This window comes from Brassica napus, chromosome C2 (assembly GCF_020379485.1).
Source record: "Brassica napus cultivar Da-Ae chromosome C2, Da-Ae, whole genome shotgun sequence".
Lineage (NCBI taxonomy): Eukaryota > Viridiplantae > Streptophyta > Magnoliopsida > Brassicales > Brassicaceae > Brassica > Brassica napus.
Window position 1 is genome coordinate 55170295 of NC_063445.1, and position 60948 is coordinate 55231242.

Sequence of the window (60948 nt, forward strand, 5' to 3'; positions counted from 1 at the left end):
TAGAAAACAATCCTTTTGCATATTTTATATGGAACCAAGAGATATGTCCTTTGTTTGATGATTGTATTATGATAGCTACCAACATAGGAGATGACTAGAGAAAGAAAAATAAGTATGAAACTCTTATATATGTAGCTTTTGTAAACACATTTGGGTTTATTAACAGTTGTGACAAGCAATTATGTTTATAGTAAAGGAAACCCACCGCAGCGTCAATAACAAATGCGCCTGTTTTTTGGTTGTTTGGGATTGAAATAGCTTATGGGTTTTCTAAATCGATATAATTGATTTGACTAAAGCTATCTTGGATGACAAAAAGAAGGATTGCAAGTTTAATAACTTCTACTTTAGACTTTAATTTCAACTAAATTATAATCAATCTTTTATCCATATCATCTTAGTTATAATCGTAAGGATTTATTAGAATAAATAAACAGTTTCAACAATATTTAATATGTGATTTAATAAATAAAAGAACATGTAAGATTTTTAGGATTTAAAGAGATTGGAGACAATAGTTAATGAATATAAAAATAATACGAAGCAGATGATGAAAAATGATTCGAGTAAATTAGTGGCAACACAGAGTTAAGCGAGATAAAAATATCAATCAATAAAAAATGAAAGAAGAATGAGCAGGGTTAAGTTATTACACAAGCCAAAACTAAGACAAATCAAACGACAGAACGTGAAAACAAATGTAAACAAGACAAGAGGAGATGGTGAATATAAAATGCATTGAAACACTGAATGCTAGATTAGTAAGCAAGAGACAAAAATAGATTAAAATGCAAAAACTCCGCGCCTTGGCGCGGGTAACGATCCCTAGTCTTACTAATAATTTAGTTTGGTTAGTGATTAACTTTTTATATATAAGAAGAGTTTATTATCCCAATCTCGCTTATTTCTATATAGGAAAATAAAAAACATGATAAATCGTTTTGAACATATGGAACAAATATATCCGGACTAAATAGAACTCTATATATGCATCAACTTTGCTTGTTGTTTAAAGAAACTACAACGTTTCCCATTTCATTCTAATTCAAACTAATTCCACCCACTTTTTACTATGAATTAGCAACTTTGAATTATCCCCCTATTTTGGATTAATTCTCAAAAGAGAAAAATTAAATTAAAACTCATTCAAAATAAAAGCTATACACAAAATCCATAAATTAAACACTCCGCTAACAATGGAGACCGTATAGTGAGACGGTATGATGCACCTGACCACCGACGACCTCCTCAAAGTTCCCCTCTCCGAAGGACTGAAGTGCAAAGAAAGGAAGTTTGGGTCCCACGGAAAGAACCCTCTGGTTCGAAAGCTGCATCAGACCCTCGAGGCTCAGGGAGACTATCTGTGAGGACTTCCCGCCAAGACCAATCTTCTCAGGTCTCCCACACCCCATCTCCTCGCCCTCACAGGGAACCTATGCTCCCTTCCTCATGTGGACACTCTCCCCGCTCCATCGCATCTAGTAGGCGACCTGCCTTGGAAAGAATCTCACCAGCGACTAGCTTGAATGCCTCATCTGAGAGGCGTCCAGCTTTAGAACGTCTCTCTCTCTGCCCGCTAATAGGGACCCTCTACCTCACAATGAGGATGGTACTATCGATTCTGGGGCACTGCAGGATGTGGAGATTCAATGTTTTGAAAACACTATGGGTGATTTGCATTTTAGTGACAAGCGTGGAGCCTCAAGCTCTAAACCCCTACAAGCTGAATCTTCTCTAATCCGCACTCTAAGTGAAGATCGCCTCCATGTTTCTATGAGGCTCGGCCATCTACCCTCTGAACCTGATTCTGCTACCAATCTCCAGATTGGACCCCCACTCAAAAGGTCTGGGAGATTAGCTGCAAAAGTCCTGGGCAAACGCAAGCTCCCCTCTCAACCAGTAAAGAAGACAGTTGGGAGAAGCCCCACCCAAGGTGTCAGCGTTAAGAGAAGGAGGATCACGAAAGTTCAGGGCTCTCCTAAGAGGCGGCTAGTGATGTCTACGACTGGACCCAAGAAGGGACCAAAAGCAGGCACGTCAACGAACAGGACTGCACCTCCGACAAAGGCCTTCCCATCCAGCAAGACAAAGGTGGCGGATTTTCGGCCACCCCAAGAGTCGCTTCCTTAGCGTGTCTAAGCTGGAACTGTCAAGGGATTGGAAGCACCCTGACAGTCCAACGTCTTAAGGAGATACGCTCTCGGCTATCTCCAGATATCTTGTTTCTAATGGAGACTAAAAACATTGATGAAACTGTCCTTCGTCATTCCCAAAACTCCTTGTATAAGCATCATTTTTCAGTCCTTCCAACTGGTTTAAGTGGAGGACTCATGTTATCATGGAAGGATGATATAAAAGTGGATGTTTTGTATTCTTCTTGCAACATCATTGACACTCACATCCACTCAAAGAAGTCTTCCTTCTTTGCTTCCTTTATCTATGGCACGCCTAAGAAAGCAGATCGTCTGGCTTTTTGGAGTAAACTCGTTGACCTCGGTAAAACGAGAGAAGCGGTCTGGTTCTTAACGGGAGACTTCAACGACTTACTCGATAACTCGGAGAAAGTAGGAGGACCCCTTAGATGAGAGGGATCTTTCCTCGCATTCCGTAGTTTCGTCTCGCAATCTGGCCTTTGGGACTTGCCCCATGCGGGAAATCACTTATCTTGGCGGGGCATAAGACACGATCATTTTATACAGTCCTGCCTCGACCGAGCGATGGCGAACTGCTCCTGATCAGAACTCTTTCCCTACGGCCGCAGCATCTACCTCCGCTTCGAAGGGTCGGATCATCGCCCACTTCTTACTCTATTCGATCAAGCAAAAGCCCCAAAGAAAGGTTATTTCCGCTTTGATAGGAGAATTCGAAAGAACCCGGACATTCACAAGTTGGTGGAGGAACAATGGCCTCTCCTCGGACGGGAAGCTGTGATCTCAAAGATGGATAGAGTTTGGAGGAAGATCATAGAGTGGACTAAGGAGCAGAACATCAAGAGCTGTGAAGCTATAAAAGAGGCACAGCAGACCCTTGAAGCAGCTCTGTCTGCAGCTGTGCCGGATCAAGCTCTCATCGATGATGTCTCTCTTATGTTGGAAAAAGACTACCTAGATGAAGAGGAGTACTGGAAGCAAAGAAGTCGGATTCAATGACTCTAATGCGGAGACCGTAACTCGGGGTTCTTTCATGCTATCACTCGTGGTAGACGACAGATCAACAACTTTTCCATCCTTGAAGACGATGAGGGCAAGGTCTACGATACCGAGGAGGGGATCGTTGCAACCATCTCCTGATACTTCCAAGCCATCTTTGCGTCGTCTGGAACTGACTGCCTGGACACAGTTAATGAGGCGCTGACCCCCTGCATCTCCCAGGAAGAAAACTCTCTCCTGATCTCCATCCCGGACAAGCTAGAAGTTCAACGAGCAGTCTTTGCTATTCACGCTGATAAGGCGCCCGGACCAGACGGGTTTTTTACAGGATTCTACCATTCCTTTTGGACTACTGTCGGTGATGATGTATACCAGGATATCCGGGAATTCTTCGAAATAGGCTATCTTCATCCTCGCAAAAACGAAACCCATATACGCTTGGTTGCAAAAATTACAGCGCCAAGAAAAGTTGCTGACTTCCGGCCGATAGCTCTGTGCACTACACATTATAAAATCATTACGAAGATACTTAAGATGCGCCTACAGCCGCTCTTGCCGCGGATTATCTCTCCACACCAGTCGGTGTTTGTTCCCAAGAGGGCAATTGAACATTCTCATCACCCACGAGATTCTACACTACCTTCAGACTTCAAAAGCAAAAGTGAGGTGCTCCATGGCCGTCAAGACGGACATGAGTAAGGCATATGATAGGATCGAGTGGTCTTTTCTAGAAGCGGTTTTGCGAAGACTAGGATTCCATGAGAAGTGGATCTCCTGGATTATGGTTTGCGTGACATCGGTTTCTTACTCTTTCCTTGTTAACGGGGCTCCACAAGGCAAAGTAAACACGTCATGCGGTCTCCGCCAAGGCGATCCGATGTCTCCTTACCTCTTCATACTCTGCGCTGAAGTTCTATCGGGCCTATGTAGCAAGGCTCAAGAGGCAGGGGCCTTACCGGGAATTAAAGTTGCCCATAATTGCCCCCCAATCAACCATCTGTTATTCGCGGACGACACCATGTTCTTTACTCTATCAGATCAGTCAAGTTGCTCAAATCTTCTCGCCATCCTTGCTAGATATGAAAGAGCTTCCGGTCAGTGTATAAGTACCAGCAAGTTGGCGATTACTTTTTTGTCTAAGACCCCGCTGCCAGCAAAAAACAGAGTAAAGCTCACCCTATCTATTGATAAAGAGGGTGGCATAGGGAAATATTTGGGCCTTCCCGAGCACTTTGGCAGACGAAAGCGCAACATTTTCAACAGTATTATCGACCGGATCCGCCAAAAGGTCTTGAGTTGGTCGACACGGTTTCTTTCGGGGGCGGGGAAAGAGGTTCTACTCAAGTCAATCCTCACTGCTATCCCTGCCTACGCTATGTCATGTTTCAGACTGCCGGGTTCTCTCTGTAAACAAATCCAATCAATCCTCACGCGGTTCTGGTGGGACTCGAAACCCGATGTGAGGAAGATATGGTGGGTCGCATGGTCTAAGCTTACACTCCCGAAATCGTTAGGAGGGTTGGGCTTTAGAGATATTGAATGCTACAATCAGTTCCTCCTAGCAAAGATTGCTTGGAGACTCATCTGTGATCCCCGGTCCCTCCTGGTGCAAACATTACTAGGGAAGTATTGCCAAGACTCTTCCATCCGGGACGTTACTTGCCCATCATCTGCATCGCATGGATGGCGAGGAATCTTGTGGGGTCGTGACTTACTTGAGCTTGGTCTCGGCTGGAGCGTGGAAATGGAGAATCGATTAATATATGGTCTGAACCCTGGCTCTCTCCTTCCTCACCTCTAACGCCGATGGGACTGGCTCCCTCTAGGGAGAGTCAGGTAATGTGTGTCTCAGACCTTATCCTACCTACCTCCAATGATTGGAATATTGCTGCTATCAAACAGCATTTGCCTCAATATGAGGACTGTATTCTGCAAATGGTTCCTAGTTCCTTCAATAGAAAAGACAAGTTGTGCTGGCTCCCTAATGCTTCCGGATTGTATACGTCCAAGTATGGTTATGCAATTGCTAGGAAGTCAACACTGAACCACGCTGCAGTAGACTACCCCTGGAAAAGATGTGTATGGAACGTAAACACGCCACCTAAGATTCAAACTTTTCTATGGCGGGCAATGAATGGAGCACTTCCAGTCGGCTCTGTTTTACTCACCAGAGGGCTCCTTGCTGAGGCAAAATGTAAGAGATGTGGCGACCTTGAAACCCCTCTTCATCTCTTCCTCACCTGCCCTTTCGCTACCCGTGTATAGGATCGTATTCCTGCCTTGGGCAAACCCGAAGTACTCGTTGTGTCTTCTATAAGAGAGCTCCTTATTAGCAATTCCCGGATGGTAAATCTCCCTCCTACCGGGATTGGTATCTCCCCAATTTATCCCTGGCTATACTGGCACCTTTGGAAAGCCAGAAACATGCTGATCTTCGAAGACAAGTCATGGACAGAAGCGGAGCTGGTCTTAAAAGTTTTAAAGGATGCTCGGAACTGGGAGGAGGCCTATTGGGGTATCAAATGCCCCCACACACACACACCCCCCCCCCCTCGCTCGGCTGCTGTTCCACAATCAGCACGGGGCCTGAGTTGCTTCACTGATGGAGCTTGGGACCCTATCTCCGGACATAGTGGACACTGCTGGGTCTTCTCTACCCCCTCGGGTGTGGAGCTGAAACACCACTCTTCTAACCGTCGTCATGTAGCTGCGCCCATAGTGGCAGAAGCTCTTGCGGTAAAGGCTGCCCTCTCGGATGCAGTCGCTAATGATTTCTCTCAGTTGAATGTTTTCTCTGATTCGAAGTCTCTCATCCACCTCCTCAACTCCTCCTCTTCAACGGTGCTCCTGCAAAGTATCATGTTTGATATTAGAGTTTTGTGTTGTCGGTTTGAATCTATCTCGTTTTCTTTTGTTCCCCGTTTGGGTAATGTTGTAGCAAACTCCCTAGCTAAGGCTGCCTTAAGCCTCTTTGTAATCCCTCCTGTTGGACTGTAACCCTTTTCGTTTTAATCAAGTAGTTCGCTCAAAAAAAAAGTCCATTTTTTTTGAGAAAAGGTTAATTAAAGTCCATAGTTATCAATTACTTCCAATTAGTGAGTAGACACCTTTTGAGACAGTGGATCATAGAAAATATGCACCCACCGCTTTATCCTCTCTTTTTTTCTGAACGGCCAATGCATTAATAAGAAAAGGTCAAAGATAGTTACACGTTGAAATCGCAGCTACGCAGGGCACACTTTGCCAATGCATCAGCTGCTCTGTTCTCATATGTACCCACCTAACCCACCGCTTTATCCTAGATTTCATATTATCATATGAAAATTTAAATATTTCTCTACATTATCATTTGCATTTATACCTCTCGTTTCTGGACTAAAGCCCATAAGGCAAAACCCCTAATTAATCTGAACCCATGCTAAAGTATATGGTAAAAGCTATGATGTTCTCATGCTAAAGTATATGGTAAAAGCTATGATGTTCTATGTACGCATTTGGCTGAAAAATCTGAATTGTCTAATATTTCGTAGCTCTTGGCACGTAGCTATTAGACACCAGACCTACTAAAGTTTAAAATCTTATCATGAAATATATCCAGTAGCGGTCCTGATAGGAAGCACTTGAAGCTGGGGCTTCCGGCCCTAAATAATATATAGATTAAACCGGCCTTTTATTTTTAAAGGTTCTCTATAGCGTAATGGCTGATATGTAGAAATATTGTCTTAATGTAAGGAGTTCGAAGCCCCTTCCCTTCACAATTCTTTATATTTTTTAAATGTTCTTATTGTCCGGTCCAAAATTTTCTTTGAGCTTATAGCCCACAGATTAAATGGTCCGGCATATATCTGAGAAGATGATCTGTGTGTACACACATTTCAATAGTCATTTGGCTTCTTTACAAAACAAACATACGTATCTTACTACGTTACAAAAAAAAATACGCATCTCAGTGTACATTCATTTGGAAGCGCACATTTAGCCAGACCGTGCTCTAAGTGTACCTCCACCATGTGCATGCTCAATTTCTACCAACTACAGAGTCTATATTTATGAATTTTATAAACTAGATCCTTTTTACAAATAAATTCAAAACTAAGGCCCATAAAAAACCAAAAAGAACTAACATAAAAAGGATAGGACATATGCAAATGCACAGTTCACACATGTCTAAAGCCGAATCTGCATCTAAATATCTTCTCTTTTTTTGGGTCAAGGCATCCAACATCTTCTTCTCTCTCATAATCTCAACCCAAGCACAGTAATTCACTACTCCCTCTCTCTAAGAAGCTCTTCCACCACAAAGTTTTAAGATTTTATGGATCTCTTGCTCTAGATATACATATTTTCTCATAAATATATCTTTAGTTATTACCATATACTTATTGTGTTATCTAATTTAGGTAAGTATTCTTGTCTTCAGACTATGATTCTTTGATTTAAATTTTTCTACTTAAACATCTTCTTTTTTTTTTGGGTCAACTCATCTAACATCTTCTTTATCTATCAGAATCTAAAAAAAACACCGTAATTCACTACTCCTCTCTCTGGATCCCTCTCTCTAAAAAAACACCATAATTCACATCTAAATAAACACCGTAATCGACTTTATTGAATTACTATTGATTTTTTTTCGTCGAATCACTATTGATCAAAAGTTATTGAAAATTAAAAATTACAAAAAACAATACATTTATTATGGTAATTTAATGTATTTTTTTAATACGTGTGAAAACACCATAAAATCTATTTTTATGGAACGGATGAAGTATTATTTAACTTGTTGTCTCTGATTAGATTTAAAGTCCCTGTCTTAAATAAGGCAACTATAAATTAGTTAACTCTTTCTCTCAAATTCATTCATACAAATTCTTTTTTTTTTTTTTTTTTTTTTTGATGCTGAACAAACTCTTTTTTTTTTAACTTACAAACTCTCTTCTTCAACTTATTTTGGTAGGTTGTAAAAATGAGTTTGTGGTATATCGTTGTTGCCCTCGTTTTCTTTGCATTCATACTCATTGCAAAGAACACGAGGAAGACAAAGAAGAATCTACCTCCTGGACCACCAGGAGTTCCCATAATTGGCAACTTGCACCAATTGGGATCGCATCCTCATCGTTCCTTGCTCAAACTATCCCAAAAGTACGGCCCTCTAATGTCCCTGAAGTTTGGAAGTGTGTATACTGTTGTGGCATCATCACCAGAGACTGTTAAGGACGTCTTGAAAACATTCGATGTAGATTGTTGCTCACGACCTTATTTGACGTATCCTGCAAGAATCACATACAACCTAAAGGATCTCAGCTTTTCTCCTTACGATAAATACTGGAGGGAAGTACGAAAGATGACAGTTATTGAACTATACACAGCAAAAAGGGTGCAAGCTTTTCGACACGTAAGGGAAGAAGAAGTGTCATCCTTTGTGGATTTCATCAAGCAGTCTGCTTCACTAGTGAATCCAGTTAACTTCAACAAGAAGTTACTGGAACTGTCTGGAAGTGTGATATGCAAAGTTGGTTTTGGGATCAAGCTTAAAGGGAGTAAACTTGAGAAAACCTATGACCAAGTCATTGTACAAGCATTTCAGGTGTTGGGGAGTTTTGCAGCAGCAGATTACTTCCCCTTTTTTGGTAGAATCATCGATAGGATCACCGGGTTACATGGCAAATGCGAGAGAGTTTTCAAGACATTAGATTCATTTTTTGATCAAGCTATAAAGCATCACCTTGATGATGAGAGCATTAAGGATGATATCGTTGAATTGCTCCTCAAGATGGAAAGAGGAGAGGTTGGACTTGGAGAGTATCAACTTACTCGAAACCACACCAAAGGAATTCTTCTAGTGAGTAACAAATTTTTTTTTTTAATTCAAACTCCAAACTCTAATTTTTTTGTTATTACAGAATATACTTATTGCTGGAATAGACACTTCTGCCCAAACTGTTACATGGGTGATGACACATTTGATTACAAACCCGAGAGTTATGAAGAAAGTGCAAGCAGAAGTGAGAGAAGTGATCCAAAGCAAAGACAACATCTCAGAAGATGATATAAAACAACTCGAATATCTCAAACTGGTGATCAAAGAAACATTTAGGATAACACCCCTAGTGCCAATTCTAATTCCAAGAGAGGCTTCAAAAGATTTAAAAATCGGAGGTTATGACATTCCAAAGAAAACATGGATCCGTGCCAACATATGGGCCGTTCACATGAATCCGAGCGTATGGAAAGATCCAGAAGCATTCATCCCCGAGAGGTTCATGGATAATGAGATTGACTATAGAGGTCTAAACTTTGAGTTGTTGCCGTTTAGTAGCGGAAGGAGAATGTGCCCTGGTATGGATATGGGTTTGGCTTTGGTGCACTTGACCCTGATCAATCTTCTTTACCGTTTCGATTGGAAGCTTCCAGATGGAATGAAAGCTGAAGATGTTGACCTTGGAGAATCATATGGACTTGTCTGTCCTAAGAAAACTCCACTTGAGCTTATCCCGGTCCTTACCCAGTGGACTTGATCACTTCACTTTGCTTTATAAACAAGGTAACATTCCGCGCTGCGTTGTTACTTGTGAGCCAAGATAATAAATCCTTAAATAAATGTATTTATATGGGGGGAAGTTTAATTTTATAATTTTGTATGAGTTTTTTCTGTTTAAACGCTTTCTTGAAGATGTGTAAGCTTTCTGAAGTAATGTGAAGATCGTATACCATTATCATCAAGAAAATGATTGTTTCACATAAAACATAACTTCTTGGGATCATTATAAGGACTAGAGCTAAGCACTCACAGGTGGTGTTGGAGGAAGACGTTGTCTTCTCCTTTCACCTCTTCGGTTTCGGTTTAAAGAACCTGATGAAGAAAGTGAAGAGCTAGGTGGAAACCTACTTGACCTGCTCCTAAGTTTCTTCACTTCCGGGATCTTCTCCTCTTTTGATCTCACCTGCCTCACCTTTGCCTCGTTCAGCTCTGCAGGAAGAACACAGTTGCAGAACAAACCTAAAAAACCAAACACAAACATAAAAGTCACTACCTTTTACTAAAACAGAGTAAAAAACTCTGTTTTTGGTAGTTTCTTACCGAAGCGAGCAAGACGGTTAACCCAACTAGGGATAGATCTTCTTGTCAGCCGAACACAAACATCGTTGCAGAAGTGATTACAGTTCTTGGTAATGAGATGGTACGTGTTTCCGCAGTACCCTTCGGCAAGCTTCTCCATAAAGGCACAGACTTGTTGAGGATCCAACTCTGTTCTTCCAATCAAAATAGACTTCCTGAAAGTGAAGCCTGGACACTGCTTCGGTTCCACCTCGAAGATCCCCGTTGTTGAATGCTCGTGAGCTCCGAAACCGTATTCAACCCCATGAACTAACCAAAACAATTGAGATCCAAGTTAGGTCAAAAAGTTTCCATATTTGGAAACTACTGAAAAAGGAAACAAACAAACAAGCCGACAAAGGGAGAGTAGAAAGGCTATAGACCTTCAACACCAGAGTGGTAGACTCCAAGTCCTAGCCAGTAAGCGTAGCCATTGATGGGAGTGAGATCGTATACATTCAGGTAAACCGGAACCAAACCGGGTTTCTTCTTCCGGCCATTCACCACCACCATTCTACACAACATTTCTCTTTAACCGACCAAGGAAGGACCCTTAGGTCTTAAAAAATTTTATTCTTTCGTGGCCTTCTTCTGTCTATCTGAGAGAGAAGCTTCTTTCTTAAATAAGATCTTGTTTCTTAAAAGCTACATTCTTTTTTTGCTTTCTGTCGTCTTTTTGTTTAGAGCACAGGTTTTAGTCCCTATAATTTTACATCATTTACGTTTTGCCTCAATATTATCAAAATGGTGTTTCAGGCCATCGACGCCAACGAGGACTTGCTTGCGATTGAGAGCTAGAAGAGTACCTACACCAAGCTTTAATAAGTCGTACATATAGTAAAAATCGACTGCTACACGTTTAGATTGCTGTTTGGCGGCCAAACTTACATCTCCAACATTTACCAATTACCATATTGATCACAATATTAGTCAGCCAAAAAATCAACTTTCTTTTGCTAAAACGGTCTAGAAAGATACTTATATATAATATTGTGTATTTACAGATAAATGACTAACAATATAAAAAAATATTATACAGCACCACTATATATAATAAGTTTTATAGTAAATTTAATAAAAGTATGTAGAAAAAATCCAACTAATTGATTAGGCATTATATAAGTTTTAGATTAAATATTTAAAAAGTATTTGTGAAAATGGCACCACAAATTTCATAAGATTACTTTCCAAAAATATAACTAATAGTAATTGTAATCTATATTATAATAGATGAGTTTTTGTTCACTCCTCAGCGCGTCACGTCAGCGTTTTGTGGACCCCACTTTTAAAAAGTGTAAAAAAATATCAAATCTATGGCTCGAACCCGGGTTATTGAGATATAACCACCAACATTTATACCACTAAGCTAAATGATACTTTGTACATTGATGGTCGAACCTAATATATATTTATGAAGGTCGGAAGCTCTTGCTTCTTCGGCTTCCTCTGAGGGTCGGGCCTACAAATGCGTTATGGGTTTCATTTTTAAATGAGATTCATCACGTTATATGAAAAAAAACTCAAGTTTGCAACAATTATAGTTTTCTCATATTGTAAAATTTTTGTCGTTTAACATGAGTTTGGGTTCTTTTCATCAATATCTCAAACAAGTCTGAGTTACAGAGTTGCGTCATGTGTCTGTTCGTAATCTATTTTTCACCAGTGAACTCTTCATGTCCACATCTTAAATCACTTGATCATAAATGTTCCTGATTTGTAGCCCCTATATAAACCCTATATATATGATTCTCATCTTTGATGAACCCAATCTGCATCTCCAACAAACTCATTGATTCCTTTTAGATTTAACCAACTTCTAGAAAATGTTTCTCTCTGCCTCTCCAATTCGTCAAACCGGCGTCTCGGCGTCCGTCACTCAACCTTCGAATCTCTCCGTCTTGGTCGTAGTAGTCAGAGCATAGCCTCTGGCTTCCTCGCTTCTGGGATTTTCTGAACTTCAAGAAAGACAGGGAGTTTGTGGGAATCACGGTTCTTTTCCTTGACGAAAAGGTAAGTTAATCTTCGATCTATAACACTTATTTAACATAATTGTTTTAATTCATTTCCTGATTCTTTGTTGAATAATATTATTTACAGATTCCGTGATTCATGGGTTTACTCCCGTCGGACGTGCTAATCATTACTTGTCATCTTTGAAAGCTGGTTCCATTGTGAAAGTTGATCGTTTTGAGGTTTCTAAGTGCTCAAGCATGTACAAGATAACTGATCATCCATTTCTCATTCGTTTCATCTCACTAACCATTATTGATGAAGTCATCACGGGTGCTCCTGAGATCAATCTTCAGTCAAGATTAGACTGTTCGACAATTTCCAAGTGATTGCGAACACAAACCTAGAACTCCCAGGTATATTATCATATTGCATCTGAGTTTATATTATCTTTTGATATCATAACTGATATTTAAACTCACAGATGCGGTTGGGCAAATACGTTTTGTCCAGGGCTCTGGCCTCACCAAAGAAACAACTCGAGTCGTTATCCGTCTCCTCATTGATCCGTAAGAAACAATTAACACATAATTCTCTTTATATTACTGTCTATATTGTGCTAACATCAATAATCAAAAATATTTCATACCCAAGATTTGTGGTCGTCGATTTATCTCCATTACTTATCAATCTAATTTTACACAAATCTTTATTTTACTGTTTAAAAGAAACCACAATAACCCAAACAATCAAAACACCAAAAACTAGAATCCCAAAAAAGATAATTCATTAATGATCACCTCTCTTTTTGTCTACTCTTAGAAATAAACTTCAAAACAAATATATCAAACCAATCAACTCAACTAAAACTCAACGACACATAAATTGAGCCAGCTAAACAAATAGAAACTACACGGCCAAATATTTAACAATTTACAAACTTAATTTCACAGATGCTTACGAAGAAGACGAAGACGACAACCAAAATTAGTGAAATTACCTAAACAAAAAAGCAGAGTAAGTTACAAACTCTGATAAATACAATTAATAATGATTTTTGTTTACATATTACCCATCAAATAAAAGAGAAACAAACACAGCCACACCAGGAGATACAAGAGACAATCCCAACAGACACAAAGGTGGCAACAACATCTCCACCTGCTCACTCTTCTTGTCTTATAAAAATAGCTTATATGTTCAATGTCAACATGCCAACGCTATTGTCTTCTTATGAGAAATACATATATTCGTTTAAAACCCATTAAGACCAAAATACTAATTGTAACTCATTTTATAGTTATTTCTACAAGTCTTCATATATTTGTTTTAAAGGTCCGGTAAAAACAACAAGTTTAAAAGTAAAAAAACATATAACCAACATAATAAGAATAAAAAAAATTATTACTTAATACACACAACTTACACAACTAAACTGGAGAAAAAATATTCAGAAACAAAAGGTACTCTCAACAACCTTAATATAATTTATGTAATCTCATCAGTACAAGTAACAAATTAAAAAGATAAACAAACAATAAGTCTCAGTGACACAGCAAACAACAACACGAACTATATCAATCACATTACTAACACAGTTTAGTCCTTCATGAGTGGAGAACAGTACATACACAGTACATCATCACAACTCTAACCCTATAACAATAAAAAAAAAACTTAAAAAACAATGATCAACCCAAAACGCAAAATTCACAGCTACAATAACCCTAACAAATATTGAGATGAAACAAGAAATATGTCTACAACTCCGCGCTTGCGCGGGGGCAATGTGAAAGGACCCGACCCATTTTTTCGTAATATCAGTACGAGTCTGGCTCGACTTCCTCGATCAGACTTGGGCCGTTTTCATATTTTTCTTTACTTAGAATTATTTCAGAGTGTTAGTTCTTTTTCAGACAGTCAAGTAAAGCATAATACGATTTGAATAGATAATCTGAGGTTCGAGTTAACAAGTCAGTTTGCTATAGGCTATTACATGTTAATCTCGTCCTATATCTACCCAAACCCAACATCCTTCCTTCCTGCCCTTATCTCGCGTTCAAGCTATGTTTTTACCCTTTCGGGTCTGGTCCTGATCTGCATCCAAACAAGGAGGCATAAGCAAACAGTATGTTTAGTGAGAGCGGTCATTCCGTCCCACTCAGCCAAGTAAAGCAATCGAGTCAATCAGTCAATAAACGGACATGCTTATCATCAGTCAGTTACTTAGCCGACCCAATCGTTCCAAGCCAGCGCACCATCAGATTCAGTCAAGCCCTAGCAGGCCAATACGGCTCTAGGCGCATGATCAGATCCAGATGCATCGATGGAAGGAACCGATTGTTCGGACCAAGCCAGAACTTAGCAGATAATTCAAATTAGACAAGCAATCAATACATAGAACATTCCTATCAATCAAACTACGATTCAGTACGATAGGCCACGGTCACGCACTCACCTTTGTCTTAGAGTTGGTTTGTTCTGTTTGATTCGGTCTCTTCTGACACCTCTTGAGCGGTTTCTATCGGATCTTCGAACGTTCAAACAGTCGGATTCACCTCACAGACGATCGTTCTTGACTCGGACTTGATCAATCCAGCCAAATATCAAAAACTCTCTCTTAATCGGACTTTTCTCTCTCTGAGTTTCTCTCTGGTTTTTTCTTCCCGTTTCCATACAGAGATGGCGAAATAAGACAAAGGAGACGATTAAAATGGGCAGTTGGGTGGTTTAGGCCCGAGAAACTGCAAAGTTAACTGTTTCCGCTTATTTTACACGCGGCTCTTAATCCGTAACCGCCACCCCGCGCTCCAAAGCGTTCCAGCGCTAGTTTTTCCCTTTTTCGGACTTTAACTGTTCCCGCCAGTTTTACTTAGACGAAACTCGAGCTAGAGCTGACTGATCCAGTCGACAACTCTAACCACCTTGTCTGAATCAGACTGATACTACTAAATCAGCTCATCTCAGCTTAGCTGACAGTCTTAACCGCCTTTTCTTATTTCCGACAATCGATGTCTAGCCGACCAGTTCAACCGGCTTGTCCGAATCCAACAACACTTGTCCGGATCCGACCATCGTTGTCCGAAAATTCCGCTTTGCCTGGATTTTCATCGAGTTGTCCGAACATCCTAAGTTTCACAAATCGAACGGCCTGTCCAATAACCCGAGCGTAAGACCGACTGATGGAGCTTTGTTTGGCTCAAAAACAGATTTGTTCCTAGCTTTAATCGGGTACATGGTTCCGCTCTAGTCGCTACTAATCAGGCGCCGATCCAAGTTCTCCCATCCACCCACGGAAAGTCCTTCGAACTCTGATCAGCTCTTTCTAGCATCATCCAATCCATTCAGTACGTTCTCACAGTCCGGTCAGTCAGTCCTCAGATCATCCTAACATCGATCTTCGGAACACGGTCGCTACACAATGCCCCTAGTAGTAATAGTAATAGTAATAGTAAGGAGAAACGGTTTAGTCTCGTAACAATTTTGTTGTTGTGGTGATGGAATAACCCAGTCTTATGTTAGTTAAACCGGTTTAACGGACGCAATGAATCAGCGATGGATGATTGTGTGAAAAATGTGAGGAGGAGGGTAAACTAGATATATTAGAATAGAAATCGACAAAGCCACGAGCCATGTCTTTAGGAGTTTTGTCTTTGTGTACGTTTTAAGCAACCGATGACTAGCTGTTAGGGCGTGAAGTTGACAACATAATTACGCTGACCACCTGAAAAATAGACTGATTAAACTACACAAACTGATTTGTATTAGTTTGCATAAAACATATTCTTCCTATCCAATTATTATAAACTATAATTGTATAAAAGCAGTATCAAAAGGATTAACCCAATTGTTAGATATCATATTTTAATTGTATTGGACCATATGTTAGATATCATATCATATGTCTAATCTTGTTTCGAGGCCTTTATAGCAAAGAGTGATTCACGGATCCGCAATGATATACTGCAACCTGTGTACGAATTTATGTTGAATTTAAGCTAAGAGTTTTTTGTTCAATACTTTCACAAAAATATGAAATTATAAGAAAATCTTTAATATCGTCTAAAACACTCATCCAAAACCTTTTTCTACAATAGACTTGCTATTGGGGAACTTAACACAATATATATTAATGGACTGCTCACAAGCGAATTAGCTGTTTTCTGTTAATTGATTAGTGTATATACTAGAATATTCCTTTAAAAAGTCTTAGATACTAAACAAAGAATTATTTTTATATCCAAAAACACAAAAGAATTAGGATAAAGAAAGCTAGTGGAATAAACATTAGACTCGTAATTTCTAATAATTTGGTACTTCATCATTCTTCTAATGATAATTTTTTTCCCACTGAATTCTAAAGATAAGTTATATGTCCACTACAAGAAAACAGCGGTATTTTGACGGACATTCCGACGGAAAATGAAATCCTCGGAATATCCCGAGGAATTTCCGAGGAAACACAAAATTTGGTTTCCTCGGAATTTCCTCGGAATATACCGACGGAATTCCAAGGAAATATCAATCCGTCGGAATATTTCGAGGAAATTCCGAGGAAAAATGTGTTTCTCGGAAAAAACCGATGAATTCCGAGGAAATATTATAGCCGTTGGAGAGCCGTTGGGGGATTTTACAAAATTCCGAGGAAATTCCGACGAACTAGCTGTTGGCGTCGGAATTCCGTCGGAATTTCTTCGGTCTGTCGGCAGGATTTATACTATAAATACAAGCAGTCCTCTTCCTCTTCAGTCACTCCATATCTTCATCCTCCCTCTTACTCTATTTACACACGAATTTGATTCATAAAAAAATATGTCTTCTTCAAATTATTTTCGTTCTTGGATCGATCGACCTCATTTGGATCCGAACACGAGATTGCTTACGGAAGAATACCAACGAGGTATAACCGAATTCATGGGGTTAGTTCACCGACAACCGGAAGCAAAAACAGGTATGTTATGATGTCCTTGCTCTAATTGTAAAAATAGAAAGGTTATTAAAGAGTGGGATGTTTGGACTCATCTATATTTGAGTGGGTTTACACGAAGTTACAAAATTTGGTATCATCATGGGCAAACTGATTATGAACATGGTAGTACTAGCGAACCTAGTGTATACCAAGCCCCAAGATGATCGATCGATGCGTTTTCTGACATATATCCATCGATCGATCCGTTTATACAAAAACTTACAAGATTTTCCGAGGACATTTCGAGGAACGCTTGAGATCGATCGATGGGATAATCTAATCGATCGATCACATTGTTACGCTTTGGTCCATCTTAGTGATCGATCGATGCGTTTTCTGACATATATCCATCGATCGATCCGTTTATAGAAAAACTTACAAGATTTTCCGAGGACATTCCGAGGAACGCTTGAGATTCTCGATCGATCGATGGGATAATCTAATCGATCGATCACATTGTTACGCTTTGGTCCATCTTAGTGATCGATCGATGCGTTTTCTGACATATATCCATCGATCGATCCGCTTATACAAAACTTACAAGATTTTCCGAGGACATTCCGAGGAACGCTTGAGATTCTCGATCGATCGATGGGATAACCTAATCGATCGATCACATTGTTACGCTTTGGTCCATCTTAGTGATCGATCGATGCGTTTTTGGATATATATACATCTATCGATCCGTTTATAAAAAAACGTACGAGATTTTGTTCTCGATCGATCACATTGTTACCCCAAACCATGTTTCCTCGGAAAAGCCTCGGAATATTCCGAGGAACACCTGATATACTCTATCGATCGATGCGTTTTGGTACATATATCCATCGATCGATCCGTTTAAAAAAAATTGACGTATTGAAACCCCAAACACTAGTTCCTCGGAATTTCCTCGGAATATTCCGACGGAATTCCGAGGAAGAAAAGGGTTTCCTCGGAATTCCCTCGGAATAATCCGAGGAAATAGGGTTTTTAAACCGAAAACAACGTTTTTCGGTTTGAATAACACCTATATAACCCTTATTAAGTGTCTTACGTTCATTATGAAGTCAAAAATTTGTTCCTTACCGTATAATTAACACTTTTCCGATTGTATGAACGAAATCCCACAACATAAGAGAAACACTTATACCTTTTAATGAACGGTAAAGGGAATACTTTCAATTAGTTTTGAAATTTGTTATTTCATGGTTTATGCTCATCTATACAAAGAATCCTCAATGGTATGCATTACAATTGTATACGAAATGAAATACGGCAAAAAAAATTGATGTTTTGAAATCCCAAACACTAGTTCCTCGGTATTTCCTCGGAATATTTTCATTTTACCGGGCAAATATTTCGCGAAAATTAAAATTAGAATTCCAATGGAATTCCGACGGATAATATCCGTCGGACCCTAGGTTTTATAACCACGAGCCCCTTCTTCTTCCCCATTTCTCTCTTCTTCCTCTGCGCGACTCCTCTCTTAGGTTCTATTTGTTAGGTTTTTGTGTAGTTTTGATAGATTTTTGTTAGGGTGATTGGTTAGGATTGTGATTTGGTTGTATAATAGGTTCAGAATTGTGATTTGGTTGAATAATTTGTTTTGTTGAATTGATTTAGAATTTTTTTATGATTTTTTTATTTTTTTGTATTTATAAAATCGATTTTTGTATATAAAATCGATTTTTGTATTTTACAAAACGATTTTTCTATATAAATTCGATTTTTTGGATTTTACAAAATATTTTTTGTATATAAATTCGATTTTTTGGATTTTACAAAACATTTTTAATATCTATAAAACTTTTTTTGTGATTAAAAACTATTATTTGGGATTTAAAAATATTTTTAATATATGTATATATTATTAAAACTATTTTTTGTAATTATTAAACTATTTTTTATTTATTAAAACTATTGTTTGTTTATTAGAACTATTTTTATATATTTATTAAATATTTTTAATATCTATAAATCTTTTTTTGTGATTAAAAACTATTATTTGGGATTTTTTAAAAAAAATTAATTTATATATTTCTGTATTTATTAAATATATTTTTTTAATTTACAGGTCTCATGATGATCAGACCCGGTCTCGACAGCGTCGTGGTCGTGGTGGTACGGGTAGCCAGTCTCGGGATTCCAGCCATTTTCAAGATTCTCCTTCGCCAGCAAATGATGGAGATGATGCAGAGGATGTACCCGGACGAGGTGTTCCCGGACGTGTCAGACCCATAGTTTTTTTTTTTTCCAAAAACTCGCAATGTTTTATTTTTATTTGTGAAACTTTGAATATTAATTAATATGATTTCAATTTTAATTTTAATTTTATATTTTCGAATTTCAATTTCAAAAATTTTATTTTTTAAAAAAAATTAATATTTTTTACATTCAGAGGAAATTAATTATATTTTTTACTCGATCGATCGATGCGTTTTTGGACATATATCCATCGATCGATCTGTTTATAAAAAAACGTTCGGAATATACCGAGGGACATCTTCCTCGGAATATACCGAGAGACACCTTTCCACCAATTGATTTATACGTTCGCACCAATTTAATTATATATGTAATAGTTACTGACTTTTAATTATTCAATATATATTTATTATTTCATAATATGTAAGAACATATAATACATAAAATAATTTATATATATAATGTTTATCTCGCGCAAGACGCGGGTCTTTTCTAGTATCTTAATAAAATAGAGAGTTTGAATTAATTGGTAGACAGAATAGGCTAGATTCTCGGTTGCAATCTTGAAATATATTATTACCTTAATTTTCAAAACTAAACTTTCATCCCAAGTCTTTTTTTTCTCCGAGCTATATATGTTTCCACACCTCTTATATTGCTTCCTAATCTCCTTAAAAGCCATCGAATGCCTCCATAATTAGTTATCTAAATCATCGTAAACAAATATAACAATATTTATACCACGATCCAAAATATTTTGAGGTATACAAATTATAATTTCACGAAAATAATTATATGTCAATAACTAATCTACCATGATTCTGTATGAATCTAACATTCCAATTTAGATTTTTATTAGTTAATATATTGATATATTTCGGAAGAGAAAAGGGAATATACCCAAATATCTATACCATACAATCAATAAATATCTTAATGGTTAGATTTCCCTTGTGATATTTAACGTGCCCAACAATTTTCGTAACCATATATATTGAGATCCTTCTGCGACTCAATTTCTTCATTCTCATCCCATCACCAAAAAAAAAAATCACAAACAAGAAATGTCGTAACGCGAGTTGTAACCTGCTTAAGGATGTCAAACTTTACAAAACCGGGTGGAAAGTACGTGTGAAGATGTGTTAGAATAATTTATAAGACCTGACTTAGAAATTTTGTTGTTATTGCAAATTTCAGTTCCTTAAGAAAGTGGAGTTTATTTTAAGAATTCTTGAACACTGTTGTTATTAATAAGATGGATGTTCTTTTATTGTTATTGATTTATTAATCAACAATCAAAATTATGCATTTCTTTATGTTTTCTTTACTACATCAAACACAATCATTCAAGTCAATCAAGAAATAGAACAATCAAGCGTAAGGCAAATAAAAAGTACAGGCCATCAGCAATCACGCGTACATCTACCACAATCCTAAATGACAAGGTTTTTCTTTTATTGTATGAACTAATCATTTTTCAATTATACTAACCTTGGTTTTGTCCGCAAGGTTCGCAATTATATTTGGTATTTGAGCTTCTCCCTTAAATGATCTTTCTTCTCCAACATCTAGAATTCTTATCAATAACACCTACATAACCTGAAAGCATACTAAAACAAAGAATAAAAAAGATTGATTGTTGAACATGTAGTAGTCAAACATGACAGTTATTTTTCACAAATAATTACTAAACGAAAGTGAAGATACACTACCTGATATGCAAGACAAGTTTTTTACTCTTTTCTTTCGTCTGTTTCAGTCTCTTTTTTTCTTCACTATGTATCTCATATGCAACCGTGTAATCAGTCAATAAATAAAAGTTAGTACATGCCCGAAAGACACATAACAAGCCAAGTCAAAATCTAAACAAGCAAAATTAATGGAATAGATACAATATATTAATTTGGTTTGTAAATTATAGGTTTATCTAGTGTAGCTTTAAATCAAAAACATAACTTATTGCAAATGAATGCAAACTCATTAACCAATAAATCCTATCTCGACCATATTCTAAATAAGTTATACAACCAATGAATATTCAAAAAAAGAACGTAGAAAATAACAAGCAGAAAGTGTTTAAGAAAAACAGAAACCTAACTTTGCTTCTTCCATGTCGACCATATTCATCGCTGGTAACATAACAGGAATCAAGAGCACATCAATTTGATCAAATCATCTCCTTTTTCTTCTTTTCGGTACCTTGCAATGATTCCAATTTCTGGTCATCATATAATTGAATTTCGATGTATACAAAGACTGTAAATTAACAATGAATTTACCTATTACATGCGTTGAGAGATTGAAGATTCGTTTACAAATTTTGAAACACTTGGGTGATGGCCAATCTTCTATTAGAGGTGACAGATCTAAGAAAAATTGGAACAATGTTTAGGATTAAAAAAACCTAATCATTTACAATCAAAATTGAATAAACAGAATATAAACATTTATACAATAAATCGATGAACAAACTGCTGAACATGAATTCGTCTTTAGGATTAAAAAAACCTAATAGTTTACAATGAAAATTGAATAAACAGAATATAAACAGTCTAGCCTTTTATACAATAAATCGATGAACAAACTGGTGAACATGAATTCGTCTTCCTCATATTTGGTATTTGATTTTTTTTTTTTTTAAGTTATCATTATGAAGATCAGATAAAAGAGAGAGACACCGAAGGGCCAACAGAGAAGTTTAGGAGAAAGCAAAAAGTAGTTGATTTTTCTAAGTAAAGTAACACATTATTTTCCCTGAGTAATTAGTTGGACAAATCGACAAAAGGAAAAATATTAATATGGGCAAACTTTTATGTATAATTTGGATACATGATTACTAGCCCAATTCTGTAAATAATTGACATATTAATTCTTTTATTATATAGTCTAGCCCAATTTTTTAAATAATTGATATTTTAATTTTTTTTATAAAATAAAGTGAACTACAGTAAATTTTATCTAGCAATTTATGGTTGTTGTTTCTTTGCGGTGAAAATAAAAACAGAAACTGTAATATATAATATATATATTATATAAAACAATATAATTTTCAAAAATAAAATATCACAAAATTAATAATAATTCATAGAAAACTACTGCAAAAAATAAAATCATTTTTAAATAAATAAACAGAAAGCAAGAAGTTAATATATGAATATTACAATTACGTCAATTTGCATCAAGTTATAAAATTATAAATATACTATTATGTATATATAAAAAAAATATTATCAAACATCTATATTATAAAATAATATATTCTACTCTAAAATGTAGTTTACAAAACATAAAAATATACATGGACATTTTGTAAATCCAATGATTTATGAGTTTACGTTTAACACAAATTAAATCTAACATCCGCGCGGAGGCACTGATCAAAATCTAGTAATTATTATAGTCAAACAGCTCATCACGATTATAGTACTAAGTAGTACTATATTCTTGTGATTATTTTGCCAACTACCATGCTTATCATAATTTAAAAGTATGGCTGTTGTTGGTTATGAATGATTGACACAAATGGTCAGACCTTTAATTGACAGCTTGCTTGGTAATAAGCCAAAAGGAAATACTATAGACTAATCTTTAAAAACCATAATCATATGAAAGGAAAATAAAATCAAACACGTTACGGGCCGGCCGATCACTTCTAGTATTGCATCTTCCTTGGCTTTTTCGATCAAGTCTTGTGATTTTCGGTGGACCAACCTGATGACATGATACTCATTTCTGCATTTCCAGTTTACCTGACAAATCCATATATTCATCGCCAAGTAAATTCATCATTGAGCCAAATATATAGCATCATAGCGAGGTTTATCTTGGACACTAGTATAAAATGGTGTTCCTCTAAAGCCATGCAGAACAACTTCTTTCCAAGTAGCATAGGGACAAGTAAATAACATGTGACTAATTGTCAAAAAAGCATTTTTACAGCTCTTGTGTGTTTGAATACTTTTGTTTTGGTTTCACTAGTGGCATCTTAATTATCATTTCCACATGTTTTGCGTCATTGCGTCTTCCGAACTCATTATGTTCTTAATTTCTGTTTATGTAATTATTGCTTAGGGTCTTTCAGGTTGGAGTCTAGTAACTTGAATACATAGGCCATGTCCTCCTGACTAGGAAGGCATTCAAGACGACATTGTTTTCCGGTTACCCATCTACACTTGTGGGCCGTGTTGTGTGGGCCGTGTGGCTCAACCCGTGGAGATTCATTCCACTTTTTTTTGGGTAAAAGCTGAGCTCGAGTATTGTTATCCTCGACCTCGAGGGCCGAAAAGATCATTCGTTGTCTTAGTATACACCAATTTCGGGTCTAAGAAAGAGAAGCATTGGATGCTTTATTGTTTATACTTAGAACCTAGCTAGTAATATTATTTTTCAATTTTCTTGTGCAGTACTCTTTGCTTTTAGTGTCACAATCATCCTACTCAGCAACTGTCTTCTTTTTATTATATATGTTTTGTTCTGTATGAGTGTCATGTTAGCAGCTTTTAAATAAATAGAATGATTGTTCTAACGTTTGGGTAAACCAACTTTGACATTATAATACTATTTCCTTTTTCTTGTGACTATGAAACCAAATCTTCCTACAGATTTGAGTATCTTCTATCTTCTTTTTACTTTACTCTATCCATTCACATTTCTAGGAATTATAAATGGTTTATACGGTTGTTGGGTGTCTACCTGAAATCCATTTATGTATGTATAATTGACAAATCTCAAACTAAGTAGATATGTGAAAATATACATTAGGCATTTTTACTAAACAGAAGTATACATATAAGAGTACAAATTGGTAACGATCACATGAAAACATTATAAAAGATACTAAATGCAAGAATCAAGAAAAGGTAATCTTAGAGCTTGAGGGACAAGTCTAGCTTCTGTTGCTCATCCTGATTAGTGCTTAACAATACTCCTTCTCCTCTCCATTGTTCAAGAGGCTGCGACCCTACTAGAATTCTTCCTATGTTGCTTGATGATCTAGCCATGTTATTTTTAGACCGTGAAATTACTGAGGGATCCATCATCATCATGTGATGCTGATGATGATGATGAAAATGATCCATTGAAGAAAGTTTACCTATTGCTGGTTGTTGATCAAGAGATTGTCTTGACCAGTTGACATGACCATAGTGATCACCAAACCCGTTATATGAACTTAGCTTGTGGCTCATCGAATGCGCTTGAATCCCCAAAGACCTGTTGTTGTACTGTCCATGGAAAGGAACTGGAGAGAAACCGTAAGGATGTCCAAAAGCTGAAGCTGATGCTGCCATTCGTTGCCCTCTCTTTGCCAACGTCCTCTCTCTCTTGTGTGCGTTTTGGTGACCACCAAGTGCTTGTGAGCTATAGAAAGTTCTTTGACAGTAGTTGCATGAGAAAATCTTTTGTTCCGTGGATGTATCCGATCCGTTACAACTCTGGCTATCTATGCAGTCGATGAGATTGAGTTCTTGACTAGAATCGTTAGCGTCTGCTTCTTCATCTTTGAAACCTTGTTCTTGGCTCTTGTTTAGAGAATCTTGACATGGAAAAGCTGTAGATGAGGAAGCTATGCAAGAGGTATCTGAAGGAAGTTGTTTGTCCCTCGAAGTGTCCATGAGAGATGAAGAGGGAACAATAATTTTTTGCAAGTGATGATTTCTTCTATCTCTATCTCTCTCTCTCTTTCTATTATTAATAGCTATGAAAGAAGCTTTTATCTGTAAATGAGAGCAGGAGTAGGTGGTACTAGAAAGGAATAGACAAAGAAAACAGTACTCTACAGTATAACATTTTAAGGAGTTTATTGTAATAATATGAAGTGGACCAAAGTAGTGGACCAAAGTACTATGAAGATGAGAGCGAGAGGTAGGTTTGGTTTGCTGTCACACCCTTCTCACAAAACACTTAGAACATCTTTGTCTAAGGATACTAGAGGGATTCTTAGCGGGTGGATCCTGCGTAGAATCCATTTTTTAAAAAAAAACTGGTTACCAAAACTATCAAATAGTAGTCGGTCTTTAAGGGTTTTTTACACTGTTCGCGGACTCCACTGACACGTGACGGCCCGCGATTGGTTCGTTTTTAATTTTTTTTTTCTAAATTCGAAAAAAAAAAAAAAAAAATTAAGAAACCCCAAATTGGGTTCGTAGGATAATGATGCTCTTAAAAGCTAGCTTATTGGGACTGCACCATCTTACTTACCTCTCTCTCTATATATATATATATATACGTTATTAATAGGACTCTTCCATTTTTGGCTGCTTCCTCCAATAACCTAATCCATACATTCATGATTCATGACATATTGACATGTCATCAGGTTAGAACAACCCCTTTAGCCCTTGGCCATGATGATCAATAAGTTGAAAATGATAAATAGGTAAACCCTTAATCCATAATAATTGAGTATGTGGAGAATTTGCTATATGTGAATATAATTGAGTATGTGGAGAATTTGCTATATGTGAATATATAACAGACGACAAATGAAAACGAAGCAGTTCTCAAAACAGTTACGAAACTAGTACATCTGATGAAAAGACAGGAGAGGAAAATGACAATATAAATTGAAAAGAATATGTTAAAAGAGAAGAAGAAATGGACCATCTAAATTATTTCAGGTCTGTTTATGTCTACTTTATGTAAACTCCACGAGGTAAGTGGTCACTTCTGTTTCCTCTAGCTTCTCTTGTGGGCCTTTCCTTCATCTTTCTTTGTACTCTATTAAGACCAGACCGTCGAATCACACTAATTACAGATTACTTAGCTTTTACTCGGTTTAGTCATGCAAGTGTATGCCATGAATAGTTTCTTTTTAATGCCATAGATACTTTGTTCTTATTCCCTTGTTTTTCACATTTTAAATATATACTGGGTGTAGCAATAAATTCATCTAGAGAAATCTACACTCGTAGAACAACTTGTAAACCATTCAAATTAATTATATTAGTAGCACACTTACATATGCAATGACAACATGACCTAAAGAATAGTCTGTCTTTATGAGAGGGATCAACCTTTTCTTTTTGTATGTAATGTTAAAGTAAAAGAGACTTTGAAACTTCCACGTTCTTCTTCTTCTTTATCATCCAAAGAGTTTAGTAGATTAGTCAATATAAATGTTGGTTTCCCACTTAATTTCATCATGAAATACAACTAGGGTTGCATATAAAAAAGTAGCTTTGTTCCACCAATAGGGAAACTTTTCTTTTGGAAGGCACGTCAGCAAGATCAAACCCACTTGAGCACCGAGTAAATTTTTTTTTCTTTCTTTATTAACATCTTTGGTTGGATGTATGATATGGTTTCTAACTTTCTAATCTTAAGATGCTACTTACAATTTCCAAAGCTTAGCTTAAAACTCATTCAGCGAAGGAGAGTTTAAGATCATCTATTGAGCTTGTAGTGAATCGAAAGATCTAATGGTTAGATTGTGTATTTGTCGTACGCGAACTGCGACCTAGTTGGTAGGTCCAACGCTACAAATGGCCGACACATAAATGAGAAAAACTGCTTCAGAGTTTTTAATCGCTACTAGCTAATTTGTTTTCATATTCATTAAATAGTTTTGCCTATAGTTATATTGTATGCTTTTTATAAAAGTATAATCTCGGCTGTCCGGTTAGTTCCGATAGTAACACATTTAGTATTACACTAGGATAAAGATCTGCGCCTTATGCAGGGTAAGTTTATTTGTATATATTATCGATAGTTTTTTTATATAATTGATCATTTTATTTATATATATAAAATATTTTTTGTTGTTATTATATAATTTATTTTCGATGGATCGGATCAATTTTTATTAAAAATAATGGAACAAAACTATAATTAATACATCATGGGTTGATCGGATTAGCACTACAAGAAAACAGCGATATTCTGACGGACATTCCGACGGAAAATGAAATCCTCGGAATATATCGAGGAATTTCCTCGGAATATACCGACGGGATTCCGAGGAAACTACAGTCCGTCGGAATATTCCGAGGAAATTCCGAGGAAAACTCTGTTCCTCGGAAAAAACCGATGAATTCCGAGGAAATATTATAGCCGTTGGAGAGCCGTTGGGGGATTTTACAAAATTCCGAGGAAATTCCGACGAACTAGTTTTGTCCGTCGGAATTCCGTCGGAATTTCGTCGGTATGTCGGCAGGATTTAAACTATAAATACAAGCACTCCTCTTCCTCTTCATTCACTTCATATCTTCATCCTCCCTCTTACTCTATTTACACACGAATTTGATTCATAAAAAATATGTCTTCTTCAAATTATTTTCGTTCTTGGATCGATCGACCTCATTTGGATCCGAACACGAGATTGCTTACGGAAGAATACCAACGAGGTATAACTGAATTCATGGGGTTAGTTCACCGAAAACCGGAAGCAAAAACAGGTATGTTAAGATGTCCTTGCTCTAATTGTAAAAATAGAAAGGTTATTAAAGAGTGGGATGTTTGGACTCATCTATATTTGAGTGGGTTTACACGAAGTTACAAAATTTGGTATCATCATGGGGAAACTGATTATGAACATGGTAGTACTAGTGAACCTCAGCCAGCGGTTAGATTAGAAGAACCAATTAGAACGGATGTAGATTATGGTTTAGGTACTGAGCAGATGGTAAATGATCATTTTAGAGGGGAAGATTTACCCAATGCAGAAGCTAGGAGATTTTATGATATGTTGGATGCTGGAAAGCAACCATTGTACGAAGGTTGCAGAGATGGTCATTCAGCTTTATCATCTGCTACAAGATTGATGGGCATTAAAACAGATTATAATTTGGCTGAAGACTGTGTGGATGCGATTGCTGATTTTGTAAAAGGTATTCTACCCGAGGATAATGTAGCTCCTGGTTCATACTACGAGGTTCGGAAACTCGTAGCTGGTCTTGGTTTATCGTATCAGGTAATAGATGTATGCAGCGACAACTGCATGATTTATTGGAGGGTGGATGAACAGCGGGTTACATGCAAATTTTGTGGAAAGCCTCGTTATAAAGATACAATTGGAAGAGTTCCAGTGCCATATAAAAGGATGTGGTATTTACCTTTGACGGAAAGGTTGCAGAGGTTGTATCTGTCTGAACGCACAGCGCAACCAATGAGATGGCATGCGGAGCACTCAACAGATGGTGAGATCAGACATCCTTCAGATGCAAAAGCGTGGAAGCATTTCCAATCAAAGTATCCCGACTTTGCGTATGAGAGAAGAAATGTCTACCTTGGATTATGTACTGATGGTTTCAGTCCGTTTGGCAAGAGTGGAAGACAGTATTCTCTATGGCCCGTCATTCTTACACCATACAACCTCCCCCCAAACTTGTGCTTGCGACGAGAGTTTTTGTTTCTCTCGATTCTCGTTCCCGGACCAGAGCATCCTAAGAGATCACTTGATGTGTTTCTTCAGCCACTAATATATGAGTTGCAACAACTATGGGCTCAAGGTGCTGAAACATACGATGTTTCGTGTAAAGAAAACTTTCAAATGCGGGCAGTACTAATGTGGACAATAAGTGATTTTCCAGCATATGGTATGTTGTCTGGATGGACAACGCATGGAAGGCTATCATGTCCATATTGTCAAGATAACACTGATGCTTTCCAACTAAAGCACGGAAGGAAAACGTGTTGGTTTGACTGTCACAGGAGATTCCTACCACCTGATCATCCATATCGTAGGAGTAGGAATTTGTTTACGAAGAACAAGAGGGTGTTTGACAGTCCACCTCCGGAAATTTGTGGGAAAGATTTGAAGATACAACTAAGAGATTTTGGTGCAGAAAGGACGCCAGAAGTCGGTGGACATGAGCGTTTTCCGGTAGATGCTGTTGGAGAACTACATAACTGGCACAAAAAAAGTATTTTCTGGGATCTGCCATACTGGGAGGATCATCTGCTAAGGCATAATTTAGATGTCATGCATATTGAGAAGAACTTTTTTGACAATCTCATGAACATGATCCTTAATGTTCAAGGTAAAACAAAGGATAATTTGAAGTCAAGACTGGATTTAGTCGATATATGTGCTCGTTCAGAACTTCATGTTGATGAGAATGGTTGTCCCGTATAGCAATGAGCCAATGAGGCGTGTCGCATATCTCAGTACTGGGCTCCGGATAAGTGACTCCTTTGCCTGAGAAGATCTATAAACCCCTGTGCCAATCGTTTCCCAGAAGTTCAACAGCTCTGAAGTCCAATAAAGACCATATGTCCTCTCCCCCGCACTCAATCCAAATAGTCCGCAGAGGTCTGTGAAAGATACCTCATAGTATACTTTCTGCACTACGAATGCCAGAAAACCTTCCTGATGGCTATCATCGGGACGGGTGACGTATGCGGATGCTATGAACTGGCGTACCAACTCCGGATAAGTGGGTTCCTTGAGGTTGCATAGTTGGCCTAGACCCATGTTCTGGAACAGTCCTTCAATGTCTGCTTTGATTCCCAATATTGTCATCGTCTCAGGACATGCTAGTTGTGTAGCCGGAACGGCTACCTTCTTCATGTTGTTGTAGTGGGTGGTATCAGACTTATCCCACTTCTTTGGCCTTTGCTTCTCCAGCTGTGACGAACCCGCTTCTTGTGTGTTTTTCTTTGCTGATGTTTTCGTGCGCTTCATTCTCTACAAAATAGAATCATTGCTCTCAACATGGTTATAATCAATTAAGAAGGCAAAGCTGAACATGAAAATGAAAAGCAAAATCGAGTTGTGATAAAAAAAAACGAAATTGAAAAAAATTCTCTATCCCTAAATCATCTCAAATCATGTTCCAAACTCGTTGATCACAGACAATTGTGTTCTATTCCATGTTTAAACATTTGTTTCATGCATATTTGATCAAGGAATCAACACGGAAATAAGAAATTCACAAAACCCAAAAAATTGCTCAAGAACACGATTTCAGAATGTGGAGATTCGCGGAGTATACCTGTCTTAGGGTGAAGACGAGTGTAGGAATCAGGTAGAACTCGAAAAATCAAGTGGAATAGAGCCCAAAATTGTTCAAATCGGATGATTATAGAGAGAGAAAGGGGGGGGGGCGAATTATAGGGGAAATCGGAGGGGATGAGAGTTCTAAGGTTTAGATCAAAAAAAGGTCGGGTTTTGCCTTATAATTCTGTTTTCCGAACACGCATCGATCGATGCGTTTTGTTTCTATAACGCATCGATCGATCACATTCTTACGGCCCGGGCCATCTTGGTAATCGATCGATGCGTTTTTGTTCTATAACGCATCGATCGATGCGTTTTTAAAAAAACATACAAGATTTTCCGAGGAAATTCCGAGGAACAATTCAGATTGTCGATCGATCGATGGGATACTCTCATCGATCGATCACAATCTTACGGCCCGGTCCATCCTAGTAATCGATCGATGCGTTTGTGTTCTATAACGCATCGATCGATGCATTTTTAAAAAAACATACAAGATTTTCCGACGAAATTCCGAGGAACAATTCAGATTGTCGATAGATCGATGGGTTACTCTCATCGATCGATCACAATCTTACGGCCCCGTAAATCCTAGTAATCGATCGATGCGTTTTTGTTCTATAACGCATCAATCGATTCATTTTTAAAAAAACATACAAGATTTTCCGATGAAATTCCGAGGAACAATTCAGATTGTCGATAGATCGATGGGTTAATCTCATCGATCGATCACAATCTTACGGCCCGGTCCATCCTAGTAATCGATCGATGCGTTTTTGTTCTATAACGCATCGATCGATGCATTTTTAAAAAAACATACAAGATTTTCCGAGGAAATTCCGAGGAACAATTCAGATTGTCGATAGATCGATGGGATACTCTCATCGATCGATCACAATCTTACGGCCCGAGCCATCTTAGTAATCGATCGATTTGTTTTTGTTCAAAAACGCATCGATCGATGCGTTTTTTTAAAAAAAATTACGTTTTGAAACCCCAAACACTAGTTCGTCGGAATTTCCTCGGAATATTCCGAGGAAATTTCGAGGAAGAAGAGGGTTTCCTCGGAGTTCCCTCGGAATAATCCGAGGAAATTCCGAGGAAATATGGTTTTTAAACCGAAAACAACGTTTTGCCGTTTGAATAACACCTATATAACCCTTATTAAGTGTCTTACGTTCATTATGAAGTCAAAAATTTGTTCCTTACCGTATAATTAACACTTTTCCGATTGTATGAACGAAATCTCGCAACATAAGAGAAACACTTATACCTTTTAACGAACGGTAAAGGGAATACTTTCAATTAGTTTTGAAATTTGTTATTTCATGGTTTATGCTCATGTATACAAAGAATCCTCAATGGTATGCATTACAATTGTATAAGAAATGAAATACGGCAAAAAAAATTGATGTTTTGAAATCCCAAACACTAGTTCCTCGGTATTTCCTCGGAATATTCCGAGGAAATTCCGACGGATATTTTACTATCTGTCGGAATTTCCTCGGAATATTTTCATTTTACCGGGCAAATATTTCGCGAAAATTGAAATTAGAATTCCGACGGAATTCCGACGGATAATGTCCGTCGGACCCTAGGTTTTATAACCACGAGCCCCTTCTTCTTCCCCATTTCTCTCTTCTTCCTCTGCGCGACTCCTCTCTTTCTCTCCGGCGATTTCCCCCTGAAATCCGACGATATCTCCGGCGATCTCCCTCTTCTCTTACACAAATCATGTAAGGACCCTATCCCACTCTCTTAGGTTCTATTTGTTAGGTTTTTGTGTAGTTTTGATAGATTTTTGTTAGGGTGATTGGTTAGGATTGTGATTTGGTTGTATAATAGGTTTAGAATTGTGATTTGGTTGAATAATTTGTTTTGTTGAATTGATTTAGAATTTTTTTATAATTTTTTTATTTTTTGTATTTATAAAATCAATTTTTGTATATAAAATCGATTTTTGTATTTTACAAAACGATTTTTCTATATAAATTCGATTTTTTTGGATTTTACAAAAAAAAATTTCTATATAAATTCAATTTTTTGGATTTTACAAAACATTTTAATTATTAAACAATTTTTATTTATTAAAACTATTTTTGTTTATTAGAACTATTTTTATATATTTATTAAAAAAAATTAATATATATAAATCTTTTTCTGTGATTAAATTATTTGGGATTTTTTTTTAATAAAAAAATTAATTTATATATTTCTGTATTTATTAAATATATTTTTTTTAATTTACAGGTCTCATGATGATCAGACCCGGCCTCGACAGCGTCGTGGTCGTGGTGGTACGGGGAGCCAGTCTCGGGATTCCAGCCATTTTCAGGATTCCCCTTCGCCCCACAGCTCCAACAATACATCTCCCTCTGCTGCACCCGCCCATTCTCCTCTCGCTCCCGCTGCTGCATCCGCTCCTGTTCCTCCGGGTCCTCCGGGAGAGATGAGGGTTGCGGAGTAGGTTCAACAGCCCGGTCGTGACCATCTTCCGTATCTCACTCCGTATCCACATGGACGGGGTCAAACATGGTAATTAAACATTTTTTTTTCTTTAAATTTGGATTCATTATTAACCGTTTGTTCTTTTAATAAGGTTCAACCGATCCGGGAACGGGATCAGCGCATGGATCAACCGTATGATGTACTCGGCCCTCGACAGTGGACATCCGACTTTCACTCACTTCCCAACCGACAAGCAGGTTCTGTGGTTTCGTCAGTTTGCGGTAAGTATTCTAATTTTTTACTTATATTTTTAATCTTTAATATAAATTTTCTACTAATTGTGTTTTTTTTTCAGCGAGAGTTCAACTGGAATTCCGATGAGACGCTCTTTATCTATCACCACTTCGTCCATAAAGTAATGGACAACTATGGGAAGCAGATCCACGAGTGGAAGAAGAAGTGGGAAATCAATAAGGTTCGATTTAATTTATTAAACAATTTTTTAATTTATTAAACTATTTTTTAATTTATTAAACTTTTTCTTTTTTTTTTAATTAAAAGGTCCCAAAGTCGATGAACGATACGGTCTGGAAGGAGTTGTGTGCGCATTGGGATAAGGAGGAGACGAAAGAAACTTCTTCCACCAACTCCACCAACCGCAGGAGCGACCGTAAAGGGAAGGGCATCTACAAGCATAACTTGGGTGCTCAATCTATTGTCACTCTCGGAGATCGCATGGTAAGTTCAACCGCTTTTTCTTCAATTATTTGAGTTTCAGAATTTAAATTTATTGTGCATTTCTTCTAATTTCTAATGTTTCTTTAATTTTATGTTTTTTTTCAAGGCGGAAGAAAATGATGGCGAGCCGGTCGATGATCTCGCCCTAATGAGGAGGGCGTATACCAACAAGAAGACCGGCCAGATTGATGACGGTCTTGTGAGGGACGTGGTCGACCTGGTCCAAACTCAGGTGGTAGACGAAGTGTCTCAGCTTCAAACCGAGGATGACGCTTCGACGGCTTCGACCAACTTGTCCCGGTTTCGAATCAACGAAATCGTTGAATCCGTAAGTTCTTTTTTTTTTAAGTTCAATTCATTTATTTCTTGGTTTAAACTTCTAAATTTGGCTTTTTTCTATTCAGTCGGTTCCAAAGAAGAAGGGACGTTTGTTCGGTTTGGGTCGTCGCACCCGGTCGGTTCCTCCTTCTTCTGCACCACCGCCCTTTGTTGATCCAGAAGTACTTACGGCTCAGTTGAAGGACAAAGATGATCGAATATCTTTGTTGGAGACCCAGATGGCGGCTCAACAGGCGGGCTATGAGGCACAGAGGAGGCTGAACCAGCAAATGATGGAGATGATGCAGAGGATGTACCCGAACGAGGTGTTCCCGGACGTGCCAGACCCGTAGTTTTTTTTTCCCCAATCTCGGAATGTTTTATTTTTATTTGTGAAACTTTGAATATTAATTAGTATGATTTCAATTTTACTTTTAATTTCATATTTTCGAATTTAAATTTCAGAAATTTTATTTTTTCAAAAAAATTAATATTTTTTACATTTCGAGGAAATTAATTATATTTTTCACTACATCGATCGATGCGTTTTTGAACAAAAACGCATCGATCGATCCGTTTTTTTTTTAAAATATAGCGAGGGACATTTCCCTCGGAATTTTCCGAGGGACAACTCCCTCGGAAAATTCCGAGGAACGGATCTCTCGGAATATACCGAGGGAACAGTTCCTCGGAATAAACCGAGGAAAAAGTCCGTCGGTATACTCCTATCGATCGATGTATATATGTCCAAACACGCATCGATCGATGAACTTCCGAGGAATTATCCCGACGAAGTTCTACCTCGGTATATTCCGAGGACTTTTCCGACAAACAAGGGATCCTCGGAATTTCCTCGGAAATTTATTTCCTCGGAATTCCGTCGGAAAATTCCGAGGGATTTCAGAGGAAAAAAGAAATTCCGAGGAATTATTTCCGACGACGTATTTCGTCGGAATTGCGTCGGAATAACGATATTCCGACGAAATTCCGACGATTTTTTCCCTCAGAATCCTTGATGTTTTCTTGTAGTGTAGACATTAAACAAATTATGACATAAAAACCTTATTTTTTTCCATCGAACACATTCTTGAAAAAAATAAACAGTATTGTTTTCACAGTTGATATATTTTGACTTTTATCTTCCATATGGTTTTGAAAGCTTTCAAATTAACCATCAAATTGATACATGTTATTTTAATATTTTTAGTCATATAGTTAAGGAAAACTTACATTTTTGTAATTTAAAGTCGTTTTAAAAAATTCAAAATATAACATATAAGAAAAAATCTAACATATAAAAGAAATATAACATATAAGGTGTACTCATTTTTGTATTTTAAAGTCGTTTAAAAAAATATATAACATATAAGGTTTCCTCATTTTTTTAATTTAAAGTCATTTTAAAAAATTCAAAATATAACATATTAGAAAAAATCTAATTTTTTTATTATATGGTTAATGTGATTGTTTATTTTTTAATAATATAAAATTAAACAAAATGAAGAAAGATGCAAAAATTGTTATCAAATTTTTATTATTCATAATCATTAATTGCCATATATATGTAAATCATATTAGGTAATTTCGTAGCTTTTATTTAGAGAAAAAATACACACTTCTTATATTTTAGGTTAATATAATGTTCTCTAGTGGACATTAAACAAATTATGACATAAAAACCTTATTTTTTTCCCTCGAACACATTTTTGAAAAAGTGAACAGTATTGTTTTCACAGTTGAATTATTTTGACTTTTATCTTACATATGGTTTTGAAAGCTTTCAAATCAACCATCGAACTGATACATGTCATTTTAATGTTTTTAGTCGTATACTTAAGGAAAACTTACATTTTTATAATTTAAAGTCGTTTTAAAAAATTCAAAATATATAAGAAAAAATCTAACATATAAGAAAAATATAACATATAAGGTGTTCTCATTTTTGTATTTTAAAGTCGTTTTAAAAAAAAATAACATATAAGGTTTCCTCATTTTTGTAATTTAAAGTCATTTTAAAAAATTCAAAATATAAAATATAAGAAAAATCTATTTTTTTTATTATATGGTTGATGTGATTGTTTATTTTTTTAATAATATAAAATTAAACAAAAATGAAGAAGGATGCAAAAATTGTTATCAAATCTTTATTATTCATAGTCATTAATTGTCATATATATGTAAATCATATTAGGTAATTCTGTAGCTTTTATTTAAGGAAAGAATACACACTTCTTATATTTTAGGTTAATATAATGTTCTCTAATGGACATTAAACAAATTATGACATAAAAACCTTATTTTTTCCATCGAACACATTCTTGAAAAAAAAGTGAACAGTATTGTTTACACAGTTAAATTATTTTGACTTTTATCTTTCATATGGTTTTGAAAGTTTTCAAATCAACCATCGAATTGATACATGTCATTTTAATGTTTTTAGTCGTATACTTAAGGAAAACTTACATTTTTGTAATTTAAAGTCATTTTAAAAAAATTCAAACTATAACATATAAGGAAATTCTAACATATAAGAAAAATATAACATATAAGGTGTCCTCATTTTTGTATTTTAAAGTCGTTTTAAAAAAAATATATAACATATAGGTTTCCTCATTTTTGTAATTTAAAGTCATTTTAAAAAATTCAAAATATAACATATAAGAAAAAAATCTAATTTTTTATTATATGGTTAATGTAATTGTTTAATTTTTTTAATAATATAAATTTAAACAAAAATGAAGAAGGATGCAAAAATTGTTATCAAATTTTTATTATTCATAATCATTAATTGTCATATATATATGTAAATCATATTAGGTAATTCCGTAGTTTTTATTTAAGGAAAGAATACACACTTTCTATATTTTATGTTAATATAATGTTCTCTAGTGTTATATAATTATGGAATAATGTGACATCATTAGATTAAATTATACTTTATATTAGATGCTCTAGAATTCTTTGAAATGGAATTTAGAAGGCATTTAGAGTGCCACCTAGGATTTGAAGTTTTTTTTAATTAATACAAAATTAAGGTTCTAATTTTTCAAATGCTTCTCGATTGATATATAGGGGATAATGAATTTTTTTCAAAGAACCAAACTTTTTGATTCGAGTTTAAAATATTTTTTAAACTAGTACCAAAAATAACTGGTTGTTTTTTTTGTAACTAACACATAGAATTTAAATAACTGGATTGTTTATTACCAATTACACGTAAACTGCATTAGGTGAAGCCTAACCCCAGAGTCCCAGACTTTCCGCATAGTTATATTGTATGCTTGGTGGGGTTATTTCTTAGTTGTAGTTTGCTTTGAATGATCAATAAAATGAATATCAATTTCGGATTGGCAAGTAACGTGTGTTGGCGAAGTTTATTATTGTTGCCCAATTAGTATACTAACATTCCACGTAATATCATATGATATAGTCTACATCAATCATGATCAGAAGAAACAGAACAATTGATCTCACTTTAAACAGATGTTGACACGTAACTTTCATAACTTTCCTGAATGTATAGTTCATAAAGAATAACTTTCCACGTAATACTTTATGCACACTACTATTAAGAATATGGCAAAGAAAAGGATTAGATATGCATCACGTCAGTTTCATAAGTTTCTGAACAAAAAAGTTTTAAAAAAAGAAACACATATAATTCCAAAAAGTATACAATTGTCTAATCACATATCAATCAAATCTACCTTAGGTAGATTTTCTGTCTTCGTCCAAAATTGTCGTGGTAAAATGTCTTTCAAACATGTATATATTCGCCATGTTTGTTTACGTGTCGCGCGACCTACGACTAATATTACGTTCGTTTACGTATCGCGCGACTTGCGACTAAACCTGCGACCTGCGACTAAACTATGTTCGTTTACGTGTCGCACGACCTGCGATCTACGACCTGCGACCAGTCGCGCGATCAAAATTTTTTTAATTTTTAGTCGCTATTTTTTCGGACGACTTAAATGGGAACCCGCGACTGGTCACGCGACATCAAAACGAATAACAACTTGCGACTTGCGACCAATCGCAGGTCACATGTTACGCGACAGCAAAACGAACAACAATCTGCGACCTACGATCAATCGCATCGCAGGTCGCACGTCGCAGGTCGCGCGACATGTTAACGAACACTGCCATTATACCAAACCGATCAAAGTTCTACTGTAACATTATAAACCAAGAAAATAGAGCCAACGGTGTCTGACATGTAGTACTGAGTTGAATTACAACAAAAATTATAATCCGATTTAATTTGCAGTAAAAATTATACTGTAGAAACTAGAGCACAGAAACCAATCATTCAACTGGACTACATTACAACTGATTTCTTCTGATCTATAAACAGCTTGTAAGAATGTAAAAGCAGATACCAATTTTCATTTCAATCAGCTCGAGTGTTTAGAGACCGCTCCTGCAGCAAACAGCAGATTTCTCCGAGAAAACTGCACCACCAATGTAAACACATACAAGAAGGGTAAAAGAGTTTTCAGCAATTGTTTGATCATCAAGCTTTGTAATGTTAAGAACGAAAGTCATATTCTGATGGACCAATCCTCAAACTTTGGTTCTAATCAAGTTTTAGTAAAATTTATTCACAAGCACAAGATGACAGATTTAGCAGAGAATCCAGAGATGAAAAAGAGATCATAGGGTTTTGGAAAATGAGTAGATTAGTTCACAAGCTGAAGAAAAGACTATTAACTTACTCGGAGAGCGTGAACTGGTGTGGACTTGGTGGGGAAAGTTCTGATTGATCGCAGTCTGTTTGAGTTCCCATTTCTGATCAAACAACAAATGATCAAATCATTTTTAACAAAACATATTAATACTAATCAGAGAACAATAATACCGATTTAGAAGGAGTAAACTCACTTTTCCTCAGCCTTTGTCAATTTGGTACTTGAGGAGACGTCCCACAGCTTCACTGTGCAGTCTGCAGATCCAGAAGCCAGAAGAGAGCCCTCGCCGCTGTAACAGTAAAAAAAAAACAGGTTAGTAGTAACAAGAACTCTCTGTAATCGAGTGATAAAAAAGAAAGTTATTTTCTTCTTATCTTCCTGGCTCACCTGTAAGAGAGAGTCCAGACACATGAGTTATGGCCCATGAGAGGTGTGATGCAGCGAGCTGTTGAGAGGTCCCACATCATTATGGTTCCATCTTCATCACCGGAGGCCATATATCTCCCATCTGGTGACATCGCCAATGACAAAACCATGCTCCTGTGCCCAATGAATATCCTGACACATTCCCCTGTTTGTACATCCCAGAGTCTAACCGTCTTATCACTAGAACCGGTTGCAATGTAGTTACAATTAGGATGCCACTGTACACACTGAAATCAAAATGCAAATGATACATTGAAAGGCCCATATTAACAGTTATTCAAATGACAACTAAAGTCACTGTATCAAGTTATTAAAGTCACTCCAAATAGTCAAATAATCCAATATAGCTTGCTTATGACTTCAACTCGATTAGATAACAATCTCTAGATCAACTATAAACTGGACTAGTGTTCTCAAAATCGGCGTAGACGGCAAATCAGACCTAAACGAAACAAATTCTTTTAGAAAAAATGGGTCTAGCCACTCAAAAATTCCATATAAACGACTAACTAGCGCCTAGCGGTTTCTTGATCATTGAACTGGACCATTTATAAAGTATGATCGCCAGGGTCAAATTAACACAAAAGGTGGTTAGTAATGTGAGTCAATAAACAATTTAAGTGTTAGCTAAGCCTTTGTAAACTGTGACTCGGTAAACTAATACCTTCAACTGCATACCAAAACAATCAAGAAAACTATGCATGCATGAATTAGCTACTCAAACGGTCCCTAAATTTAGCCTCTGGAAATTAAAAAGAAGGAGAGCGACGCTCACATCAACATCAGAGAGATGCCCTGCCATCATACGCAGAGGTTGCATTCTATCCATTGACCAAATCCGTGCAGTACGATCATGAGAACAGCTTGCAAAGTAATGCCCAAAAGGGCTAAACTGCACCATGAAACGAATATATATAAATGTCATTCTGTTCATCATAAACTCCAATTTATGTAAGACAGAGGTATGAGGATTAAACAGTTCTTACCTGGGCGTCCCATACAGTGTGATTATGTCCCTTGTAGCACACGAGATTGGCGTTTAATTTTGTGCTCCACAGCCTTACTGCACTTAAGAATACATGGTTGGTAACTAAGAACAATTTGGACATGGAGAGTGATAGACAGATGCATACTTGTTGTATCTGCTGAAGACGATAAAACATAATCTCCGGGAGGACTGAAAGTGGCCGAGTAAACTGGCCCTGAGTGTCCCACTAGTAATGTATAATTTCTTCTCCCATTTTTTCCAACGATTTGATTATTGTCATCCTGCAAAGCACCTGGAACCAGACAGCTTAGAGTCTATCTCATGGAAACATAAATGTTTTTATAAATTTGTTTCATGAGAAAACATACAACTGCCAGCTTGTCCTATCTTCGCCATGTCCCAGACCTGAAGCACCATAACTGTCCCTTAGACGTTTTGGAGAGTAAGATAAGAAGAAAAGGAAAAAATATACCTTTATTGATGAATCTGAGAACCCACCAGCAACCAGAGATCCATCATGAGATATAGATGAACTGTTTAACCTGAGAGGGACGATAGATGAGTGAACAACAAGTTGCAAATACGTAATAAATCATTATGAGGAGATAAGGACATTACCCGTTATGAGTATTAACAAATGTATAAAAGCTGACAGAGGGCATTGCGACGCTACTCAACTGCACACGGTTTCTCAGGTCTTCAAGGATCGATTCCTCTACATCTGTAGACCTGACACAGAAAAAACTTAATCTAAGTTAGAGGAGGTTAAGTCTTTGACAGATACTTTATGTATACTCCTTTAATCAATCATACATCATCCATAGCATAGATACTGTCTGTACATTACTCTTTAATGAAATCATCCTAAGTCTAACACAAAAAATGAGTAAGGGATTCGAAAGTACATTACTGGCATGGCAAGTTCCGGTTTCACACGTGGCATCGACGACAACACCGTGCTGGTCTCCTGACGTGCAACTTTTGTTGTTGCAGTTCCTGCTTTGTCCTTCTTTAACTTCTTTGTGGAAGAGCCTTGCTTTCCAATTTCGGCGGATCTTTTCTGAACACAAAATCAATCGACGAGTGAATTCTCGGTTCTTAATTTTACAACTCACTGATCTAACTTGAAGCCACTTATCACCTTACTATCATCCCCAGCTTTACTTTCTCCTTGTCCCTTCTCGGAATCAGACAGTAGACCTCCCGTCTTCTCCAGGCGATCTTCCAGCGAGTCCTCAAGCAACTATGAAAGAAGTATGTAGCTAATGTCAAAAGGTAACCTTCCAGAAAAAGAGTGAAAGAAGCTAAAGGAAAAAAACGTACTCCCCAGTGTATTTCTTTTTGATTGACGTGATCAGCTGTCTCATGAAAACTCCCAACAATGGTGACAGCCTCTATGTCATCAGATGCGGAGTTAGGCTGTCCCGAGTACACTGCAACAAATGAACCAGGATTAACAACAGTGGATCCAGTCTTACACTAAAAATCTGTAACATGCTATTGCTTATATATATGGGAATTGGGAAAGCAACACACCTTGGAAATTGATGTGCTCGTTGATAATACCAAGCATCAGAGTAGACTCTGTTCTATGTAGATACTGAATCAACAGATCATACGAATACTGCAACATTCAGCAAACGTATTAGAAGTCTGCAGACCAGAAACCTTGAAGCATTTGCCTGTAACAGCTAGTAGTCATTTTTCACTCAAGTTTACCTGACAAATTTTGATGTTGATCTTGCTTTGTCTAAGGGAACGAGCAAACTCCATCTCCTGATAGAAACCAAGGTCATAAGACAGTTGATAAAAAAAAAAAATCCATTATCAACATTATACCACCATATAATACAGCTTAAAACCTGCAGATGAGATGGAGCAAGAACGCCTCCCAGCTTCTGAAGATCCCGTAAATGTACCATTTCATGATCCTTGCGGAAGCTGTTAAAGAAGGATCTCGCTGGAATACAAGTAAACTATTCCTAAGCTTAGGAAATATACTCAGAATGTCAAATTGCAAATATAAGAAGTACCTTCTTGAGTGTGCCCTTTCCCCACTAGATCCATATAACAATGAATAAACACAGGATACATCACTCGAAGCAATTCATGCTACAAATCCAAAAGCAGCTTATCAATTCTACTAAGCTTCATACAAAAAAAAAAAAGACAAAGCAAAAAAACGCCAATGCTGACCTTATAAAGATCAAGTGAGTTATAACCCCATGACCTTAGCTTGCTGTAACCTTCACGGTACCGACTTGGATCATTCTCTGATCTGTAAAAACAAAATTGGCTCTATATGAACAATTCTCCAAACCCTTTAGACGAAAATGCATAGAAACAAACCCTAATTTCTTCCCCCAATAAGAAGTAGTCAGAAAACAAAAAAAAAAGAAGCAAACTTTAATAAACCAATTGGCTTTACATAAACAATTCTCGAAACCCTTGAGACGAAAACGCAAACAAATGAGCACTAAAACAAAACCCTAATTTCTTCCCCCAATCAGAGAGATCACTCAGTGGAATATTCTCTATAGCTACAATTGACATAGGATTTGATAGGAATAGATGATTACTGGGAGAAGGAGCGGATGAGCTTGGTGAGCTCAGGATCGTTGGGATAATCGATAGAGCTGAAGCTGCTGCCATTGTTATTGTGAAGAGATTCTTGGAGATGTTTAGCAGCGCTGTTGAAGCCTTTCTTCTTCAAGTAGCCCATGACGAACTCGTCTACTTGCTCTGGATCCATTCTTCCTCTTCTCGCTCGCTCTCTCGATTCAAAACTCTCACTCGCTTAGTTCTTCTTGCTCTCGAATTGCTTAATACCTTTCGTTAAATACTCAGGTATGATATTAATGGGCGGACCCAGTTTCGATTAGTTTAAAGGCCTTGTATTAAATTGGGCCTGTTTATAAAGGCCCAAAGGCCCAAACATCTTACATTGTATGTGAGGAGAAGTACTGATTAGTAATTAGAGTCAATGATCTCAAAAGCAAGTGTGTTTTTTTGTGTTCTGTTTTCTATAATATTGGTTGATGTGGAGGTTTTTGAACGAACTGAATTGGAGTGAATAGAAGTTTTTTTTTATATAACTTAACTCTAGTTTTAGTCAATTAGGAAATCAAGTATTGTTAACTCAACTGAAGAATACCCAAAATAAAACCTAAATATCTTAAAACGAGTGATGTTTGAAAGAAAACTAATATACTATATGTTGTGTTCAGGTCTGAAAAATTATGGATTTAGGTTTAAACATGTCGTAGCTCTTCTTATAAGTAGTTTTGTAACCATCTAACCATTATTCCTAAAGATTTTAAAGATTCGTTAATTTGTTAGACTAGTTTGAACCAGTAGTAACTTCAGAAAAAAAATTCTGCTTATCAAATAAAATATGCTAAACAATGTATTCATCAATTGACAGACAAGTCCATCCATACATCTTGAATTATAAAAAGAAAGTATACAGTTAAGTCCATTGAGTAAGGACCGGGATAAGTTCAAGTGGAATTTTCTTAGGGCAGACAAGTCCATATGATTCTTCAATATCAACAGCTTCAGCTGTCATTCCTCCAGGAAGCTTCCAATCAAAACGGTAAAGAAGGTTGATAAGTGTCAAGTGCACCAAAGCCAAACCCATACCCATACCAGGACACATTCTCCTTCCGCTACCAAACGGCAAGAGCTCAAAGTTTAGACCCTTATAGTCGATCTCATTATCCATAAATCTCTCCGGGATAAAAGTTTCAGGATCTTTCCAAACGTTTGGATTCCTATGAATAGCCCAAACGTTTACATGGATCCATGTTTTCTTTGGAATATCATAACCCGCGATCTTTATATCTTTTGAAGCCTCTCTTGGAATTAGAAGTGGCACAAGTGTATTAATCCTTAATGTTTCTTTGATCACCAGTTTTAGATACTCCAGTTGTTCTATATCTTCTTCAGTGATGTTTTCTTTGTTTTTGATCACTTCTCTCACTTCTGCTTGCACTTTCTTCATAACTCTTGGGTTTGCAATTAAATGTGTCATCACCCATGTCACAGTTTGGGCAGAAGTGTCTATTCCAGCAGCAATAATGTTCTGTAATAACCAAGAGTTTAAATAAAATAAAAAAGAGAATGGAGATTGAAATGATATGATTTTTCATTACTTACCAGAAGTATTCCTTTGGTGTGGCTTCGAGTAAGTTTAAACCCTCCAAGTCCAAGCTCTCCTCTTTCCATCTCTAGGAGCAAGGCAATGATATCATCTTTAATACTCTCATCATCTAAATGATGTTCTATAGCCTGGTCGAAAAAAGCGTCCATTACTTTGAAAACCTTCTCACATTTGCTATGTAGCCCTGTGATCCTATCGATGATTTTGCCAATAACAGGGAAGTAATCTGCTGCTGCGAAACTCCCAACAACCTCCATGATTCCTTGAATGACTTCATCATAAGTATTCTCAATTTTACTCCCTTGAAAACGTATCCCAAATGCAACTCTACAGATCACACTTCCTGACAATGTCATTAACTTGAGGCTGAAGTTAACCGGGTTCTCCAGTAAAGCGGATTGTTTGATGAAATCAACAAACGATGCGACTTCTTCTTTTCTCACATGTTGAAACGACTGTACCCTCTTCGCGGCGTACAGTTCAGTAACTGTCAACTTTCGTAGCTCCCTCCAATAGTTGCTATATGGAGAAAAGCCTAGATCCTTTAAATTGTATGTGATTCTTGCAGCGTAAGTCATGTAAGGCCGTGAACAACAATCAAGGTCGAATGTTTTCAAGACATCTTTCACCGTCTCTGGAGTTGAGGCCACAACGGTAGACACGTTTCCAAACTTGAGGGACATTAGAGGTCCATATTTTTCACATAATTTGAACATGGAGCGGTGAGGTTTGGATCCCAGTTGGTGCAAGTTGCCAATTATAGGAAGTCTTGGTGGTCCAGGAGGTAGATTATTCTTTGATTTTCTTGTGTTCTTTGCAACAAGTATAGATGCAAAGAAGACAATTGCGAAAATGGTATACCACAAATTCATTTTGCTTCCTACACAACAGTAATGAATAGTTTATGTAGTCAATTAATAATAGCTATTTGCCTCAATCTATCTAATAAATCTAAAGAAAATTATAAATAGTATGCTAAGTAAATTTAACCCCCCCCCCCAAAAAAAAACATGTAAAGTGGATGGAACTGTGGAAACTAAAACTGCCAAAACATCACTCGTTCTACCGTAACCCAACACATGAAGTCTTATAAACTTCTTAATACGATTCAGGAACCGGAAAATTAGATGCAACATCAGAATAGGTGAAGAAAACTTATAGATAAAGAACTACTTAACAAGATAATATGAGTTTCTATTTCTCTGTTAAAGAAATGGCTATGTATAGATATAGAGATTGAGCTCGGTAAGATTACCTTGTAATCTTAAACTTTGTGCAGAAGGTTTGGTGAGGGAGATGGAGATGGAGATGGAGATGGAGAGATGATTGTGTTTTTGCTCTCTTTTTGTTTTTGTTTACTTGTATTAAGTGGCGAGAAGGCAATGACAATTTTATGTGTATATACAACTTGTGACAGTGAGAGGACGTTGTAATTACAGTAGCGTCCACTTTGAGTATACTACGTTTGAGATTGCTTAGGATAATTCTATAACTTATATAAATTAATACTCGATAAATTAATAATCTCTATAAATTAATAAATTTTGTCGGTCTCAACTTAGACCGGTGTAAAATATGACACAAATCGATAAAATAAGATAATAATATTTTTAAAACTCTCACGTAAATATATAATCTCATTAAAATCATAAATTAATAATCAATCTCTATATATATTTTATATAAGTACAAACTAAATATTATATTGTTGGTTTTATATTCACAATGAAAATACTTCTATTTTTTAATATTTTAATATATTTTGACAATATTTAGTAAAATTATTTCGAAAACCACATGACAATTATATGAAACATAAAAATATACACCAAATAAGATAATTAAATAATATGAAAGTCAAATTTTTAAAATTTAAATAATTTATATACGGTAAATCAAATATTTTTTTATTTTATTATAATAAAAATATTCAAAAATAGAAAAAAATCTAAGAAAAGAAATTTTTGTAAATTAATATCTTCATAAATTAATAAAATTTTAAAATCCTAACATTATTAATTTATAGAGGTTCTACTGTATTTAGGAAAGTCAAATTATATTTGGGACTATAGTTATTTATCAGTAACCCCAATAGTAAACATACAGTTTGTCGTAAAATTACAAAATTGTAGTTTTAGTTGAAACTATATACTGTTCAATCAAAATCATAACAATTTCTCTACATCACCTAAAATTCATCAGAAATCAAATCATTATATTTTTAAATATTATATTGGCAACATGTCCTAACTTTTCTAAAATATTTAAATTCTGACTATTATACAATTATTTATTTGGATTTCAAACTGATGATATTTCAGATCTAAGCGATCATGTGGTTTATGGTCGGATATAACAAAATTTGATTTGAATACCCCTTTTAAATACAGTAGCTAATGTTTCTAATATTCACAGACAATGAGATAAGGAATGAAAATGACAGGATGGATTTTTCAAACAGATATGTAACCCAAAATGAACCACCATACAAATTAAAGCTGGGTCCGCAGTTTTACTTTTTATATAACTGTAGTGGTGACAATACCCAGATACATAATCACTAATCACTAAATCATCATATCATAATTGACAACAACAATGTGTGATCCAAAAATGATATTCATGCCGGTGATGATGTTTGTTAAATCAATACAATAAAAAAATTTAAGTTGAATGATTAAATTCTTGAGGCTTAGGAGAAATGTTGAGATGAAATCAAATGGGAAAAAAAACATAAAAGAGATTTCATTGAATAAAGGTTTAGTACAAAGATGATTACAAAGGTGAAGTAAATCTTAGAATACAAAATCTCTATAAAAATATGTTCTTAAAATCTCAGAAGAGGAGAAGATTCCCTTTGATAAAAAGAGATGTATCTCTATTTATACAAGGAAGAAGTTAGAGCTTCATAGTAAATGAGTCTAATTAATTGTCTAATGGACCTTGAGGGAGGATGTAAATCCACCCCCAACAGTAAGCCTCCCAAGTTCGGAGAGAGAGATGAAGTCGATCTCTATGAATTTTACGAAAAGGATTTATTAGACAAGTAACTAGACACATTCATGCCTATGACGATTTAGGCGGAGTTTACTTTGAACTTGTGCCTAGTAAAAGGCGAGTTTGCTTTAAACTCGTGTTTAGCGAAAGACGAGTTTACTGGACTCACGCTGAGACAAAGGCGAGTTTACTGAGAACTCGTGCCTAGTAGAAGAAGAGTTTCTGTAAACTCATGCCTAGCCAAAGGCGAGTTTTTGGAAACTCGTGTCTAACAATAAGCGAGTCGACTGAAAACTCGTGCCAAATAACAAGAAAGTTCAATTTAAACTCGTGCCTAAAATACAAGTTTACCGAACTGTTGCCGACCCGAAGTCTCGTGTTGAGATCGTGTGTGCCGAGCAAGTTGTTGGCTTGTATGTTCGTCAGGCTGTGATGACGTTGAGAAACGTTCTGGCTTGTGCCGCTTGTGGTAAGCTCTTCGTGAGAACCAGAATCTGGGCTTGTCATTTGTGGCGCAATGACAAGGGATTGATCCGAGCCGGTCACATGTCTGCTTTGCAATTGATTCTGGCTCACAAAGAAAAATATGATTATCATCAGATTGAGTTTGACCAAAAGAGATAATCAAGTCTTATGTGATTGATAAGCAAGCCATCGAATCTTATTTTTGCTTAATGCTCATGAGCCGTTTAATAATTTAAACCAAAGCTATAATTTCAAAAGTGATTAAAGCATGCAATGATTTAGTAAGAGCTTATCTTTAGTGTGGAGAAGAAACAAACGTCCGCGCGAGGTAGCTTTTGTAGTTATCAGAACTGATAAACTTGACGATGGTGTTCGTACTAACGTGTCATGACCCTCCAACGACAAGATGAAGAGTAGCTTTTTGGATAGGTGCTCATCACTTTGGCGATCACAAGTAAAGCTGATGGACTGAACAGGAAGCTAAAGTGCACATCTTCAAGTTTCGTTTATGACGAGATGTCCTCCTTGCTGAGATCACAATATTGATTTATGTGACGAGAAGCTCGAGAACTTGTGTATAACCGCGACTGAGATCAAACTCTAAGATGATTGCCGAGTTGCTGGAGGTAACAAGTCACGGCTTCTTAGAGAGATGATATGGAGATAAGGTCATGTCTCATGTGCTGTTTCTTCTAGATGAGGAGCTTGTGCCGGTTGTGGCAAGCTTGTCGGAAGTTTGCGTAGGTTCTGATCAGGCTGTTGGTCATGTCCTCAAGATCATGATGTCGTTTCTGCTTGGTTATATTGAGCCGACGATCTCTGTATATGTAGCAACAACGTTGCCGCCGAGCCGAATAATGAACGAGCCGAATAGTGAACGAGCTACTAACATTTATGCCTACGTCCGGACGAGGCGAAACTTGAAGACGTGCTTGCCGAGAAGAGACAATGAGCTCGGACTCCTTTTCTCCTTCAGTTTTCAAACCGGTGGAACTGTTTCTTTGGAAGAGTTGAGACTTGAAAACAACTTGTTAGAAGGAACTACCCATCTTCTATCAAGAACTGCAGTTCACTTCAGTCTTTGATCCTGTCACATAACAAACTGCAGATGGACTCTTTAATGATATCTCCCCTGATTCAGTATCAGGAAACCAAGGAATATGTGGTTCTGTTGTCAACAAATCATGCCCTGCCTCGCTTAAACCTGTCTTGAACCCTAACACAACTTTTGATACTGATTCTGGTGAAGCAACGCCCCTTGGTGCTGTTGGTCATGAAAGAATACTACTTAATATCTCGTCCTCATCTCCAACAACCAGCAACAGCTCATCCTCCCTCAAGGTCCATTAGACAATTAATTAGGCTCATTTTACTATGAAACCCTAGCTTCTTCCTTGTATAAATAGAGATACACCTCTCTTTATCAAAGGGAATCTTCTCTTCTTCTGAGACTTTAAGAACATATTTTTATAGAGATTTTGTATTCTAAGGTTCACTTTACCTTTGTAATCATTTTTGTGATGAACCTTTATTCAATGAAATCTCTTTTATGTTCTTTTCCCATTTGATTTCATCTCAAGATTTCTCATAAGCCTCAAGAATTTAATCATTCAACTTAGATTCTTTTATTGTATTGATTCAACAAACATCACCAGCATAAACACTATTTTTGGATCAAACAGTTGACACTAGAACGAGGGGGCCAAAGAGAACTATCTTAAAAGCATTTCATACTTGGGAAAATCTGAGATATGTGATCATCGATCTCGGTTCATACAAACGCTAAAAAGATAAGTTTCACAACCTTATCTTATTGTTAAAATTGGATTCGAGATTATGGCTACACACGCTTAGTCTACTAAAGATTTTTTTTTTTATAAAAAAATAATAAAAAATTATTTTTTCTGACTTAGGAGGAGTCGTGACTCGTCACCGACGACACGAATCTGGGAGATCGAATCAAATACGGACGACGCCGATGGGGCTGTGGCTGCTTTCTCGCATCAGTCGAGTTCCGTTTCATCCCCGCCAACGACGAGCTAGCCGGTGACAGGAGGAGAAAAGAGAGAGATCTTTCTCACCTCGACGGCGGAGGAGTCATGACCGACGACGACTCTCAGATAGAGCTCCGGCAAAGGAAGCAGAGGCAGTCGCGGGTCGATCCTAAGCTGACGAGATTCAGACAACTTCTAATCTCCGGCGAGCTTGTAAAAGGACGAGGTCGTCGTTGCTTCCTCAGATCCGTCGAGCTCCATCTCCAGTCTTCACCAGACACCTAGCGGGATTTGGGTCGAAGAAAACAGATCCCGTAATCAGATGATGACGAGATGACGAGAGAAATCAACAAAAGGCTCGTCCTTTAAGATCAACAGATCGGAGCTAGGAGAGATCGATGATAACAGGTCAAAGTTTGAAGCTTTCATCTCAATCCGCCGGTGAAGCTCCTGTCTTGATCCGCCGGTGAAGCTCCTGTCTCGATCCGCCGGTGAAATTAACGGCATCTCCTGACCAGAGCTTCAAATGTACGAGCTTTATATCCAAGAAAGGCTTGTCGGCGGAGAGCATCGAGCTTGAGCTCTCCATTCAGACAACTCACGAGTTTGACAACGTCGTCAACAGCTCCAAGTCTCTTCAAAGGCATCGAGCTTCTCGTCAAAGGGAAAGGAGGCGCGACCTATCAGGCTCTACCAGTGACGACGTTCTCAAGCTCCATCCCGAGCCAGCTTATTCAATGAAAGCTCATACTGTTTCCAAGCTCCATCAACGGCAGCTGAGAAACGAGTTCGGCTCTGTTCTTGATTTGTGACACCGCATCAGTTTGCTCCAGCTTGTCACTTCCGCTGTTATGATTCCACTCAGCTTCACAAGCTTATTCACTAGCCAAGATCATTCCAGTCACCTCTCTAATCCCGGACAGTAGCGATCATGTGAGCTAGATGCTCTAGAGAGACTCGTCGCGAGGTCACCGAGTCTATTTCCAACCCCAACGGAAACAGTTGTGTTTCATCTTCATCACAACTCATTTTGAGAAGTGGAGATTGCAACATCTCGCAAGGTATGCTCCAGCTCGTTACCGCTGCTGTCGCGATTCCACAGTATGCGAGACAGGTCACCGCTCCCGTTCGAAGTTCATCGGCAACTAGAACTTGATCTCCGTCACCGTTATAAGAGACGTCCTCTAACGTTGATCAACAACAGCAAAAGTAGCGTGAAGTGGAGACCAAGACTTTTCTTATAGTGTGGAGACCAAAACTTCCATTTGAGAAAAGACTTGAGATATCATCTCGGCACAAGTTGGGTGATAATGATTAACCAATCATCTCGTCATCTTGATAGGCATCCCACCCACCTTCACAAGATCACTTCTTCACATCGAAGGTGCTTTGATCTCCTTAAGCTTGGACCTCGACAAAGACGTTTTGATCTCGTTTGACGTCTCCTACTCATCAAAGCTCGAGACTTCATCATGGGATCATTCCGCCTATCGCAACAATACCGCGAAGACACGCCCGTCCACGGCGATTAGATTGCGTCGTTTCTTTCATGGCAGTACGTTCATGACGAGGTCTATGGCGACTTGTCTTTGGCAGTTTGTTGATTGACACTTCATTCTTGGCGATTCTTTCGGGTGGTTCAGAACATTGTCCTCACAGATCGTTCGCCCAACCGTCCCCGGAGGTTCGATCGGAATCAGAAGTTTGTCAACGACAGCTTGCCCGGGACAGGCCATCCATGACACTTCGTTTATGGCAACCTAACCACGACAGTCCGTTCATGGCAATCGTCTACGACATGGGTATGTGCCTAGTTTATTGTCTTATAAACCCTATTCGTAAAATTCGCAGAGATTAATCTCGTCTCTTTCTCTACGAACTTGGGGGGCTTACTGTTGGGGGTGGATTTTAATCTTCTAGCAAGACCCACAAGACAAGGAACTAAGCCCATTTGGCTAGGAAACCCTAGACTGTATAAATAAAGAGATCTTTCTCTTGATTAGGGATCTCTTTCTCCATTCTTAGACTTGAGACACTTTCATATAGAGATCTAATTGATTCATAGGTTCACTTTACACTTCAAACATCTTTGTAATGTAATCTATAATCAATATGATCTCTTTTATACTCTTTTTCATGTTCATTTCTTATTTGATTATTTCAAGATTTTTCTTAAGATTCAAAGAATCTAATCATTATTTTTAGATTTTTTTATTGTATTGATTCAACAAACATTTTAGCATAAACACCATTATTGGATCAAACAAACAAAACATTCACTAAATCATCAAAATTTTGGTTATAAAATAGTTTTATGTGGTTTTCTCTTAATATATAGTTTTCCTGATCTTAATCCATCTTGATTTTTAAAGAACAGACTTTATCAATCAATCATAAAATTTGTTAATAATAATATTTTATCTCTCTAGTTGCCATCATTGTCAATAATGCATAATATAGAATTCCGCAGAAACGAATGATGGTAAGAAAAAGATACATAAGGTTACGTACACATGTTTGTTTAATATTTGTTGTGGTTGTAATTAAACGAGTATGGCTTGGTTTTGTAGGCACTTGTCCCGGGAAGATTTCATTGATAATTGACGACAAAATTATACAATAGAACTTCTATAAATTAATAATATTAAAATTTTAAAATTATATTAATTTATAGAGATATTAAATTATAAAAATAATTATTTAGATTTTTTTATTTTAAGATATATTTATTCTAAAATAAGAAAAATATTTGATTTTATTGTATAAACATTAATTATTATTTTTAAAAATTTGACATTTATGTTAATTTTGTTATATTATTTGTTGTATATAATATATATTGTATATAATTTAAATGTGGTTTTAGATATAATATTATTAAATCTCATAAAAAATATATGAAGTGTAAAGAAAATATAAAGATAATTTCATTGTGAATATAAAATAAACAATATAACAATAGATTCTTACTTATATAAAATATGTATACATATAAATTATTATTTTATAATTTTAAGAGAACCATATAGTTATATAGAATTTTCTAGAAAAATATTATCTCATTAATTTATCGATTTTGTCAAATTTTGAACCGGCACAAGTTTGAACCAGCGAAATTTATTAATTTATAAAAATTATTAATTTATTGAATATTAATTTATAAAAGTTCTACTGTACTTTATTTTACAGCGAGGCAGTGATTCACGGCCAGCCCTAGACATGAAATATTTACCACAAGTCCCATGAATCAAAAATTTAAATATTTTTTATATATAATATTGTTTTTGTGATTATATAAAGTGTATATTGTTTTCTTGTTTTAATTTAATGGGCTAAATAATATAAAAATTTAGTGGCTTAGTAAATTTAGAAAAGTCCATAAAATTAAAAGCATAATTCAAAAAAGATAGACTATTTTTTTTTGATAAAAATTTACTTTTTTTATTTTGTTTGAACCCCTCGAAATTTCAGGACCGGCCTTACAATTATTAGATTATATTATTTGTTTGTACTTCCTTTTAATGGTTGTTATATGTTACCAACACGTCGCTAATTCTCTATATATTATTTGATAAATTGTGGGAATTTTAAAAAAAGATTTAATCATCATAGTATTATTGATTTTAGAAACAATAGATAATTGGGACAAAACAATTAATTAAAACATAATATTATTTATTTTAGAAACAATAGATAAGAAGTGTGTTAATTTTAAATTACCATAGATACTTGGGATGACAGAATTAACTGAAATTAAAAAAAAAACAATTAACTTTAGTGATCAAAATTTTTTATTTTCATTTAAATAAATTAACTAGAAATTTGCGTAGGAGATTCAACCAAAGCAGAACATTTATTCCAAACTTTGTCAGTTCTAGAAGAAAAAAAGAGTTTTGGAAGAAAAGCGTTTGAGTTTATACATCTTTGAAAGATACTTTGTAATTGCAGTGTGTCAACCTTTCCCAACTTGCAATACTTTCAGGCAACAATCTTTTGAAGTAGGTTCGTTTTTAAAAAACTCATGCAACGATCTACGTTACACTTAAGCTCCCTCGTCTTAGCACAATAGTATAATATAGTTTGTGTCCTTTTTTTTTTGCTAAAAGAAATAGTTTGTGTCTTTTGATGACACTTTGCTGAGCTCATCACCATCGTATTTAATTACGTCCAGCTGGTGAGCCTGCAAACTGTGACTAAGAAAAATCCCATGAAACATGCCCTATTCTCCATTCTTTTTATCAAACTACAATTTACTTTCTCTTTTTTTTTCTTTTTTCTCACCTTTTTTATCTGGGATCAACACTATAATGACAAAAGAGACTCTCCAGAGATTGACAACCGTTGCTGTGTGATGAGAAGAGGACACATCAATTAATGAAAAATAATAATTTGTATCTAATATATGTAGTGATCGATCGACTGATATGAATGTAAGTATAACGTTTTCAATAAATAAAATGTTTGTCCCTTTTTCTAACCGACACACGTTTACTAACTTTAATTAGCTCCAAAACTAACATGTTGTGCTTTGCTTGTAACGTCTCATGCAAGTATGGATTCATTAGACGTTTTAATTTAGAGTTAATTGGTCAAATTGATGTGAACCTTTAGCCGTTATAGATATAAGGGACGTTTTTCTTCACTGTTAAGAGATGTGCTATATATATATGAATATGAACCACCGAAACTAACGGTTTCATCATCGTTGACCTAGCTTTCGATTTTACCTAACAGATTCTAAACTTTTGAAAGCGTAAACTTCATTCTAGACGGGTTCCGATGCTGCGGATTCAGTCATTTAGCTATTAGACAATTGGTGTTCATGATCTCCTATGAATTCCTTTTGAGCATTTTGATGCACAGTCTATGACTTATTGTCTGATCTGATCTGAACTCCTCCAAAATTTATCTCTTTTTTTTTGTAGGTTCTCCAAAATTTATCTAATAACTAATAATCACATTTCCTTGCAATGCAGTTTTCATATTTGATAGAATAAAAAAAAACAATAAGAAATTATATATTGATATTGAATTATTATAAATAGTTGAATTGAAAATGATTTGGAATCATTAGTTAATAATAATAACAATTACATTTTTAACCAGACAATGGTGTAGAAGTTTCAGCAGAACATCTGTTCAAAATTTTCTCAGTCCTCAAAAGAAGAATTTTGGCAACGGAAGTGAAACGTCTTAGTTGGTACAACCTGGAGCTGAACTTCGCAATTAACATGTTACAACCTCCCCCATTGTGCAATACCATGAGACAACATTCTCTCGACATAGGTTCGTTTTTAAAAAGATCAAGCAGTACTTCGTCGTCACACTTAACATCCCTCGTCTTAGCACAGTTCTTCATGAAATAGTTTGCTTCTGGTGCTGGTATACTGTTGAACGCATTAATATTGTATTCTTCTGAACCCGGGGAGCGTGCAAATGCTTCATCTAGACTGGTGTCAGGATCAATCAATGGTTTGTCGTCATTTTCTGTGGCTAAACTTGGATAAGTAGATGATATCAAAGTAGTGATTAAGAGAAATCCCATGACTGATGCCTTATTCTCCATTCTTTTTTGCGTTGAAATACAATTTATCTTCTTTTTTTCTTCTTCTTGGTTGCTTCTTTTTGGGATTGGTATCTTAGATAATATATAGTGATCGATTGATATGAATGTTATTGTAACGTTTACAATTTAATAAAATACAGTTTTTTTCTTTCTTTTCTCGTCGACATGGTTTCTTTTGGTACCTTAATTAGTTCCAAAACTATCATGAGTTAACGTCTCACGTGAAGATGGGTTCATTAAAGACAATTTATTATATAACTTGTTTATCATAGTTTAATTAGGGATAAAGGCTAAACTAGCGGTTAAGGCCATATGTAATAACTGGTGAATGAAATGACTGTTTTTAAATATAATTTTGATAATTCTGTAACATGTTTATCATTCTTTTTGATGGTTCAACACTTTTAAACTTAAATTATTATTTTAATATAAATTGTACTTCCTCTGTTCCCTTTGTATCAAACTGATTAATGTTTTAAAGTTTTCACATATATTAATAAAATATTTTAAATTTTAATTATAAATCTATTATTTGGTAATTAACTATTTCACACAACTTTTTAATTAATAGAAGTTTAATAAACACAAAGAATTTTCAAATTTTACAATTTATCATTATCAGCGAATAAAGATATTAAAATACAAAATGTATCTTTTTGAAATAATTTTTTTTACTAAAACATGAATTATTTTGAAATGGAGAGAGTATATTACATCCAGATTTAATACTTCATCAATGTATTCGAAGTGATTAAGAAAATATTTAATTTCTTACATCCACTTATAATGCAAGTATGCAACAATAAGGGAAACGTGTTCTCCCTGTCTGCAATTTCTTTTGCTCAGTTTTTTATACTCATGTGTAACTTGGGCATTATACATGTGCTGAGTGCGTCTCAAACATTAAAATTAGCATTTGAGTATGGTCTAGTCCAGGACATGGCCATGTTCATGTTCGTTATGGTCCAGTGAACCCCTCACGTAAATATTAACAGTGCTTTTATCTGCAGAGAAATCTATAACAGAGCAGAAAGAGAGGCCTGGAAACCAGGCAGAGAGATCATGCCTTGGACCGAGACAGGGACAGAGACAAAGGGAGACTCAGAGACAGAGATAGATTCAAAAAAATGACAACACATGTTATGTATACTGAGAAAAATTTGCACTTATGTATCAGTGCAGGTAAAGTTCAGAGAAAATGCTGTAAAAAACTGAAGCATTTGCTTCACATTTTGTCTACAATAAGAAAACACTGTAGTAGCTATCTTCTATCAACAGAATGAACAAGAGACGCCATCTCCAAATTCCTAGCCTCTTCTTTCTCATCTCCCTCTTCTGAATCTTCCCCCATGATCTCACTTGGGAGCTTGAACGTGTTCTGATCTCCCTTAGGCACAAGAAACAACACAAACAGCGGCAAAAGCCTCATCACATTCCTAACCAAAACCGCAAGCCAAAGATTACCAAACTCAGTCCTCGTCACCTTGAGGACATGCAACAACACTCCTCCAAGCCAAGAAGAAGTCATGATCCCTGCATTGTCAATAGACATCAGCAGCGCAAAGAAAGTCCCTTCAATCCCATGAGGACAAAGCTTTGAAGTGAGGACAAGCAGCGGCATCCATTTCAAACGTCCTATCATCTGAGAAACCACCTCGTCCACTACTATAAATAGATAGTCTGGTAAGCCAAACTTTAAGTTGAGACGCAGGACAAGAATGAGGTCAAGCATTCCTGATAAGGCAAAGAGAAGTTGAGTCCACAGACAAAGTCCACGGAAGGGATGGTCCTTTAGGACTAGCTGGTACAATGTCGCTCCTAGAATAGACCCAACTGAACCAATTGAGAGAATGAAACCAACTGTTTCCTGAAACAAACCAGACAGGCTGTTACAATAGATAGCTTCCAACCTAAAACTAATTGTTGCTAAGTGGATTGTTCCAAATGTCTTATATAGTACTTAAATCTTTTTATATATATTTTCAATGTGAGATCTTTTCTCCAAGAAGGCTCTCAACATATTGACGCATAACTAGTTGTTGTTTTAGGGAAGTACCTGAGCAAACATAGGACCATCCTTTGAATCTGTGAACCAATAGAAGAGACCTTCATGAATGTTCAAACTAAGAGCAAGTGAAATGTACATGTACAGACAAGGTCTCCATACATCTGAGCACTTCATTGTCCTCCACATTGCTCTCCCTGCGTCTGTAAATCTCTGGTTCACCTGAAATGACACTAAAAAGAGTCAATAACCTCATGTTGGTAAAGAACGAAGCAAGTGAGGAGAGAGTCAAGGCCAGTCCTGGCCTTTGGCCCCCAAAATTTTAGAAAAATGTACAAACATATAGGCTTCCAAATTTGTAACAAAAATTATATAAATGCTTACAAAATTGTCTATAGTCCCCAAAATCTCAGGAAGACCGGCCCTAGACAGAGTGTAACTTTTACCTGTTTGTAAGAGAAACCAGGAACATGTGACTCACTAAACACAATCCCCACCACAGATACTAAAGCAAACGGTAATGTCAGCAAGCCAAACACTCCCTGATGTCGGAAAAACGAAAGACATCATTAGAGAGAAATCAACTAATGATAGAGATCAAGAACCATTATCTTGAGAGGACGTATGAGAATATTAACTCCAACATCGGAACTTCGATGAGAATAAGTATATATATAATGGATTTGGATTAATCCACTTATCATAAATTGGTTTTAAGTAAACTTATCACTAACCTTGGAGCCAACAAGATGAACTAAGATACCACTCATGAAGTAACCAACAAGTGCACCAATGGAAGAGCTTAAGCTGCATAAGCTCTGCATATCTGAAGCAAGAGCACTTTGTTTGATGCTATTGTAAGCAGTACAAGCATCAATAGTCACATCAGCTATAGCCATCGCAGCACTTGATAAGGTCATCCACATAAGCGCAAAATAAAGGTGCAGATTACCATGAAGCGAAATGAACAGCATAGAGACCACTCCAAGGACCCCTGCCAAAATGAAGTAAGGGCGTCTATGGTAGCCAAAGATGGGAAGAACGTCGGTGAGAATGCCCCAAAGAGGTTTGATGATCCATGGGATCTTGGTGATTGCGGTGAGAGCTTGAGACTCAGAGGGCTGAACTTTTTGAACGTCTTTCATGTAGTACTCTGTTGCTACACGCCCCATTGAGCCGCCGAGGCCTTGGTTTATACCGTAGAGTGAGACCACGCCGAAGACAAAGCTCCAGTGAAGCTCTTTGGACAGCATCTTTATCCATCGGACTGGACCACATATTACATTACGGAAACGACTTTCTCCTTTGTCCACGTGGATGGATCCGCTGTTCTCGAGGCTTTGGTCTTCTGCTACCATAACTAGATTCAAGATTTGAGGCTTTTGATGTGGGTTTGGTCTGAAACTGTGGGAAAACAGATCCAGAACCAGAGTTGACTGAAGTGGATGTTCTTTGGATTGGGTTGAGCTCAGAGAAAAAGCAAATCTATGCCAAAATGATGGGATCTTTTGATGTTAGCAAGTCAGAAAACAGAGATTTGAGAATCAAAAATATTATATCTTAGAAAACAAGAATGAACTTTGCAAACAGGAAGCTCCGTTGACTTGATTTCATATGAACAACAAATGCTCATTGAGGAAGAAGAAGAAGATGGAAAGAAAATAAAATGATTAAAGAAATGAAACACAGATGAGAGCGACCTAAGACATCTCTTACTAAATGTTGACGAAATACATCTCTTACTAAGAACATTCTGTCTATTTTCAACTGTGTATTTTCCAGTTTCACCTCGAATATAGAAACTATACATTTTTTATTTATTAAACTATTTATTCACTTCGAAAAGTATTTTTTTAGTTTTTTTTTCCATCTGATAGATTATATTAAAACTGGTGAAATACAGTCGAGTACACATAAGCCGGCAAGAAACACTCTTCTTCCGGAGCCACAAGCCGGCAAAGATCGAAATCTTTCCAGAGTCATAAAAGAAAACTACTAGATATCTAAGAAAAAAGATGACCAGAAGTTCAAACATAAGCCAAAAGTCGAGACAAAGGTGAGGGAGTAGACGTGATGATTGCACTCCAAGGTGAAGAGCACATCGATCTCCAGAAGAAGGATAGAAACAGGTCACCATAACAAACCTAACATAGTTCTTATTGTAGTTCTTATTTAGATATTTTCGCTTGATGGAAAAAATAACGGATTTATAAAGTAAACTCAGCAAAAAGAAATTTAAAAAAAAAATGTCATAAAACTTGGTTTTGCATCAAAGTCACCATAACAAACCTAAGAGCCCTTGCAACGGGGCATGACAACGAATCCGTAAGCCCGGTCCGTTGCACTTTTTGGATTTTTTAATTAATATAAACCCAGCCCATTTGACGGATTGATCCGTAAATTGCATCTTGACGGACCCGGTCCGTGGGCGACGTGGCGGAAAGAGATTGGACGGAGGCGCGATTGTGTTTGGTATTGGCGAGAAAAAAATCGTCATTTCGACGAAAGCAAAGAAAAAAAAAACCATAATCAGGTTTCGCTTCTTGTTTTTATTTTTGTTTTCTTGTTTTTGAAAGTTATTACCATAACCATTGTAATAATCAGGTTTCGCTACTTGCTTCTTGTTTTTGTTTCATCATAACCATTTAGTAAAGTTTAGTTTTAAAAGTTACTAGTCGCTGGTTTTTTAAAAGTTATAACAAACTCCAATTGAATAGAAAAAAAAAATATATCAGATTCACTAAATAGAAGAGATTTTCAAACTTAGAAGAAATTATTATATTTTTAACTTATAAGGAAAAAAATAGAAGAGATTTAAAAGTAGAACAAATCTAAATATTTAAAAGTAGAAGAAAAAAAAATAGAAAAGATTCAAAAGTAGAAGAAATCTAAATATTTTTAACTTATAAGAAAAAAAAATATAAGAAACCTTCTAAGCAAATTATTATTTATCCAGCAGGATAAGCAATGTCGTCATCTTCGTCTGATGAAAATGATGAAATCGAGGAGAGATTGGATGATATTATCGAAGATTTCATTGACGAAATTTACGACGATATAGTGGAGGCCGAACCCATACCGCAAAGGACCCGTAGTTATACTGAACGACACCGCGAAGGAGGACAGCACCAGCTAAGCAATGACTACTTCAACGACGACCATTCGATATATTCGATACAAACTTTCAGACGCCGATTCCGCATGAATAAGGGATTATTCATACGTATTGTCGATGGCCTTGAACAATTCTTTCCATTCTTTCAGCAAAGAAAAGATGCAACGGGTAGGTGGGGTCTTACTGCACTACAAAAATGTACGGCAGCAATTTGTCTACTTGCTTATGGAAATTCGGCTGACACGGTTGACGAATATCTCCGACTTGGTGAGAGCACTGCACTTTCTTGTTTACATCATTTCACTGATGGGATAATACAGTTATTCGGATATGAGTATCTGCGACGACCCACAGCAGAGGATCTTCAACGACTACTCGATATGGGAGAGAAACGAGGGTTTCCTGGGATGGTCGGGAGCATTGACTGTATGCACTGGGAGTGGAAAAATTGTCCAACCGCTTGGAAAGGACAGTACGCCCGTGGCCACGGAAAACCGACTATTGTCCTAGAGGCCGTAGCTTCACAAGATCTTTGGATTTAGCACGCATTTTTTGGTCTTCCAGGTACCTTAAATGATCTTAATGTCCTCGATCGATCTCCTCTGTTTGATGACCTTTTAGAAGGTCGAGCTCCCAGGGTGAGGTACATGGTCAACAACCACATGTATAAGTTGGCATATTACCTCACAGATGGTATATATCCAAAATGGTCAACATCTATCCAAACTATCACACTCCCTCAAAGTCC

At 36.5% G+C, this 60948-nt stretch overlaps 7 protein-coding genes across 11 annotated transcripts; 2 read left to right on the top strand and 5 right to left on the bottom strand.

Moving 5' to 3' along the window:
- Positions 1-7258: 7258 nt before the first annotated feature.
- LOC106382628 (cytochrome P450 71B11-like) lies at positions 7259-9847 on the top strand. 2 transcript variants are annotated; one of them, XM_048748326.1, is made up of 3 exons: positions 7259-7407; positions 8104-8988; positions 9050-9847. In XM_048748326.1, exons 2-3 carry the CDS (start codon positions 8113-8115, stop codon positions 9662-9664), a joined length of 1491 nt encoding a protein of 496 aa, XP_048604283.1. In that variant the 5' UTR covers positions 7259-7407; positions 8104-8112; the 3' UTR covers positions 9665-9847. The 2 variants fall into 2 exon arrangements, with proteins under 2 accessions (XP_048604283.1, XP_048604284.1); XM_048748327.1 differs by lacking the exon at positions 7259-7407 and adding an exon at positions 7414-7549.
- Positions 9839-11429, bottom strand: LOC106382629 (deSI-like protein At4g17486). The gene is made up of 3 exons (XM_013822661.3): positions 10629-11429; positions 10228-10515; positions 9839-10146 (listed from the first exon to the last, which is right to left on the bottom strand). Exons 1-3 carry the CDS (start codon positions 10768-10770, stop codon positions 9926-9928), a joined length of 651 nt encoding a protein of 216 aa, XP_013678115.2. The 5' UTR covers positions 10771-11429; the 3' UTR covers positions 9839-9925.
- A 12665-nt stretch (positions 11430-24094) lies between these two features.
- LOC106382627 (zinc finger protein 3) lies at positions 24095-25091 on the bottom strand. Of its 2 annotated transcripts, XM_022697257.2 has the most exons (2): positions 24444-25091; positions 24095-24343 (listed from the first exon to the last, which is right to left on the bottom strand). In XM_022697257.2, exons 1-2 carry the CDS (start codon positions 24961-24963, stop codon positions 24327-24329), a joined length of 537 nt encoding a protein of 178 aa, XP_022552978.1. In that variant the 5' UTR covers positions 24964-25091; the 3' UTR covers positions 24095-24326. The 2 variants fall into 2 exon arrangements, with proteins under 2 accessions (XP_022552978.1, XP_013678113.1); XM_013822659.3 differs by having other exon boundaries at positions 24095-25090.
- A 12897-nt stretch (positions 25092-37988) lies between these two features.
- On the bottom strand, positions 37989-42727 carry LOC106382625 (transcription initiation factor TFIID subunit 5). Of its 3 annotated transcripts, XR_007319814.1 has the most exons (20): positions 42476-42727; positions 42093-42174; positions 41930-42008; positions 41759-41856; positions 41616-41672; positions 41433-41520; positions 41220-41329; positions 41038-41139; positions 40802-40956; positions 40515-40625; positions 40369-40438; positions 40265-40301; positions 40042-40188; positions 39895-39971; positions 39684-39800; positions 38870-39135; positions 38676-38771; positions 38510-38582; positions 38137-38245; positions 37989-38075 (listed from the first exon to the last, which is right to left on the bottom strand). XR_007319814.1 is itself a non-coding variant. In XM_013822657.3 (19 exons), the coding sequence occupies exons 1-19, from the start codon at positions 42646-42648 to the stop codon at positions 38189-38191; spliced, it is 1995 nt and encodes a 664-aa protein (XP_013678111.2). In that variant the 5' UTR covers positions 42649-42727; the 3' UTR covers positions 37989-38188. The 3 variants fall into 3 exon arrangements, 2 of the variants coding, with proteins under 2 accessions (XP_013678111.2, XP_022552977.2); XM_013822657.3 differs by having other exon boundaries at positions 37989-38245; XM_022697256.2 differs by lacking the exon at positions 42476-42727 and having other exon boundaries at positions 37989-38245; positions 41759-41872; positions 42093-42180.
- A 526-nt stretch (positions 42728-43253) lies between these two features.
- LOC111203261 (cytochrome P450 71B11-like) lies at positions 43254-45473 on the bottom strand. The gene is made up of 3 exons (XM_048748329.1): positions 45314-45473; positions 44055-44938; positions 43254-43980 (listed from the first exon to the last, which is right to left on the bottom strand). The coding sequence occupies exons 2-3, from the start codon at positions 44928-44930 to the stop codon at positions 43366-43368; spliced, it is 1491 nt and encodes a 496-aa protein (XP_048604286.1). The 5' UTR covers positions 44931-44938; positions 45314-45473; the 3' UTR covers positions 43254-43365.
- Positions 45474-56196: 10723 nt separating this feature from the next.
- LOC106382623 (probable folate-biopterin transporter 2) lies at positions 56197-58837 on the bottom strand. Its single transcript, XM_013822655.3, has 4 exons — positions 57820-58837; positions 57532-57627; positions 57137-57307; positions 56197-56947 (listed from the first exon to the last, which is right to left on the bottom strand). The coding sequence occupies exons 1-4, from the start codon at positions 58441-58443 to the stop codon at positions 56342-56344; spliced, it is 1497 nt and encodes a 498-aa protein (XP_013678109.1). The 5' UTR covers positions 58444-58837; the 3' UTR covers positions 56197-56341.
- Positions 58838-60052: 1215 nt separating this feature from the next.
- LOC106378951 lies at positions 60053-60742 on the top strand. Its single transcript, XM_013818995.2, has one exon. It carries the CDS (start codon positions 60053-60055, stop codon positions 60740-60742), a length of 690 nt encoding a protein of 229 aa, XP_013674449.2.
- Positions 60743-60948: the final 206 nt, after the last annotated feature.

What these genes read in the sequence shown, in the direction of transcription:
- LOC106382629 (XM_013822661.3), bottom strand. Translation starts at nt 10,770, where the DNA reads ATGTTGTGTAGAATGGTGGTGGTGAATGGCCGGAAGAAGAAACCCGGT. An exon ending in CTACCACTCTGGTGTTGAAG is followed by an intron (nt 10,516 to 10,628) that starts GTCTATAGCCTT and finishes TGTTTTGGTTAG; the next exon opens with TTCATGGGGTTGAATACGGT. An exon ending in TAACCGTCTTGCTCGCTTCG is followed by an intron (nt 10,147 to 10,227) that starts GTAAGAAACTAC and finishes TTGGTTTTTTAG; the next exon opens with GTTTGTTCTGCAACTGTGTT.
- LOC106378951 (XM_013818995.2), top strand. Translation starts at nt 60,053, where the DNA reads ATGTCGTCATCTTCGTCTGATGAAAATGATGAAATCGAGGAGAGATTG.
- LOC106382625 (XM_013822657.3), bottom strand. Translation starts at nt 42,648, where the DNA reads ATGGATCCAGAGCAAGTAGACGAGTTCGTCATGGGCTACTTGAAGAAG. An exon ending in GAAAGGGCACACTCAAGAAG is followed by an intron (nt 41,857 to 41,929) that starts GTACTTCTTATA and finishes CTTGTATTCCAG; the next exon opens with CGAGATCCTTCTTTAACAGC. An exon ending in TTTGTTAATACTCATAACGG is followed by an intron (nt 40,439 to 40,514) that starts GTAATGTCCTTA and finishes CGTCCCTCTCAG; the next exon opens with GTTAAACAGTTCATCTATAT.
- LOC106382628 (XM_048748326.1), top strand. Translation starts at nt 8,113, where the DNA reads ATGAGTTTGTGGTATATCGTTGTTGCCCTCGTTTTCTTTGCATTCATA. An exon ending in ACACCAAAGGAATTCTTCTA is followed by an intron (nt 8,989 to 9,049) that starts GTGAGTAACAAA and finishes TTGTTATTACAG; the next exon opens with AATATACTTATTGCTGGAAT.
- LOC106382627 (XM_013822659.3), bottom strand. Translation starts at nt 24,963, where the DNA reads ATGGACACTTCGAGGGACAAACAACTTCCTTCAGATACCTCTTGCATA.
- LOC111203261 (XM_048748329.1), bottom strand. Translation starts at nt 44,930, where the DNA reads ATGAATTTGTGGTATACCATTTTCGCAATTGTCTTCTTTGCATCTATA. An exon ending in ACACCAAAGGAATACTTCTG is followed by an intron (nt 43,981 to 44,054) that starts GTAAGTAATGAA and finishes TGGTTATTACAG; the next exon opens with AACATTATTGCTGCTGGAAT.
- LOC106382623 (XM_013822655.3), bottom strand. Translation starts at nt 58,443, where the DNA reads ATGGTAGCAGAAGACCAAAGCCTCGAGAACAGCGGATCCATCCACGTG. An exon ending in CTGGTTTCTCTTACAAACAG is followed by an intron (nt 57,308 to 57,531) that starts GTAAAAGTTACA and finishes GTGTCATTTCAG; the next exon opens with GTGAACCAGAGATTTACAGA. An exon ending in ATGGTCCTATGTTTGCTCAG is followed by an intron (nt 56,948 to 57,136) that starts GTACTTCCCTAA and finishes GGTTTGTTTCAG; the next exon opens with GAAACAGTTGGTTTCATTCT.